This window comes from Mizuhopecten yessoensis, unplaced genomic scaffold (assembly GCF_002113885.1).
Source record: "Mizuhopecten yessoensis strain PY_sf001 unplaced genomic scaffold, ASM211388v2 scaffold10709, whole genome shotgun sequence".
In the NCBI taxonomy this organism is placed as follows: Eukaryota; Metazoa; Mollusca; class Bivalvia; order Pectinida; family Pectinidae; genus Mizuhopecten; species Mizuhopecten yessoensis.
In genome coordinates, this window is record NW_018408682.1 from 41,567 (window position 1) to 92,258 (window position 50,692).

At 35.2% G+C, this 50,692-nt stretch overlaps 1 protein-coding gene across 1 annotated transcript; it reads left to right on the top strand.

Moving 5' to 3' along the window:
- The first annotated feature begins 25,075 nt into the window (after positions 1-25,075).
- On the top strand, positions 25,076-31,950 carry LOC110461932 (tankyrase-2-like). Its single transcript, XM_021515672.1, has 5 exons — positions 25,076-25,169; positions 25,486-25,828; positions 27,600-27,701; positions 28,706-28,912; positions 30,328-31,950. Exons 1-5 carry the CDS (start codon positions 25,092-25,094, stop codon positions 30,525-30,527), a joined length of 930 nt encoding a protein of 309 aa, XP_021371347.1. The 5' UTR covers positions 25,076-25,091; the 3' UTR covers positions 30,528-31,950.
- The last annotated feature ends 18,742 nt before the right edge of the window (positions 31,951-50,692 follow it).

Below are 50,692 nucleotides of genomic sequence, written 5' to 3' on the forward strand. Positions count from 1 at the left end.
GGGTGTAGTCTGCACCCTCGGAAACTGCGAGAGAGTAAGTCTGATTGGATGTTTTAGTTTTTGGACTTACAGGCAGCTGAATAATAACTAACTTCCTGGAAAGTGATGCCAGAGCAAAACGGGGATTTTATTTATCTAGATTTTGGATATAGTGTGAAAGAAATAGAGGTAAAATGAACCTTTATCGTAAAATTGGTTCCCTCATAAACAACAGTCGGTATTTTATATGATGATACACAAATAAAATCATGCTTTTGTCACCAACGAGAATAAACAAGGAATTGCCGTGTTGTATAACGTCTTGTATTAAGGCGAAACTATCATGTTTGACATTTCTTACCGGACACACTGTTTTCCGTGATAGGGTTGTGAGTGTCCGGGTTTCTCTGTTAAGTGCGCGTGAGGCTTTTGCCTGTTACATCTTTAATTGTCTGTGGTTAAGATATACATATGTATATCCTTTTGTTGTATGTCCGTTACAATACACATTGGAAGTCGGGATTTCAGCTAGATATACCTGTGTCGTATGCCTATTACATGTTTATTTTTACGAGTTTCTACAGTGTTTCCTGTTTCATCCGTTATTATCGAGCTTTTTGCTAGATTTTTTAATTTGTTATTCTCTGGTAAGCTACATAAATAATCCGGAGGCATTTCCTAATAACACGTTTGACATTGTGAATAATAGTATGTCCGCATTCATATGACTTCTTACTAATTAGGTCTTTCAAAAGAAGAGAAAGCGTTATAAAAACAAAAACAAAGCAAAAACACCTTTGCAAATTATGTCTGTTCTAGTTTGTTAGCTTTGCTAAGGGACTTCTTTGAATGTGAAAAAAGCAAATATTCTTATTCGCTCTTCCATTAAAATGAAAACGCTGAATCTGGGAATAAATAATACACTTTTTGGGAAGAAATATCAATACCACTTTGATATCCTTCAGTAGGTAAAGAAGCCCTATTCTGATACTTAGAAGTGAGACATACCACTGATATGAAATTGATAAATGCCTTTATCTTGGTGCTTAAAAATGACATTTTTTAATATCATCTACTAAAACTGCGGGTAAGATCAGCCTTCGAGACGATCGCTATTTATTTATTAACTATGATTATATTCAGGTATGCCAAATATTAATCAGCGGTTATTTCCAATCACATTAAACAACCACTAAACTGTTTTTCTTGCTTAATAGAATAATTTGTGGCCAGTTCCATGGTATGAGGACACAAAGATAACAAAGACAGCGATGGTAGATACATTACAAGTTATGTAGTTTCAAGTTGTTGAAAGCATTGTTAGGTAATTAACGAGTCAAGAACGCATTATTTTAAAATGTCAGTTTTGTCAGACCTAAGTGGAAATTAACAAATTTCTGTGTATGTGTATGCTTCTACCTTTGTTAAATCATCATAATATCTTTACATTTGAGTTTTGTTAAGAATGTCATTGTTTTGTTAAATATACTTGATAAAATGTATACATTAACTTTAGTTAAGCTGATATGATTTGACAAATTGGCCGTGCGCCCTGGTCTACCGACTTGCCGTACTGTTTAAATGCGCAGTCGCTCTGGCTATGTATGACAGCTCGGGTCAGTACAGTATGTATTAACACAATGATGTTTACCTACAGACATCTATATACACTGATAACTTGGTGCAGGTATTCTTCATATCGATCATTATCAAAGCTGATTAATAATTGACTTGTTCGATGTTGATCGTAGTGTAATATTGGGAGGGAGAGTTAATTCTTATTATCAAAACTCATTGATGGTAGTACTTATTATAGTTTAGCGCCTATGATGTCTCTCTCTTTGTTTGTCTAGTGTTGCCTCACTTTCTGTTGTTGTCTTTCCTTAGATCGCGTGGTGTTGGCTCAGTTCCTTATGTTGTCTTTCCTTAAATCGCGTGGTGTTGCCTCACTTTCTGTTTTTGTCTTTCCTTAGATCGCGTGGTGTTGCCTCACTTTCTGTTGTTGTCTTTCTTTAGATCGCATGGTGTTGCCTCAGTTCCTTATGTTGTCTTTCCTTAAATCGCGTGGTGTTGCCTCACTTTCTGTTGTTGTCTTTCCTTAGATCGCGTGGTGTTGCCTCACTTTCTGTTGTTGTCTTTCCTTAGATCGCGTGATGTTGCCTCACTTTCTGTTGTTGTCTTTCCTTAGCTCGCGTAGTGTTGCCTCACTTTCTGTTGTTGTCTTTCCTTAGATCGCGTGGTGTTGGCTCAGTTCCTTATGTTGTCTTTCCTTAGATTGCGTGGTGTTGCCTCACTTTCTGTTGTTGTCTTTCCTTAGACTTTCTGTTGTTGTCTTTCCTTGTTGCCTCACTTTCTGTTTTTGTCTTTCCTTAGATCGCGTGGTGTTGCCTCAGTTCCTTATGTTGTCTTTCCTTAGATCGCGTGGTGTTGCCTCACTTTCTGTTGTTGTCTCTCCTTAGATCGCATGGTGATGTCTCACTTTCTGTTGTTGTCTTTCCTTAGATCGCGTGGTGTTGCCTCACTTTCTGTTGTTGTCTTTCCTTAGATCGCGTGGTGTTGCCTCACTTTCTGTTGTTGTCTTTCCTTAGATCGCGTGGTGTTGCCTCACTTTCTGTTGTTGTCTTTCCTTAGATCGCGTGGTGTTGCCTCACTTTCTGTTGTTGTCTTTCCTTAGATCGCGTGGTGTTGCCTCACTTTCTGTTGTTGTCTTTCCTTAGATCGCGTGGTGTTGCCTCACTTTCTGTTGTTGTCTTTCCTTAGATCGCGTGGTGTTGCCTCACTTTCTGTTGTTGTCTTTCCTTAGATCGCGTGGTGTTGCCTCACTTTCTGTTGTTGTCTTTCCTTAGATCGCGTGGTGTTGCCTCACTTTCTGTTGTTGTCTTTCCTTAGATCGCGTGGTGTTGCCTCACTTTCTGTTGTTGTCTTTCCTTAGATCGCGTGGTGTTGCCTCACTTTCTGTTGTTGTCTTTCCTTAGATCGCGTGGTGTTGCCTCACTTTCTGTTGTTGTCTTTCCTTAGATCGCGTGGTGTTGCCTCACTTTCTGTTGTTGTCTTTCCTTAGATCGCGTGGTGTTGCCTCACTTTCTGTTGTTGTCTTTCCTTAGATCGCGTGGTGTTGCCTCACTTTCTGTTGTTGTCTTTCCTTAGATCGCGTGGTGTTGCCTCACTTTCTGTTGTTGTCTTTCCTTAGATCGCGTGGTGTTGCCTCACTTTCTGTTGTTGTCTTTCCTTAGATCGCGTGGTGTTGCCTCACTTTCTGTTGTTGTCTTTCCTTAGATCGCGTGGTGTTGCCTCACTTTCTGTTGTTGTCTTTCCTTAGATCGCGTGGTGTTGCCTCACTTTCTGTTGTTGTCTTTCCTTAGATCGCGTGGTGTTGCCTCACTTTCTGTTGTTGTCTTTCCTTAGATCGCGTGGTGTTGCCTCACTTTCTGTTGTTGTCTTTCCTTAGATCGCGTGGTGTTGCCTCACTTTCTGTTGTTGTCTTTCCTTAGATCGCGTGGTGTTGCCTCACTTTCTGTTGTTGTCTTTCCCTAGATCGCGTGGTTTTGACTCACTTTCTGTTGTTGTCTTTCCTTAGATCGCGTGGTTTTGCCTCACTTTCTGGTGTTGTCTTTCCTTAGATCGCGTGGTGTTGCCGCACTTTCTGTTGTTGTCTTTCCTTAGATTGCGTGGTTTTGCCTCACTTTCTGTTGTTGGCTTTCCTTAGATCGCGTGGTGTTGCCTCTCTTTTGGTTGTCTTTCCTTATATCGCGTGGTGTTGCCTCATTTCTGTTGTTGTCTTTCCTTAGATCGCGTGGTATTGCCTCACTTTCTGTTGCCTCACTTTCTGTTTTTGTCTTTCCTGAGATCGCGTGGTTTTGCCTCACTTTCTTTTGTTGGCTTTCCTTAGATCGCGTGGTGTTGCCTCACTTTTGGTTGTCTTTCCTTATATCGCGTGGTGTTGCCTCATTTTCTGTTGTTGTCTTTCCTTAGATCGCGTGGTATTGCCTCACTTTCTGTTGATGTCTTTACTTTGATCGCGTGGTTTTGCCTCACTTTCTGTTGTTGTCTTTCCTTAGATCGCGTGGTGTTGCCTCACTTACTGTTGTTGTCTTTCCTTAGATTGCGTGGTGTTGCCTCACTTTCTGTTGTTGTCTTTCCATAGATCGCGAGGTGTTGCCTCACTCTCTGTTGTTGTCTTTCCTTAGATCACGTGGTGTTGCCTCACTTTCTGTTATTGTCTTTTATTTGATCGCGTGGTGTTGCCTCACTTACTGTTGTTGTCTTTTATTTGATCATGTTTTATTTTGTTTGCCGGTGATTCCTCAGTTTATGTTTTTATCTAATATTTGTCTTTGCCTGGTGTTGCCCTTTTGTTTACAGGATGCTGCCTTCATTCCTGTTGTCGGTAGTGCTTTTGTTTACAGGATGCTGCCTTCATTCCTGTTGTCGGTAGTCCTTTTGTTTACAGGGTGCTGCCTTCATTCCTGTTGTCGGTAGTCCTTTTGTTTACAGGGTGCTGCCTTCATTCCTGTTGTCGGTAGTCCTTTTGTTTACAGGGTGCTGCCTTCATTCCTGTTGTCGGTAGTGCTTTTGTTTACAGGGTGCTGCCTTCATTCCTGTTGTCGGTAGTGCTTTTGTTTACAGGGTGCTGCCTTCATTCCTGTTGTCGGTAGTGCTTTTGTTTACAGGGTGCTGCCTTCATTCCTGTTGTCGGTAGTGCTTTTGTTTACAGGGTGCTGCCTTCATTCCTGTTGTCGGTAGTGCTTTTGTTTACAGGGTGCTGCCTTCATTCCTGTTGTCGGTAGTGCTTTTGTTTACAGGGTGCTGCCTTCATTCCTGTTGTCGGTAGTGCTTTTGTTTACAGGGTGCTGCCTTCATTCCTGTTGTCGGTAGTGCTTTTGTTTACAGGGTGCTGCCTTCATTCCTGTTGTCGGTAGTGCTTTTGTTTACAGGGTGCTGCCTTCATTCCTGTTGTCGGTAGTGCTTTTGTTTACAGGGTGCTGCCTTCATTCCTGTTGTCGGTAGTGCTTTTGTTTACAGGGTGCTGCCTTCATTCCTGTTGTCGGTAGTGCTTTTGTTTACAGGGTGCTGCCTTCATTCCTGTTGTCGGTAGTGCTTTTGTTTACAGGGTGCTGCCTTCATTCCTGTTGTCGGTAGTGCTTTTGTTTACAGGGTGCTGCCTTCATTCCTGTTGTCGGTAGTGCTTTTGTTTACAGGGTGCTGCCTTCATTCCTGTTGTCGGTAGTGCTTTTGTTTACAGGGTGCTGCCTTCATTCCTGTTGTCGGTAGTGCTTTTGTTTACAGGGTGCTGCCTTCATTCCTGTTGTCGGTAGTCCTTTTGTTTACAGGGTGCTGTCTTCATTCCTGTTGTCGGTAATGCTTTTGTTGTAATTCCGATGTGAAGTTTGTATTGTGTCGATATTCACTGATGCTGTAGTAATTTGTAGTAACTGAATTAAATATAGGACCTAGCCTAAACCATTACATAAGGATTTCCTTTTGCATACTTAATATATATATGTGACAAGTATGTCAGTACCAATATTTTCACGAATTTGAAACAGAGTGCATAATTACCGTCACTTGAAGTGGACTAACGATCACGGGAGGGACCGTCTTGTTTCGTTGTTATACAGTAATGCGCATTTTAACTGCGCCCATGACTGGAAAAATATGTAATGAATGGTAGGAATTTGCATTTTAAACAACTGCATGTTAAGACCCTTCTCAAAAATGTGATCAATGCGTTGACGGTTGCCTTGATATGAATATAATAATATTATATTATGATACCTGCATATTATTTCACGATAACCCTACACTAATGTTATTTATTTTAGAGTAAAACACTATCGAATTTGTCACATGTGGCCGAGGGGAACCACTATTCTATGGATTGCTGGTGATTTTGGTGCCTGCGTAGTTCATTTGTTGAAGGTGTGACTAGTTTTGTAAAGGAGCCTGCTCACAATTCACATTTTAGTTGGTGTATCGTCACTTCCGTTTGAAGGCCTTTCTTCTAGAACGATTTTACAATAATAATGATCAACGAAACAAATCATTGTACAATGTCATACTGGTGTCTTATTTTACGAAGTTGTTTTCGATTTCGGTGAAAATCTGTTTTTGAGCAGAGAATTTGTTTTCCAGACATGTCTGATCGCATGTATGGGAGATGAAACAGTGCGAACTTGTGATGATTGATTGTCATGTTTGTGTGTATCTCGTTTGCAGGTTAATTTTTAAATTGAAATTCTCCTGTCTTGCGTGCGTGTTGGCACTGATTAATATATATGTATATTTAATTTTACATGTACCAAGACAGATGCGCAAATAAGGGATTTTAGTGTGTGTTTTGCTGTCCATTTTAAATTAGTGATACGGTGAATAAAAAAATAATCAAAGCCCTAAGTACGTTGATGCCGTAACAAACAACATTTAATGAGAACACATCAACTTACTCAGGGAATATAATGAACTCCCGTCATAAACTTCAGGAAAACTAAGTCGGTAATCCGGATAGCACGACTTGTGAATCCCGTGAAAATTGATGTCGCCATTAAATAGTATGGGCCTCCGGACAAAAAAAGTAAAATTTCCCTTATATCATATTATCTCCCAGTAAAACAAATAACCCCTCATATAGCATTGTCTCCCATAAGTAATACTATCTCACTAAAATAAAATCATCTCCCGTAAAAATTATGTTTCCCGTTAGGAATGTATTTAGGTCACGAACGGTCTGTGATGCATACACAGTGTTACTGGTGCTTTGTTTCAGCAAACCGTTTTAAGTTGATACTGTCTCTAGGTGAGGCTTACTGGTAAACACACATAGATAGGTCATAGAGTTATACTGATGATACAGTCTATAACGTTCAGATGTCCCTGTAACTTGTCACGTGATACCTGTTTCGGTTTACAAAGAGTTATTATGCCTCCGTCTTTCAATGACAATATAGACAATAAAAGACGTTTAACGGTACAATGTATACACACCACTCGCCGTTTATGTAGTAAAAAACTCAGCATTTGTGTTTAACAAATATGTAAATGTGACACTGTACACATTTGTCAATCACTTTCCACGCATGTCAATTCTTTTGACACTAAGTTATTGATTTATGACAATATTTAGTTTATATATGTTTAACATAACTTCTATACTAGATAAAGAACCATCTTACCTTTTATGAAAAAAATACATCTACTTAAAATGCATGTAAATGGGATATGGTAAGGAAGTTGAACCAAAGATGATTTATCAGAAAGTATATTGGTGTTATCTTTTCAACCCTTTGCCACTTTAGATCTGTCGCCATCTAAACCCGCTTTACTGATCAACTCTCCGACAGTATTATCTCCCCTGCTATACCCTGACAGTAGTATCTCACCTGCTATACCCTGACTGTAGTATCTCCCCTGCTCTTCCCTGACAGTATTATGTCCCCTGCTATACCCTTACAGTATTATCTCCTCTGCTATACCCTGACAGTATTATCTCCCCTGCTATACTCTGACAGTATTATCTCCCCTGCTATACCCTGACAGTATTATACAGTATTATCTCCCCTGCTATTCCCTGACAGTATTATGTCCCCTGCTATATGCTGACAGTAGTATCTCCCCTGCTATACTCTGACAGTATTATCTCCCCTGCTATACCCTGACAGTATTATACAGTATTATCTCCCCTGCTATTCCCTGACAGTATTATGTCCCCTGCTATATCCTGACAGTAGTATCTCCCCTGCTGTACTCTGACAGTATTATCTCCTCTGCTATACCTTGACAGTATTATCTCCCCTGCTATACTCTGACAGTATTATCTCCCCTGCTATACCCTGACAGTATTATCTTCCCTGCTATACCCTGACAGTATTATCCCCCCTGCTATACCCTGACAGTATTATCTCCCCTGCTATTCCCTGGCAGTATTATCTCCCCTGCTATACCCTGGCAGTATTATCTCCCCTGCTATACCCTGACAGTATTATCTTCCCTGCTATACCCTGACAGTATTATCTCCCCTGCTATACCCTGACAGTATTATCTCCCCTGTTATACCCCGATTACCTACCCTAGATATAGTCGATATATGCTGTCAATTATGCAATGAGTAAAAACTGAACGACAGTATTAGAATGGCGGCCCTATAGTCCTTACTTACACAATCATTGTCGAAGACTTTGGTTCAACGTAAATCTATTTTATGAATGATAAGAACGCCTTGGTAAAGGATTTAAGTTTTGCTATATACTGTATTGATGGTTTTCGCTCAGGCAGTACTGATTTTCCAGTTATATATGACTATTTTAAAGCTGAGTCAAACGTGTAATGTGTTTCGCATCTGTTATGCACCTGATTCCTGGAATGGTGTACATTAGTGTCACACGGCATACATTACAACGATAAAACATGCATGTTGTTGTGAGGTGTATAGCAGTTTGATGGCTGTGGGTTTACACGGTCAATCCCGTTAAAATGCAAACATGTCTTCTTGGTCAATATTAATTGTTACTGAGTGTTATATCAGGTTTACGTTGTCTTTTCATCTTAAGCTTACTTGCCTTGTTTTACGAAATGATTTATTCCTTTGTCAAAATATTTACATATAAGACAACAGCATATTGCACCACAGAGCCACAAGATAGACAGGTAAGGTGAGATTTTGTTTGGCTGAAGTTGGTACCTCATACATGTATGAATAATAAATCTAACGTTAATATAATATATGCACTACATAGATTGCAGTTGCATGCATTATAAACAATATAAACATTTATCATTTCCATCTTATGTAAAGTAAACAATGCCAAAACTAAAATTGATCTGCTGCAGACATTGCAATAGTTTAGATCTATGTATTTTGTTTTCCTTCCTTCTCTAATTTTTATTTGATTCCCGGCGATGTCATTTAAGGCAGACGTCTGTATGTGACCTTAAGCTGCTGCAAGGTCGTCAGACTCCAGACACATAAACCACTGTTTGCTGACGACCTACCATGTTGCTAGAACGATCTGCTGCGCTGATGGGCTATCATGAGTTTATCTAGTAAAGCCTAATTTGTGTACATCAAGTCGACCCTATTAGCCAGGTATGACGTGGTGGTCACGCGCGTATGCGTATGTACTGTTTTGCCTAGAAGTGCAATTATTTAAATAACCTGAATAAATTCACAATTAATTACAGGTGTGTGTGTAATCGAGAGGATAACCTGTCACAAAACCGGTCCATGGTGATAATGTGGCAATCTTTATAATGATACCAATTCGCAATGACGTATTTTATTTACATTCTTTGTCGTTGTGATGTAATGATATTTTGGTTTGAATTATATTATAATAAAACTCGGCTTGACTATCATCATTCAAATTACAATTTTTATGAAAACTAAAAAGCTGTATAAGCTATCCGTGAATTATTGCAAAACATATATTTGTGTTTACTTAAATATTCTATAAATATTAATGGAATTTACTAGGTCAATGTAATGCGGTGTGTATATGAGACCGACATAGGAAGACATTGAACTGATCGGACAACTTAAGTCATCTCCGTGACCTGCCAGCAACTGAATACTGAATGAAACACGACATCCCACGCGGTCACTTTATTGAAAGAATAGGTAAATTGAAGGTTTCGATGAAGAAAACAGATCAACGTTGGTAACGTCTTTGTTACAAGGCAGGGTTAAAACGCAAAAAGAACAAAACAAAATAGGAACACATATTGCCTCTTACAATCAGGCGCTGGGACACTAATACAACATATATCATGGTGCGCGCTCTGATATAAGGGACAATTTGACAGGTTAAAGGTTTAGTCAAATTGTATTTTGGAATAGAAATATTTCTTAGTCAAGGCGTTAATATAAACTTTTCACTCCTTGTACAAGAAACGGTCCTCTTCAGTATACATACGTCTTTATTTTCCAGGAAAACTAACCTTCCAATTGCATCAGTGTTATATTCCGGACATGATTCAACCTTATCTCAGCATGGTTTGATAGGTTAACTCGACGGAGACCGATTCAAATTATTCTTAACAAAGGTTCCTGGAAGTCTATTTGTAGAAACACCATTCATGTCTCTGGGAGATTCAGGCCTTAGGAATTCTCTTTCTGAACAAGCACATTCTCGCTAGGTTTGAAACTCTCATTCCTCCAACGTTAATGTTGAAAGTGCTTTGGTTCGTAAACCGGATCTGTTAACAGACAGGTTAAAACAAAAGTGATTCCAAAATGTCATTTTCAGTGGTCTTTTTTTTTTCTTTTAAACTTTTCAACGGGCAGATGTCTGTGCTAGTATTTATTCAACAAAATATGGAGAAGCATGAAGACATAATTCGTTACTTGTTCAGATCGTTTAGATATTAATTCGTTACTTGTTCAGATCGTTTAGATATTAATTCGCTACTTGTTCAGATCGTTTAGATATTAATTCGTTACTTGTTCAGATCGTTTAGATATTAATTCGCTACTTGTTCAGATCGTTTAGATATTAATTCGTTACTTGTTCAGATCGTTTAGATATTAATTCGTTACTTGTTCAGATCGTTTAGATATTAATTCGTTACTTGTTCAGATCGTTTAGATATTAATTCGTTACTTGTTCAGATCGTTTAGATATTAATTCGTTACTTGTTCAGATCGTTTAGATATTAATTCGTTACTTGTTCAGATCGTTTAGATATTAATTCGTTACTTGTTCAGATCGTTTAGATATTAATTCGTTACTTGTTCAGATCGTTTAGATATTAATTCGTTACTTGTTCAGATCGTTTAGATATTAATTCGTTACTTGTTCAGATCGTTTAGATATTAATTCGTTACTTGTTCAGATCGTTTAGATATTAATTCGTTACTTGTTCAGATCGTTTAGATATTAATTCGTTACTTGTTCAGATCGTTTAGATATTAATTCGTTACTTGTTCAGATCGTTTAGATATTAATTCGTTACTTGTTCAGATCGTTTAGATATTAATTCGTTACTTGTTCAGATCGTTTAGATATTAATTCGTTACTTGTTCAGATCGTTTAGATATTAATTCGTTACTTGTTCAGATCGTTTAGATATTAATTCGTTACTTGTTCAGATCGTTTAGATATTAATTCGTTACTTGTTCAGATCGTTTAGATATTAATTCGTTACTTGTTCAGATCGTTTAGATATTAATTCGTTACTTGTTCAGATCGTTTAGATATTAATTCGTTACTTGTTCAGATCGTTTAGATATTAATTCGTTACTTGTTCAGATCGTTTAGATATTAATTCGTTACTTGTTCAGATCGTTTAGATATTAATTCGTTACTTGTTCAGATCGTTTAGATATTAATTCGTTACTTGTTCAGATCGTTTAGATATTAATTCGTTACTTGTTCAGATCGTTTAGATATTAATTCGTTACTTGTTCAGATCGTTTAGATATTAATTCGTTACTTGTTCAGATCGTTTAGATATTAATTCGTTACTTGTTCAGATCGTTTAGATATTAATTCGTTACTTGTTCAGATCGTTTAGATATTAATTCGTTACTTGTTCAGATCGTTTAGATATTAATTCGTTACTTGTTCAGATCGTTTAGATATTAATTCGTTACTTGTTCAGATCGTTTAGATATTAATTTGTTACTTGTTCAGATCGTTTAGATATTAATTTGTTACTTGTTCAGATCGTTTAGATATTAATTTGTTACTGTAGAATATTCTATTGTTTAAGAGATAAATCTTTAGCATGTTCAGTGCTTAAGAGACTCATTTGTCCAATATTCGGTTACTTTAGAGATTTATGTGTAGATAATTCACTTGATTCTGAGATTTTTAGCATTATTTTTTTATCAATTAATGTGCGGAATATTTCGTTGGTTCAGATATGAAATTGTAGCATTCCCAGTTGTGTAAGAGGCTGTATTTTTTCATGTTAAGTTGTTTTCAAATTTAAGTAGGTGCATATTATTAAACGTTTGTTTTAAATGATTTGTTTAATATGTTCAGATTAGAGATTAATTTGTACTATTTTCAGTTGATATGGAGATTAATGTATTATAAAAACATACATGGAAAGCCACAAAACTGTCGGCGTAGAACGGGGAATCCCCTACTTTTTATACAGAGAATCTACGTGATAATTTATCAACACACATAATATAAGCATACTAATGAGAAATGTATTAGTTAGTCTTATACCAGTCAGACAGAGTGGGAACATGTTTAAAATTTGTTTTATCATATTATCACCCCATGTTAAGGACCCCCGTTCCACTGCTCTGTGGAGTAACAGTACCCCCTTAATTTCGTTGTTTATATAACTGTAACACATTTTAGCTTGGGCACTCCCGTTGACTAGGTGTTACAGTTAGTTAGAGCGATAGTATAACAATTTGAGGTCCAGGGTCCTTATCCCATCCTAGCCCTGCTGAGGGTGGTCGGGTTGTTCAGTGGGTAGCGCACTTCCCCTTCACCAAGGTGGCCGGGGTTCGATTCCCCGATCGGACGTGAAAAGGTTGGCGTCACCTGCTCAACCACGTGGGATTTCTTCCGGGTACTCCGGTTTCCTCCAACACTAAGACCCCCACGCGCTAACATACGGGCAAAAAAGAGTGTATAATATAAGTTTTAATAACTTGTTTCATAATTGTTTTAAAATAAATGAAGTTTATATTTAATTTTATTTTGTATAGCCCTGCTGATTACTTTTGTATATTTAAATTCCTTTTCTTTAGTTCATTAAAGTCTCCCAATGTATGTTTTTTTCAGTAATTATTTATCAAAGAATCGCTAATGCAAAAACAAATTGTGATGCATCGTCACAGTTTAGGATAGTGACACCTGGATCATTAAACTATACTTGTGCTACAAACTTGACAATAGTGACAGGACAAAGACATCACCGTTTTTGCTATTACATGTATTGGTTACTACGGACATCGCCTGTGTGATACTCATGGCGACATATGTTACACATTGAAGTGTTATACAATGGTTGTATTACATTGGAGAGTGGCCAGACCATAAGATCAGAGATATTCCTAAAATAGTGTTCATAAGTGCTACCTTTTACACTGACAATATACTCAGTTACAAAGTGCTACCTTTTACACTGACAATGTACTCAGTGACTAAGTGCTAAATTTTAGACTGACAATGTACTCAGTTACAAAGTGTTAACCTTTTACACTGACAATGTACTCAGTTACAAAGTGTTACCTTTTACACTGACAATGTACTTAGTGACTAAGTGCTACCTTTTAGACTGACAATGAACTCAGTGACTAAGTGCTACCTTATAGACTGACAATGAACTCAGTGACTAAGTGTTACCTTTTAGACTGACAATGTTCTCGGTGACTAAGTGCTACCTGTTAGACTGACAATGTACCCAGTGACTAAGTGCTACCTTTTAGACTGACAATGTTCTCGGTGACTAAGTGCTACCTGTTAGACTGACAATGTACTCAGTGACTAAGTGTTACCTTTTACACTGACAATGTACTCAGTGACTAAGTGCTACCTTTTAGACTGACAATGAACTCAGTAACTAAGTGCTACCTGTTAGACTGACAATGTTCTCGTTGACTAAGTGCTACCTGTTAGACTGACAATATACTCAGTGACTAAGTCTTACCTTTTACACTGACAATGTCCTCAGTGATTAAGTGCTACTTTTAGACTGACAATGTACTCAGTGACTAAGTGTTACCTTTTACACTGACAATGTTCTCCGTGACTAAGTGCTACCTGTTAGACTGACAATGTACTCAGTGACTAAGTGTTACCTTTTAGACTGACAATATACTCAGTTACAAAGTGTTACCTTTTACACTGACAATGTACTTAGTGACTAAGTGCTACCTTTTAGACTGACAATGAACTCAGTGACTAAGTGCTACCTTTTAGAATGGCAATGAACTCAGTGACTAAGTGCTACCTTTTACACTGACAATGTACTCAGTGACTAAGTGCTACATTTTACACTGACAATGTACTCGATGACTAAGTGCTACCTTTAACACTGACAATGTACTCAGTGACTAAGTGCTACCTTTTACACTGACAATGTCCTCAGTAACTAAGTGCTACCTTTTAGACTGACAATGTACTCAGTGACTAAGTTTTACCTTTTACACTGACAATGAACTCAGTGACTAAGTGTTTCCTTTTAGACTGACAATGTACTCAGTGACTAAGTGTTTCCTTTTAGACTGACAATGTACTCAGTGACTAAGTTCTACCTTTTACACTGACAATGTACTCAGTGACTAAGTGTTACCTTTTAGACTGACAATGTACTCAGTGACTAAGTTTTACCTTTTACACTGACAATGTACTCAGTGACTAAGTGTTTCCTTTTAGACTGACAATGTACTCAATGACTAAGTGCTACCTTTTAGACTGACAATGTACTCAGTGGCTAAGTGTTACCTTTTACACTGACAATGTTCTCAGTGACTAAGTGCTACCTGTTAGACTGACAATGTACTCAGTTACTAAGTGCTACCTTTTAGACTGACAATGTACTCGGTGACTAAGTGCTACCTTTTAGACTGACAATGTACTCAGTGACTAAGTGTTACCTTTTAGACTGACAATGTACTCAGTGTCTAAGTGCTACCTTTTAGACTGACAATGGACTCAGTGACTAAGTGCTACCTTTTAGACTGACAATGTTCTCAGTGACTAAGTGCTACCTTTTATACTGACAATGTACTCAGTGACTAAGTGCTACCTTTTAGACTGACAATGTACTCAGTGACTAAGTGCTACCTTTAAGACTGACAATGTACTCAGTGACTAAGTGTTACTTTTAGACTGACAATGTACTCAGTGACTAAGTGCTACCTTTTAGACTGACAATGTTCTCAGTTGTTAAGTGCTACTTTTTACACTGACAATGTTCTCAGTGACTAAGTGCTACCTTTTAGACTGACAATGTACTCGGTGACTAAGTGCTACCTTTTAGAATGGCAATGAACTTTACGAGATGCACCTATAGCTGATTCATAAAATGACCGATTTTTACCGGGACGCTTTAAACATTTTATTTAATTCTTTTTAAATTCTACTTATGACCCGTAGTAATAGGACACATGGACAAAACGTTTGGAAATAAATTGTCTAATTAATTCTGTCTAATTTGAAAAATGGTAACAGGCTTCAGGTGTCGCTTCATGGAAAATTATTTATTTGCCGTGTAGTCATATGGTCTGTGGTTATTGTAATAATTTACAGGTGTATATGGGCCTAATGTTGATAATCAGTTATGTACATGTTTCATTAAGATTTTTGTTACTTTTTGCTACAAGTTTAGACGTGAAGAAAATACAGACTTCAACAAATGATATATTTTATGTGTGTAGAGGATATCTATTACCAGTTGTGGTAAGTTTAATCCCTGTTTAAGGGCATTTTTTAATCTTTAACAATTCCGTAAATAAGCAAGGTAAAATCTCACAATTTTGCATGTAAATTAACTCTAGTAATATCTTTGTTATCTGGAAAGTTGTAACTAATTCAATGGTTGCGTTTTAAAGTTATACACAAATTGAAATTTGCGCTAATCACTGATTAAGCTAACCATCTTTTGAACAAATGGCCCCAGAGGTTTGTTGAACCTATCTGTATAGAAGGCTTCGCGACTATGCTAATATCACAGCGTTGACATTGACTTGGTACTGGCAAGTTTTAACTTTTCGGTAAAGTCATATACATAGGAAGTGTTTATCGTCATTTCGTGGAAAGATTTAAGTATTAGACAAATTAACCGCATTGTTTTTGGAAAACAGTCAGCATAAGATGGAACGTTCGTGCCTTTAAATGATAACTATGAACAAATAGATCCCACAAAGGCAAAGGTTTTACAATGTTTTGCCACTCAGTTCCAGTCAATTAAAATAATAAAGGTGGGTTTGTGTGCACACTATCCAGATTATTTAATACGTTTTGTTTATGTGAAACTTTAACCAGCATTTTGCACAGTTTTAGAAATTATTAATTTCAAGTGCATGTTATGTAGTAAAATAATTCCCTTGGTATTTGCAAATTTTGGGAGAACAACTTTTTTTGACTAAAGTAGTTTCGTAATTAATTTGTTAATCAGTTTCCACCGTGGCTGATACACAAGACCAAACGTTGAACTCGAAATCGGTAAAACAATTTACCAACTTCGTCAATAAAACAAGGACAAAATTAATACTTAATTCAAAGAACAAAAACTGAACCACATTGCAAAAAATAATACATGGACAGATTATGTAATATTGATCAATGCTAAAGTCCATTTACTGGTGCTAAGGAGTTCTGCCCCACTACACTTTGATTTTTCGAGCAAATTGAAAAATGAATTTCGTTTTGGATACAGTTTTGAGCAAGCACACATTTTCTGTGACAATGTACATATGTAGCCCAGTCCGTCCGAACAACAGTATGAATTTCTGAGCTCGAATCCAGCGCTGCTGAGTTTTTAAACACCAGTATTTCTTCCGTTTTTTTTTTATTTCATCCATTTTGTAAAATATTGTATATTTTATAAATGCTTGACCAAATATAAGACGAGTCGTTAACTCAACTTTGTCATCAAGTATAAACACAGACTCTTATTAGTTTGTGTTTTCTTTTTAGAAATGATTAATCAAAACTATAGCAAAGATAAATAAAAAAAATCCTCGTAAAGCTAAAGTTTTAGGCAGTGTAACGGGGATCCTGTATAAAATAACAAGTTTGACAATGAAGATGTCTGTCACATGCCAGCACGGTACTGTTCCCCTTTAGGTGTGTGACGTGAACAGCTAACGTGAATTGGGGCATTCGATCTTATTTCACAATCAAATGTCGACTTTGTATTGTTACGTTACAAACATATAAACACACCAGTGCTGCCAATTCTCTATGTATGATTGTAAACAACAATAAAAAAATGTTGAGATGTCAACTTAATTATATTTCGAACTTTTAATCGATTACAAAATAATGAACAGAGAACATATTTACAAGAAGGTTCTTGAAGCGGGATAGGCTGACAACGACTACACAGTTAGCTGTGGTCGCTGATCTCAATGTATTTACTTGCTTATGGTTACTCTGCGAGTTATATCCTTCTTTTTATAGGTATATCATGAGCTATGATAAAGACTTTTCAGAAAAAGAATGAATTTACTTTAACAAGGACGAGATTTGAATCCTACGATGGTACATATAGGGCATGCACAATCTCGTTTTACCTTTATCTTGAGCGTTCGATATCTTTCCTCTAGCGGTCGACTTTTTTTGACACTCTTCTCAGACTTAAGGTATTAATGACTTCATAATAATATTGTTGTGTATTCGTGAATAATAAGCCGAACGTTTGGGAAGTCGAGCGCTCGAGATAAAAAGTTTAGTGATCCACCTTAAAAGTCGAGAAAGAGTGCGAAATAAATCCCAAAACAACAAGTAGAATAAATTGTTCTGATGGATAATAAGAATCCACATGGAAAAACCTGGCAATAGCTATGGAGTAAGGAACCATGGAAAAACCTGGCAATAGCTATGGAGTAAGGAACCATGGAAAAACCTGGCAATAGCTATGGAGTAAGGAACCATGGAAAAACCTGGCAATAGCTATGGAGTAAGGAACCAAACTGACACTTTGTGGTGCCAGTAAAAGAGAGGACACAGACAAGTGATACGATTAATGAGGCTCACCCTCGCTGCCTCACCGGATCAGGACATCCTAAAAGTCATCGTTCCAGGAATAAAAATGTTTCTAGGTCAATTGTCCTCTTAATAAAAACTCTGCTTCTCGATGGTACATGGTAGTGCTTTCTTCTCGTTGTAAAAACGCATCACTACAATCATGTATGTCTAGGCTCTCCTTTACCTGAAACAGAACACAGCGGTCCAATGGGTTTCTGTTGGGCACTTCCCTTTCGTGTATCCTGTCTTAGTTTGATTTATCTGAACACTTGCACAATATCTTATCGGTATTGGGTAAATTGGAGATGACTGTTGTTGTACCGTGGAGTTAAGTGTCGACAGCATGCTATGTTTACGACACAATATATCATTGTGGTTGGCTCATGGGCAAATAGTTTTAATTGGAGATTAAGATAATTTATAACATCTTATACAGTTTTATCTTCAATATGAAACACACAATGTGAAAGTAGCTAAATAGTGGTGAAATTGTATTTTTCACAAAAGAAAATATACATAAATAAAACAAATCAAGATCGAGCATTAGCGATCAAAGAAGAAATGTTTTTGACTGGACGAAAACGTTTAAGTAAAATACTGAAACTTGACTAACTGGAAAGCACCAGACAAACATAATATACATTTAAAACTCATGTTATCACAATGTAAATGGATTTCAGAACAATTGAATTTTAAATTTTATTAAATATTATTAGGAAATTTCGAAAATTGTTTATTCGATGAACACAACCACTCAAAACCAAATTTATGTATCATTCTTCTCTTAGGCTAATCGATCCGCAGTTTTTATATTTTCCAGAAAAAGTAGCCATTTGTTGCCTGGAGATCAAATTCTTCTTGTTGAATATAAATATCAATTTTGACATGTTCTTAAAAGTAAAACAAAACAATCATCATTATAATATATTACGTCTATAAAAGTGAAAGCTGTGCTCTACTGGGTATATTAATCTGCATGCAAGTGACAAGCCTTAATAAATTTCATAAAGATGAAATTAAGTTGCTACATCTAAATCAAAGTTAAGTACGAACTATTTTAAATTTCTGATTCTTCTTTTTAAAATGAAGTGATTTATTATGATTTTGGTGAAATTGATTCCAGGTATGGCTGACTAGTGAATTTAATATTTTACATACATTTATTCAATACCGTGTTGTTGCGCTAATCAAAGAATGCAAGAATATCTCATGTAAACTACTATTAGGTAAATTGTTACAGTTTTTATATAAAAACGTTTGCAATGTGTAGTCCCAGGAGCACAACTATGCTGCTATGCTCTTAAATGAGGGAAAGGGACAAATAAATAAGATAACAATTCGATGAACATAATGTAAAGGTAAGAAAGAACGAGTGAAAAGCGGCATTTAATTCAATGACATACATCAATTACTTCATTGGTGAATAATTTGTCATTAATGTCCATAAATGAATTAAATTGTCCCATTTTTAACGAGGACATCCAATTAACTAACAAAGGTTAAGATTTTGTACGCACCGCAGAAGCTGACTTGTCTTGATATTTCAATTGGCATGTTACACAACTTTGTTACTTTCGACCAACAAAATTCTGTATTGCATCAAAAGTCCAATGATGATTATTAAATTTAAAGCGCCTCTGGTGTTAATTTGAATTACGTCCAAAACCATCCTAGGCGTGCTAATTTGGACAGGTACGCGTGTAAACGGTGGGCGTTACATTTCAACACTCAGCACCACATGGTCCATCAAGATCCACATGGGTATGACTTTCCCGCCACGGGCGACACCGAAGTGCCTTTGTACTTCTGTGTGCACGTGCCATCCGAGAAAATTTGTCGCCCACTTTGTATCAGATTTAATTTTGCTCATGACACATATTTGTGATATTCAATCTTATAAATATCAATAAGTGTTACAAATTAAACTCAAACAGATACGGTATGAAATGCTGCCTCCATACATTGACATCATTTGCAATTTGAGAAAAGATCCGTAATTTGAAACTTATGTTATATGTAACGGCTTTTGTCAATTCACTGTTGAAGTAGAAATCTGTGGCCTTTATGAACATTCTGTCACGACTTAGTGAACACTTTAACATTTGAGAAGATATATGTGTTTGCCAAGTATTTCATGATAGGTTGTTATCGCACTGGACTGAGTCTGACTAAGCTAGGATTACATGAGTGTAGTTCAGTCTAGTGCATTTTATTGATCAATTTTACAATCAAAATGAATAAAGTAACAGAAAAATCTGTTTTAACTTTCTCCTTCGATGCCGTCACATTTGATAACGAAATGAACAAAACGGAGAAAATATAAAGGGATCATAAAACAGGTCACCAAATCACTACATAATACATCAGACGACGTATCAAATTATGAAACTACAGGATCTTTTTCCTGCTATAATTATTGTCACCTTAACCAATTAACTCTTTGTCAGTATTTTAATTTTCTCGTTAATGAATAATGGGATTTGCTTTAGCACATTTAGGGACATTCCTAATTGTTTTTACAAGTGACCACTTTTTGAAACTTTGCTCAGTTTTGCGAGAATCATTATATCCGGCTTCACAGAAACGGTTGATGGTTCAAGCAGAATTTTCATTCTTAGTTGCAAGTTTTATATAATATTACTGTTGGTGATTAATAAATATTAATTACAAATAAAAAACATGTTGGTAAAATGGAAGCGTACAATTAGGCCATAACACATTGTATATATACGTACCATTTGGCCATAACACATTGTGTATATACATACCATTAGGCCATAACACATTGTGTATATACGTACAATTAGGCCATACCACATTGTGTATATACGTACAATTAGGCCATAACACATTGTGTATATACGTACCATTAGGCCATAACACATTGTATATATACGTACAATTAGGCCATAACACATTGTGTATATACATACCATTAGGCCATAACACATTGTGTATATACGTACAATTAGGCCATACCACATTGTGTATATACGTACTATTAGGTCATAACACATTGTGTATATACGTACAATTAGGCCATAACACATTGTATATATACGTACAATTAGGCCATAACACATTGTGTATATACGTACATATGTACAATTAGGCCATAAAACATTGTGTATTAGTTTAAAACATTATGTTTCGAAAGAAGAACTTAACAGAGCTTTAAAATAAGTATTGAAAAATCTGTATGGTGTAGGAATGGGAAGGGAATTCACACATCGTGCAGCCATTGCAGGACTGTTGATAGTAATATATTATAATACCATTGCAGGACTGTTGATAGTAATATATTATAATACCATTGTAGACTGTTGATAGTAATATATTATAATACCATTGTAGACTGTGGTTGTAATATATTATAATACCATTGTAGACTGTGGTTGTAATGTGATTCATCCTTTAAACAGTTTTTGTATAATTCGAATACACATGATAAATCAGATTCACAGAATTCTAACTCTGAACCAGGATGCTTACATATAAACATATTTTAGTTCTAAGAATTGCAGGCGTCGCCCCTATTGGCTACAGCATAGGGACGGAGTGAGGGATTTTTTTATCATATGAATGGCCGATAGTGTGTAATATGTTTTGTATATCATCGTTCATCGGAATAACATTAAAATCGTCGTAGACAAAAATATTTGCTAAGAAAATTGAAACTCTTTCATTTTTTAAATGAAGATTATGAAAGGGACTTCTTTGTTGAAAGAACTACGATTATAGTTTGAAATTTAATTTGAATAAAAGTTCAATTTTAGTTCAATCTATTAGTTGGATATATCTATTTAAAAAAAAATGTGAATCTTATTGCCATAGAGTTTTGGATTATATAAAGTCTCCATATCTAACTAATATTTTTAGAGAAATATCCTCTTGTGCATTTCATTTTACTGCGAAATTTCCGTTTTTCATTTAATTCAGATCTTTCTTTACTTGCTTCTATTTCGACGTTCCCCACTTCATAGTTCATCTACTGCAAACCCACTGTAATGATTCGCTGGCTTTTTTTTAAAATAACGTATTTCTTATTGATAAATGCAAATGCGTAAGAAACCAGGACCTATGAAAGGAAAACTGATGAGAATAGTTTGATAAGAAGTAAGATAATGCAAACGTTGTTCTGTTGGGTTTTGCAAAATGACTCGATTAACTTGTGTTTTTAAGTATACTGGTGTTTCTCGAAGTTTGCTCTATGTCATTTTATTTCACTTACAAATCCATAGATATATATTTTACCTGGGCAATCGGTACTCTCAGTAAGGCATGCCCTTCAAAAGACAACACAATGTATATACAATTATGTATGGCCTTGTTTAGACGTTCGACACCGATTACCCCGTCACAAAGAGTGGAAAACTCTCCGAATAATACGCAGGTATATATCTAACGCTGTGATGGCCGCCTGAGGCTGTCAGATGCTTTACACTTCAAGGCCGCTTAAACCTGTCAAACGTTCTCGAACCCATGGCTGCTTAAGCCTGTCAGACGATTTGCACCACACCGCCACCTGAACCTGTTTAATAGTCTGAACGCCATGCCAATCAGAAATACTTGTATATTTAAAATGATGTTACTTATACTGTTATAAGGTCAGATTAGATAGGTTTTAAGCTTTCAATTTTATTACGTGGCTAACAAATGGAACAATACCTGACATAAACTAATGATGGCTTATGTAACCTGTTGTGATAAATGGCCTCCTTAAACCATAGCTGTCAACAGAATACCTGTGTGACGCGTCTCTTAGTACTTAAGACAAACATGGAATATATAATTAGGTCAATCGGTGCGGTATCAAGCTCATCGTTAACCTATAAAGGGTAAAAACTCATAAATGTCTTTTACATTGGTTTCTATACGGTTCATGCACCTCCTTTTACGTTTGTATCTATAGGGTTCATGCAGGAGTTTAAACCAATTTGTGTTTCTAACGTTTAGCCCCTATCATCAGCGAGGGGTCCAGGAGGACGGGACAGCTCTATTTGACATTGCAATTCATTGTTGGCATACTGTATCAATGACCAGATTCTAAAGATTTATGTAAATATCCTAGATATGTTCTACCCATACCTACATCAATAACAAAGTAGGTGTTACAATAACATATATACATTATGTATTAGATGTTCTGGAAATGTTACTACTACGCAAAATAAAGTGTATTTGATATAAGTTATTGGGTCAGTGAAGAACCAAGTTATTTGCAAACACAATTTGTAACCACTTTGTAACCACTTTGTAACCACTTTGACGAGTGATGGAAGACACGATTCAAAGAGATACAATCTAAACATCAAGAGCTAAATGCAGTAAATAACTGTGTCCAATTGAGTACCAGTAAGTTAATGGGGACACGGTTTGGTGGTTTGTCCCAGTTTATGTTAATGGGGACACGGTTTGGTGGTTTGTCCCAGTGTATACCTCTCCGATAGATTTTTATGTCACTGTCTGACCTTGCTCACCTCACAACCTGAGTGTTGTTTTTGTAATCCAACTTCAATAAACTGTCAAATCAGGAACACATCTTATCTGACCCGTTCTATTATTCTGGAAAACGGACAACACTATAAATGTAAGAGAATGAAAACACGAAGAAAAGATATCCTATTGATTTGATTTTTTTCCGTGCCCTCTAAATAGACACGACAGTATGCGATTTTGCAGGTACGTTTCGCTTGTCCCTAATTTCAATAAGGCTGTGCTGAAGGTTTCGCTTGTCCCTAATTTCAATAAGGCTGTGCTGAGCGTTGCATTCATTCAGTTTGCTGAGTTTGTTGTAAAGAGAATATTACATAGAAAAGTTTCGGGAATGAAACACGACAAGTGTACAGCAAAGAGTAACCTTACATGTGTTCATTAGTATAGCATGCTTGAAGGAAAATTTACATTATTGTAATGTTTTTGAAATAAAATACACTACTGGCCATTTCTGTCCAATTATAAGTTACTATATATATATATGTATGTACTTAAAATGTTAAGACTTATCAATTGCTTTGCTAATTATGTACTTAATTATACACCATATATGGACCATATACATGTAGCTGCATCGTGTCTTCAGTTTATCACATAAACGACCTTGATAAAAATACACTGCAATTAAGATGAGCGATGATGACTTTCCAAAAGTTTAAGATAAACCACGGAATTGAAGTCCGTGGATAAACGGAGCTCTCAAATATAAGAGGTTTAAATAAAACATCCTGCAAGTAAGGAGTTTTGTTACATTGGGGTCTGTCCCTACACTTAGCAACACACTTGTGCTTTCGTTTTATAACATTTGTATTATTGTGGCAAAGTATATACAGGTGTTATGCCGTATGCATTGTATACATATAGTTATAATGTGATGCCATGGCATTTGCTCACATTTCTTGTTCGTCTACAGTTAATCATGAGAAAAGTTTTCAGATTGATAGTTAAAAGGTTTTCAGTTAGTTACTCATTGTTCTATTAAATATCATTACATTAAATACAACATGAATACAAACAGCATTGACACAAAGACTGACATGTTCCGCTGTAATTTTATCATGTTCAAATTCACAATTATACTATTCACATTACATACTTTTCAATGGTTGAAAATATCTATTCTATGATTATTTTTTTATATGCATGATAGAAATATATGCATCTCTGATTATTGTTATTCAACGCCTGTCGTTTGTGCTTTGTCGTTACCATGTTATTACTTTTCCTTTGTTTTAAGTCATTTCCGTCGTGTGATACTAAGGGGTTTGCAGTTAATGGCTGTAGTCAAGGTAGTATGTTGACGAGGTGTCATGGAAAGCACTTATCTGATCTAGATTATGTGCCACATTTCTCACAGAAGTGTTGTTGTTATTGTACAAATACACAGCTAATACATTTGACCTAAGCATGTCCAGTATACTTTAGTATATAGCTGGTGAATGTCTGCTCGGTAAGGTCAAGTAACAAGTCTCGTCAATTTCGGACTCCAACAGTGACGTATCCTACAAATAACGTAAATACACATTTTCACGGTCTATCTTTGATACATTGTGGGCGGGGCCTATATCTTATTAGTCTTGTGATTGACGTATTTAGAGCATATGTGCCTCAGGTTAGGGTGAATGGGCGGAGCTTATCTCTCCTAGCAAATTTACGGTGTGTCTGAAGAGTTTTGTTTTTTAAAGGAAAAGCTTTTTGTCATTCGTAATGATAATACAAAAAGCACAATATTTTTGTCACATTTCCCATTGAAACAATACCGAGATATTCCATTTAGACATCTGAATAGTTTCCAGCGGACGATCCATTAGTCTGAGGGCGGGCTACGTATTAGAGTGATTGACAGAGGAAAGACAAACCTCATAGATCCGGAATGTTGACAGCCTGGCCCTGAGGATACTTGAGGCGGGGTTTACAGCCTTACTGATGGACAGTGTGACAGGCGTGGAAATGTACTGAAACATGTTGAGGGTTTCCCAGGCAGTCAATATATTACCTAGCGAGTCCTGTGAGAGGAGACACTTCGTTCCACACGTGAAGGTAGGTACATCGTCGTTAACGTTAATATGTAATCATAAGACCATTTGGGTAACCATCAACACATGGCTGACAATAGATCCAATCAAAATCACCTACAGGAATACACAATTTTGCTATTAATTCATTTGGATTTTTACTATAAACGAGAACAACATTGATTACTTTGTATGAAAACTACTGATATGAAGGCTTTTCTCTTATCATTGAACGTGATTGTAATTTAAATGTTTATGTTTCATTTGTTCCCATGATCTATGCATGCAATTCTACCATTTCTGAGATTAAGTTTAATACGAACGTTTTTGTTTTCTTTCAGCCATTTGATCGATTTCCGTGCAGATTCGCGATGACTATCACACCGGCAGGTTCGAGCTGGAGTTTGTTGTCTTGGTCCACGCCTTTGCTTAAACGCAGGTGGAAAGGTTCGGAATCACAGAAAACTACTCAAGCGAAATGTAGTTGTGAGGAAGTGAACAAACGTGACTCGCATGGAAGAAGTCTACTTTTCTATGCAGCTCAATATGACCAACCGGAAGTTGCTGTTCAGCTTCTAGCAGCCGGATGTGACCCAAATGTGGGAGATAACGAAGGGAATACACCTTTACACGAGGCTGTGGACGCTGGAAGTAACGATGTTGTGAAGCTTCTCATCAAACAAGGTAGGCCTAATTATAAATTGATTTTTGATTGGAATAGCAGTTTACTGAATTGTCATAATGTGGTAAGTGTTAGGAAGAATAACGGGAGCTGTTGATCGGAAACTGTATGCGATATGGCTAAGGTATACAGTGTTCACTAGAACTACTCGCCGTTAGATTCTAAGGTATACAGTGTTCACTAGAAATACTCGCCGTTAGATTCTAAGGTATACAATCATTTATCTTGCTATGAAAAACACTTCAATACAATTGTCGCAAAATGTTTCATATATATATATATATATATATATATATAACTGAGGATATTTTAATGACGTTGTAACTACAGTATCAAAATGTCATTTTAAAAAATTGTGTTGGTAAAAATAAAACGAAATGATAACTGTCCATACATTTCATATACGGAAACGACCACAGGTAAAGATAAGGTCATTAGTCAAAAGAATTGCCTCGACATAGATGACATTTGTCATGATCTATTTGTAACTATACTGTTACCTGTGATTAATTGGTCAGAGACAAATAAAGTGCGGTGTGGTCGTGTAGTGTAGGCAGACTGACCATGCCTCGTTTACCTTTTAGTATATATCAGGTTGACGTGTAAGCCATGACTTTGTGGTAAAGGGTGCGACCTACTTCATCAACTGATCTTTCTTTATGTGTCATAGGTCATTCACTACTATAACCTAACACAGATATGCAAAAATCATGAAATTATTAACTGATGGTGACGTCATCCTAACTCACTGCTACCATCCTAGCCATCCAGTATAATAATTCTCATTTGACTCTGACAGACAAGTGTGTTCTTGGCCTAGCTATATATATACAGATCGTGCAGCAAAAAACACAATACGTAGTATTGCCTCGGGATCGACATGACTATTTATATAAAACAATTATATTATGTATTTTCTTTTGGTGGACATAAACACTTATTAACAATACGTTGTATTGATTAGAGATGAGAATGGCAAAATATTTTCGTTCTATTTTTCTAGTTAGACAAATGGTAAACAGGAACGTTTTTACGATTTTATTTCTTGTGCTTTGTTTAACAAATATTTTGATAAAGCATGCATGTTTTCTTACTCCAATCAATATGATAATTTAGGAAATAAGTTTGAAAAAGCAACAACTAAATTATAAATAGAATCAAAGAAAAGCACTTTCTTGTCAAAAAATGGAAGATAAATGCATGGCTTTAGAGGTAAAACGTGCGGTATTTGTCACGTGATATTTTTATTCTAAAAACAACACATGAAGGAGATATTGGTGACGATATTGTCCCGTTCCATGAAAGGTTTGCTGTGCATGCTCACGGAATCGTATTAGTGCAGAAGCTATATCATAGAGGACATCTGTTATAAAACAGACACACACTGCGTCATTTCACAAAAACAACGGTCTTTTCCTGTGAAATATACGTTTATGCATTTAAGGTATCAAACCTATCTGTCAACGTAAACACAATCACACTGAAGTATAAACATTTGTATCAAACACAACTACATAACCTTTTCAAACCTGAAATCCTCAAATTTTATAAAAATAAAATGAAACCTCAAGGTACATTCTTCAAACATTAATGGTATTGCAGTATTTATTTTTGATAAAAATGCAATCCCTAGTACATCGTACATGTATCAAAAACGACGCTGATTTCTGAATTCCTAATTCACTACCTCAATTTAATTAGCCTTCACATGACCATTTTTTATTTATTTTTTTAATCTTCAATGTTTGACCTCGATATGATTTGACCTTACAGGTTGCTGTGACGTTAACGCTGCCAACAAAGCTGGGGAAACACCGCTAATGTATGCTACCGTTAAAGACGACATCGAGATGACGAAGTTGTTGATTAAATCAGGTAGGTGTCAATGACTTATGACATACTCTAACCAATGCAAACAGTCACATAATTTAACTGATATCATAACTATCTGTTCAATATCTATGATGCTGTAAATATAGACATTGTGGAAATAGTCGTGGTTATTTTTCGTCAGAAAATGTGCGCGAAGGTATGAATGCGCGATTAAATCAATAGAATTTATAGATTATAGATATATAGAATATATCGATTTCAGAACTTTTGACAACGGACCAATTTCCACATCGTAGTCAGTCTAACGAGTTGCAACGAAAACATTTCTACATGTAAGAATCCATTGTATAGTAATATAAAGAACTACTTGTAGCTGAAGACAAATCAAACTTATCGCGAAAGTGAAGTGTTCTATCGATACATAATTATGTTCATTTATAAAGATTAAATCAGTATGCATACTGTTTTCTGCATTGATATATCAATGACAATTAAGAACATTAAAATCAATATCAATCTCGGAGATCGAGAGGGTGTTGTTCAAATGAAAGGCGTTCCAATAGAATTAATGAACTGTGATTAATATTGAATGAAAACGGATTATAATTATAGTAGGAATCATCCTTTCTTTGATTGATCGATGAATCCATACCTTTTTTATTTGTTCATGCTATTTCATATAAATATATTCCTTCACACAAAGTGATATACATATGTCGTTAATGGGCCTGGACTATAAACATCCCAATAAAAAAATTGTGTATTATATGTAAAACAAATATTCCCCACCAAAGATGGAGTCACGTTATTAATTCATGACGACCAAAACTGTCGGGACTATTATTGATGTTGTGGCAACGCCATTTGTCACGGGCACCACAAAAACAGCGACAAGGAAGTGTTGTCATCTGTCTAATAATAATGTGATCATAGGTCCACACTTCTTCCCACGGCGAAACGGTATCCCGCCATGACAGTTTAGTACCGTCTTTACGACAGCCGACGGATCGCAGACACATTTTACGATAAAACATTTATCATTGCAGGTGCTAGAATTAACGACTTAGATCACATGGGACGATCAGCGTTTCTGATTGGTTTACATCTGGGGACGGAGAGGTCATGTTTACATCTGTTGAAGTGTGGATGTGACGTCAACCAGACTGACCTTGAAGGTCACTCAGCGCTCTATTTTGCCACTTACGCAACTGACCTTCGAACCCTAGACATTGCCAGGAAAATACTCAAATCAGGTATGTAGTACATGGTTAACTGTGGACAGTGGCGTCAATGAATTGACCATTACACATTATATGTAATGGCCCTATCACGGACAGCTATAATGAGCTGTTTTATAATTTCTCTAACTTTACCAAACTGTGAAGGTACTCACTCATACAGTGTGCTACAAAATGTAGACCTCACGCAATATCCAGAAAATTAGTATGATCTGGAAAAGGGTTACTGTTAATCTGCATTGCTTTATATTCATAAAATGCAGTTAGAAAACAATTATACTGACGTAATGACGTATTTAAGACCAGAAGGAGCTATTCTTGAAAAACAAATCCCTTATAAATATCATAATGTAATAAATAAAATGATATTAAAACACATCTGCCAGTTTGTCATGTTACGTGAACAAATATTTCCGAATGTGACAAGAAAAAAGGACAATAAACTATCCCGAATGTTTCTGTTCGGTAGTTTCTGAGTGATGGACGGTGATTTTATTGCAATTTGTAAACGCCTCCACTGTGCACGTGACCCTTAAACCAGGCACGTGCACATTGCCCTTGTTTCTTTTTATCGGTGACACCGATATGTCATTGAGATATAGGTCGTTGAAGTGTCAGGTGGATATTGAGTGCAAGCACATACAATTATGCGCGGAAAACCAACATGTTTTATTTCTACATAAAGTCAAGTCTCCGATCCCTCTAGGTCTGTTTAAATTTTTTCCTTGTTCGTGTAACCCTCAACACTTACACTGACGACGTACCTAATTGTGTATGAGTATGACGACGTACCTAATTGTGTATGAATATTCATCAAATGAATTTGAATTACTCGACCTGTCTTGTTGCATTATTCTGATAACAAGCCATAACTTATCTTGTCACTCTGATAAAGACTTCCACTCCTGTCACTCCAGTAACATTCCATTGAGGCTACTCTCATACAACTACATACTGTAACGTAAATAAGTCAGGTTATGTACATTAAAACAATAAAAAATCAATCTGATCCCTAAAGATGTTCATTTAATAAAGACCAAATATGCATGGTACATTCTTCGAAGGTATAAGGTGAACTAGTTCTAGGTTAATGGTTAACATGAGTTTATATTTGAATTGTTAATAGTTTATTTGTTTCAATTTAAATCGTCTTCCTTGTATCAAGGTCAAATGACACATTCCATGTCCACGGCCCTATGCTATTCTTATTAATTCACTATCTTCTTTAATTTAAATACCCCATTAAACTTATTGAAGCATATGACACATCATTGTTTTAGCAATATTGATATCGTTGTGTAATGAAACGTCGTGAAAATCATACCACATACCACAGTGTTCGTTCCTCATTTCTCTTCACTAATATGCGATGCACAATTAATAAAATACAGTTGTGGTTTAAAAATTAAATTGTATTTATTATCTTTCAGGGTACACGGCTAGGAAAGATACGGAGTGGCTGAAAAAAGCTGGGGAGTGCCCTTCTTGCTTGTTTCAGCAAAATGAAAAATTCTACAAACAGGTTCTGTCTAAAGCTGGAATCAAAAGTAAAAAAGGAGAAAAGCCGGAACTAATCAAAACAATCCGAGTGACCTACTTACAGAAAGTGTTTCAAACTCGGGGATCCTGATTGGTGATATTGATGTGATTGAAGATATGCAAATGATATGTTAATTTGGCGGCGGAATTAGCATAACAGTGTCCATAGACGACAGGTTTGATTCCCCTTGACTTTTACACACAAAGTGCTTATACAATGTATTGGAACTTACTGTATGTTGATGAACACTCCTTGTGAATTGAAGTTATTTACTTAATGCATCCATCGTGTATTGCTTGACCGCCTTGTTTTACGTGTGATCTAATGGCAGGTTGATTGTGAAGGACGAAAACCAAAATTTTAAACAAAAGAATTGTCTGAGATATTACAAACGTGCTGTTACCACGCCGAGTTAGTACACTTACAGCGATGTGTTATCGATGGTTCGCTGTTCTGAAAGCTTGTGCAAAATCTTAATATGAATCATGAGACAAACACAAAACACTATCTTCTGGACTATTGGAATTTATATTTAGGTATAACAAGAGTTAAGGTAAAATTTGAAACTGCAAAAGTCAGGAAAATGTCTCCTTTATCAGAGATGTGATGTAATCGCTGGCTGATATCACAATCAGGTCAAACCTGATTTCAGAAATGTTAAATGATTGAAAATGTCACTTTTTTACAATGTTTCTCTGTAGAAGACGCTGTTTTTACTAACTCATTGCATGAGAAAATGTAAAATAAGAAATACCAGTAAAATGTGTGCATAGGTAGCATTATATACCTGAAGTTGTCACGGTTTCCGTAATTGGTAAAGAGAACACAGGTAAATGTTACCGACATAGCTAACTAAACTGACGTTAGATGACGTCATTTACTGCGGACTAGACTTCTATCACTGCGGAGATACCTGGTGTGACTTAGTAATCAGTTAAAGAATCCATGTACCCCTGCCAAAAGATGCACTTTTTCAGACCTATATATAGCTTAGATAAGAAGTTTCTGTAAAAAAAATGTCTTTCATGAAAGACATAATGATGACTGAACAAAATTCAGCAGTAGTTGAACGTTCTGGAGCTTTGCCATCAGTGGACCGCCGATCCTTAAGCCGATGTAATACATCTACCGGTGGTGTCCGTGTCCTAGATTTAGCGCCTATAAACATGTCGGAGATAGCTACGTCATTGCATTTTGATGTCCGACGGTCAGTTTATTAGGACATGTTAACGGCCCGATCTGACAGTCATTTGTAGTCTATACTACTGGCTGGAGTGGCCGGAGCCGAACGCCATTTCCTGGTGTGAGGTCGATTTGGACAATTATCTGATATATATGACTTTTTTATTTGTTTTGCAATATTAAAACTACGTTCACGAAAGCTTGCTTCTTTTGTTGGTGTGATTCTGAACCTGTTCACGGTTCCGTGTTGTATATGTAATAAATGTTTATCAAGTCCCAACCTTTCTGTAATACTACATTTGATACATTTTAATAAAAAATATATATATACATAAACGTGCTGGTTATTGTCATTATTAGCGGACTTAGATGCCGAACTCTGGCGTCCACGTCACCTGTCTGTAGGACATATCTATCGAATTTCTCAGCATATCAAGGAATACTGGGTTATCCTAATTTCATTATTCAATTTGCTTCACGTTTTAATAAACCCAGAAACTAGAAAACAAAATAGGCTTGAAGGAAAAACATATATCAAAGGAAACAAAAAGGTCCATTTAGTTATTAGCAGAGCAACACATGGATTCTACAAATACCATTGTTCCAGTGTATTACCCTGATTTCAGGTAAGTAATTAATCCGAGGTCGAATATGTAATTACTGTACTTTGTAAACGTTATATAAGATATATTACTGTGACACTTCCAAAGGTCTCCACTCTCAGAAATCAGCGAGATGTTTCATACGAGAGGTAACTTAAATATGGTAAATATGTCACTATGTACCGATTATAGAACGGTTCACGGAAATGTACGCTCTTATATTCAAATAATCCTGACATGATAGGAAGCATTTTTAAGCACGGCGCTCGAATTGAAAATCAAAAATGGGAATGTATATTCTCCTATATGTCTTTATCATATGTATATATACTACCGTTACTGTACCCAAATAGGGACACTTGTGGGTAAACGGACCAAGAAAACTGTCATTCAATGCAAAGGCGTACTTTTATGTATACAGTTTTCATTTGATAACACGTTTCATGACAATTAAACTGTATTAAGCTTTATTATCTGCTGATTATCGTTACATCGACAATTTAAAGGTAAGAATAATTTCCAAAACAAGACTTTCCTGATTTACGTGCGACGTAATTTATTTGGATATCATTTTCAAAGGTATATTTTATCAAAACTAATACTAGTTTGGAGAAGAAATTTAATCAGAACCCTTGTTGACTCTAAAATATTTCAGCTGTGCATATTTTCTGCCGATATTGATCGTTTATCCCCAAATATTTGCCAAAATACCGAAAGTGTCCCTTTCAGGGTACAGTGACGCCGGTTGAAGGGCATACGTAAATATGATGGTATTTCGCGTTCTTTTGTATAGAACCACCAGCCCGAAATATCAAATTGTGATAGAAATGTAAAGTGGAAAGTATCTATTTATGAAAAATGAACAAACATTTTTTTGGATTGATAGTATGGTATAACGAACATTGATATTTATATGAAGAGTGTCCCGATTTGGGGACAGTGAAGTTAGCAAGGGAAGGGACTACCCTTTAAATGTACAACGGACATGCGTGTTTCGATGTAGAAAATGAAAAAGGGGCCATATACAAAAAATGTATCTGAACAAGTAGAAGGTTAAGCCTTAGACACACACATGGGACTACACCTTTAAAACTCGGTAATAGATCAAGTATGTCAACAGTGAAGTACACTACACCATACAGCTGTTTGGTCCTTCTACGACTCGTCGGTGATGCTGGGGGCCAAAAAGTTGAAATTCAATTGTGTCTAAACTGTTGAAACAGAAAGGGAGGTGCATAAGAGTCCCTTAGTTTCATGAATTCAAAAACTTACAAGAGTACTGGCAAATTTCAAATGTTTAGAACCGTGCCACTACCCAAACGAGATAACTGTTGCCATAAAGGCAAACCTCGGAGACTAAGACATCCACCAGCGGAGACTTGAACTTGATAACAGGTATTTGTGTTGGGACCTTATCTTAAAAACACATCTGACAGGTAAGGTAAGATCTTGTCGCCTTGTAACAAACATACCAACACACGTGTACAGGAAATTCAATATCTGACAGGAAAGGTAAGATCTTGTCGCCTGGTAACAAACATACCAACAAACGTGTACAGGTAATTCAACATCTGACAGGTAAGGAAAGATCTTGTCGCCTGGTAACAAACATAAAAACACACGTGTACAGGAAATTCAATATCTGACAGGAAAGGTAAGATCTTGTCGCCTGGTAACAAACATACCCACACACGTGTACAGGAAATTCAATATCTGACAGGGAAGGTAAGATCTTGTCGCCTGGTAACAAACATACCAACACACGTGTACAGGTAATTCAACATCTGACAGGTAAGGTAAGATCTTGTCGCCTGGTAACAAACATACCAACACACGTGTACAGGAAATTCAAGATCTGACAGGTAAGGTAAGATCTTGTAGCCTGGTAACAAACATACCAACACAGGTGTACAGGAAATTCAATATCTGACAGGGAAGGTAAGATCTTGTCGCCTGGTAAAAAACATACCAACACACGTGTACAGGTAATTCAAGATCTGACAGGTAAGGTAAGATCTTGTAGCCTGGTAACAAACATACCAACACAGGTGTACAGGAAATTCAATATCTGACAGGTAAGGGAAGATCTTGTCGCCTGGTAACAAACATACCAACACACGTGTACAGGTAAGTTAAGATCTTGTCGCCTTGTAACAAACATACCAACATACGTGTACAGGTAATTCAATATCTGACAGGTAAGGTAAGATATTGTCGCCTTGTAACAAAAATACCAACACACATGTACAGGTAATTCAACATCTGACAGGTAAGGTAAGATCTTGTCGCCTTGTAACAAACATACCAACACACATGAACAGGTAATTCAATATCTGACCGCTCTATAACAGTTATATTAGGCATACAGTGTACGTAGTTTAAGGCGGTAAATTCCTACTATTTGTGTTTTTATAAAGTTCCTTTATCCATTGTTGTCTATCTTCTAACTTTTTAGTTATCTTTTACACTGTGTTTTACTGTGTGCTTAAATAACAGATCAAATAAATAATTTAAACTTGACGTGTGGTTTTTATATTTTGTCGGTTAATGATTTAGTAAGTGATTGATTGACATTTATTCCTAAGGCGAAAACACAGACCTATTGTTTATTGTACTTACATTCCAAGTCACCTGGCACTATTTATCTTCCTTAAACGAAATGTTAAAACCTTGTCAGTATTTCTTCCTATATAACATTAGTTGCATAAAGATATTGCATTTCTAATTATAGATGTCTGTTATGGAGTGGACACACAATGACTTATTTCATGTTACCAAATATGTACCAAAGGGTCCCATTGCATCAGTTATAATCGTGAAAACACGTTCACATAGAGTTTAGTTTTTTGTTTTTATTTTGTTCTAGTATTTGTGGTGTTTTTTAGTGGTATTCCTTCTATTAAAAGATAACGCAGATCAAACTATTTGTCTGGCTAAGAACAACCTAACCTGTCAAATTGTTTCATATGTTTTGCGATTAATCAACTGGAAAAACATTGTGATGCTTTGCTTGAAAATGATATCGAGGGCAACACTGGTAAAGTTACAATGTAAAGGTCATGTGTTCGATATCTGGGTTTCATTCCGTTTTCAATTTTATAATTTCTAATTTCAAACATTTAAATGCATCGCAACATGTGATTTTTTGTTATAGAATACTATATATAAAGGGATTTAAACAAGTACTTCGCTATAGTGACAATGGAACAAATGTGATAATACTGTGGTTCTGTTTGTACCATTTTATCTTAATTGATACTGGTACCGGAGGACTCATTATTAGGACGACCTTCGTATGACCAAATATAGACCTACATGGTGCTAATGTTAGAAACGGAAATAAGGGACCACGCCAGCAGCACGAATACATATAGAAATAAGGGACCACGCCAGCAGCACGAACACGTATAGAAATAAGGGACCAGGCCAGCAGCACGACTACATATAGAAATAAAGGACCACGCCAGCAGCACGAATACATATAGAAATAAGGGACTACGCCAGCAGCACGAATACATATAGAAATAAGGGACCACGCCAGCAACACGAATACATATAGAAATAAGGAACCACGCAAGCAACACGAATACATATAGAAATAAGGGACCACGCCAGCAACACGAATACATATAGAAATAAGGGACCACGCCAGCAGCACGAATACATATAGAAATAAGGGACCATGCCAGCAACACGAATACATATAGAAATAAGGGACCACGCCAGCAGCACGAATACATATATAAATAAGGGACCACGCCAGCAGCACGAATACATTTAGAAATTAAAGAGCACGCCTTCTTTTGGATTTATTCTTATTTTTAGCCGCATATAGTAAACCTCTCGTAAGACTTCTCGTTTCCGTATGGCGATGCATCACTGGCATCATGTTGTGTTAAAATGAAATCTTATAAATATAACCTTGGTCAAATCGTACCGTCCCTTTTACTGTCGTTATTGACAGGCTCTCTATTGCGTCAGGCTTATCTATTTTACTGATCTCAAGATAAGAGGATGTAAACAAAGACAAAGACTTGTTCGTCCTTATGTTATTGTTTTCTTCTCTGGGATTTGGAAATGTTTGATGACACATCTCTTAAACGAATGCATTTGATGTGACAACTTGTCCTTTGTTTGTCTATTTATAGAAACAGACAGTTTTCTGTTTGAATGTGGGAAACCCTCTGTTAAGGAGTAATGGTGATTGATGTGGGTGTTATTTTCTATGGAAATTAACATTGCATGGCTCCAGGATGTACAGTGTACAAGCGCAATATGACACGGACAATAAATTAGAAATGAATTGTGTATTACACAATATTATTAAATTAATAACAATGATATAGAAAATTGATTTAATCCTTATCAATTTAAAAACAAAATCTTAAAGTTCTATGAAAATAGTCGACACAAATAGTATGATGTCACATCAAACGAGTTATTTGTGTATCAAACTTAAACATGTATCAACATGATGATTTTTATAGACAAATAATAACGATCTCTTATTTCCTGAATAGGGTTGGACGACTTTTCTACGAATCTTCTGCCTCCATGTATTTGGTTGTACATGGGTGTTTGTAATCGACATGAGTAGTCTTGTTGATACGTTTGGTAGAACAGGTTTCTTGAGGTCGCTAGAAAATGTCCACGCAAACTTAAGACGTGAAGAAGCGTGTACTATAGACGGTACATATATTATTGAGGCAGCCAGTGCAAGGAGTTCAGGACAGTTGTATTTGTTTTTCATAAAAGGACCGCGTAGCTTAATTCAGCCCCCTTCCTCTGGAATTAGATTGGGATGTTATTCAGCTCATATGGCTATGAAGAAAATAACAGTGCTGATGATTTCTTTTATAAAATTCAAGTCAGTCGAACCTCGTTTATCCGACACATTGACCACGGGGAAATTATGTTCGGATCAATCAAAATCTAAATAAACGAAACATAACAAACTGACAGGAGGTTTTAAAAGTAACCAGGCCATCCGATCGCAATAAATGTCCCCAGATGAAGGACGCAAGGTATAAAAAAGGAATGTCCGGATTTTGGATAATTGATTGCTTTTCAAACTCCGTGTATTTCCCGAAATAAAAAAAAAAGAATTCCTGAACAAAGGAAATGGTAACAGGTATATACATGTATACGTCAACAAAAGGTACATGCTGAAGTAGACTCGTCCTACACCACATAACGAAACCATGGCCCCTCGTTACCGTCCACCAAGATGGTTTAAGTGTATTAAAACGTAAAACAATTGCTTCATTCTAGGAATTTAGTTTATTTTTGAATACTCCCCAAATGAAAGACCTGGTCAAGTTAAACCGTATAATCTAAATAAAAACACAGAAAAGTGATGCCGCGGTATTTTCAATTCTAACTTCTGATTGGTTGAAGCTACTCAGCGATGAAGTTACAGTGCAATATTGTGTTTTGTGGAAAATTCTTTCGTTTTTGTCAGAAATCTCTTCTATTTGATATTATTGTGAATTATAAGCTGTACGTTACCGAAAAAAAAATCAAAAAAATCACCCATGTTATGCCTTGAGTGTTTGCTTGCTACGCATCCGTTTTAAATGCCTTATTAATATAAACAATGCATGCGTTATGCACGAACTTACATGTTTCTAATTAAATTTTTACAGGTGTATAAATTTCGGAAGTAGTGAATGCAGTTGTAATGCTGTTCGTAATAATAAAATCTCAGAAGATGTACACATTTGACAGGTTGTGACACAGAAACTTCCGCTAGGGGAATACATTACACGAATCTAGTTTTGATCATTTTAGTGGTGACGGTTACATAACATTGTCTGTCGTGACAAAACAAGTCACGCGCTTATATGCCCCTAAGGATAACATTTAACGACACTAAATGGAGTAAGATGAAATCACGATTTAAGCAAAAACAACGGAAAACGAACACATGTTTCACTTTACTTAATTAAAGTTTCTTGTTGAAATAATTATTTTATTGCATTTGCATATAAATAGAACAAGGAAAACCCTATGTGTAACATCATAATTATATCGCCTTTAAAAAGAAGACATTTCTTATTTTTCATGCATAGCTATGAAATCCAAACCTATCACCTTAACTATCCCCATGCTGTAGGGAATGTATGTGAATAAAGAGCTCTTTGGGGTGTCATTATTACAACTGACTCTCGATCAAAAAATAGAAGGGTATAGGATGACGTGCCAAACCACGCTTGTTTTATCAGGGTACCCCGGTTTTTCACCCACATTAAGACTCTGAGCACTTCCATTTGGGCCGAAAACAGTTATTAATATATGTTGAAAAACAAAGTTTAGTGCTTCGTAGCTTTTAAATAAATATTTTGAATAAGCAAGGTTCAGAAAGGTTTAGAATGCTTTTTAATAAATAGCCCACTTTGTTATAAGGAATGAACGGCATATTTTCAATGTTCATACCAGCATGAACATTGAAAAATGCGGTTTAATACAAATCAGTATTGTAAAATTCCAGTTATAATTGATGATCATATAGGTACGCACTGATAGTCTCGATATTGACGTGTCTTCAAGGCAAACGAGATTTCTGGGACAGCCTAACGTCACCAAAGTGATTACGTCTAACGGTTGTCTCAAATTCTTCGAGGCGGGAGAAGAAGCTTCAAAATAGCGTTGATCAAATTGCGTTCATATCCTTATGAACGCAATTTCCTCTGGTAATGCGAAAGACAAATTTGCGGTGGAAATGTATAAATATATAATACCAAGTGCACGTCCATAAACCTAACCCATTTTATAAAATATACGGTATTTTTTTTAATAAGAATTTGTGCACTTGTTTATAACTACTAAGTATACTTTGCATTGATAGAACTACACCTAGAAAGAATAAGAACAACTGTGCACTAAAACGTACACTTTGTAATATATGCAAAACACAATATACCAAAATTACTGAAGAATACAAAAGGTTTTGGCTGCTCTTTCGTTTTCGGTTTATTGTACGTATTTATGCTTTTATTTTGATATATACACTACGTCCATTTCACTGCTTAGACGATCAGTCAGATATGTAAATTAGCCTATATGTATTGTAATTGTATATGATGATATATCAATATGAAATAGAAAGCTGGGACACATACTTATTTATAGAATTTGTCATTGTCATGCTACTTTTGATTGGGTTATTCCAGTATGACGTCACTAATTTCCAGGAACACGCGGAGTTTCCCAGCATCACAATTACACGGAAATCACTTTCCAAATAAAAGATTTGATAAATATATTAAACATACTTTTACAATAAGAAATCATTGGATGTAATCTAAAATATACAAAAAAAATCATCGATTTTCTTGTTTAAAATCCGATTCATTATCTTAAGTAATAGACGAAATCCTCACATTTACTTATATAATTGTAAACATACCGACAACTGAGATATTTATAGAAGACATTTAAAAATAGCATTTGACATGTAGATCAAGCAGCGCTCCGGTAAAAGCTGATAGTAGTCTGCGGTGAAATTATAATGTAGTTGACATGATAACGTATTTCTTTTTAAAGTTTCCATTGGATATGATAGTTTAAGCCTTGGTACGGTTGCTCCCTAGTCACGTGACCAGGCTTGTCAATCACTTCCTTACAGAAGTCTTCCCCAGATGTATAGAGTGTAGACGTTTACAGACGACTATCGTGGCGTGGCGAATACCTGATATCTACATCGTACACAGTTAAGGACATTTAACAAAACATAATACACAATTTATTTCCTTTTGTTGTTTCGTACGTAATGGCATTAGATGTACCTGGAAGCGGCAATAATCAACGACCAGAGGGCACACAAGTTCACTATATATATTGAAAAGATAATGTTTGTTCTTTCCAAGACATCATTAGAGTTCAATCTGATAAGATATTTAGTCGGTGTAAATAGCATGTTAGCTTCCCTGCCTCTGATTGTTTGTGTGGAATTTCAAATGATCTTTTTAACTTATAAATGCTCCATTTATTTGCAAAGGGGCTGCTGGTATTTAAGTCCCATTCTTCCTCTTTTTCGGTCATCAAATTGGTCACCGTGGACTATAAATGATTGACACATTTAAGGGAGTACGCAATAATATAGGCAACGGTCCTGTTGTTATTCTGATTTTGCTCCAACTTAGAATGGAGATGTACAATGCATAATGGCAATGCAAATTCTTATAAATACATCATTTGAACTGTGACAGTTTGGGGGACTTCTGTAACGGCCCCCATTACAATTACAGTTTGGGGGACTTCTGTAACGGCCCCCATTACAATTACAGGTTGGGGGACTTCTGTAACGGCCCCCATTACAATTACAGTTGGGGGACTTCTGTAACGGCCCCCATTACAATTACAGGTTGGGGGACTTCTGTAACGGCCCAAATTTACAATTACAGGTTGGGGGACTTCTGTAACGGCCCCCATTACAATTACAGTTTGGGGGACCTGTAACGGCCCCCATTACAATTACAGTTTGGGGGACTTCTGTAACGGCCCCCATTACAATTACAGTTTGGGGGACTTCTGTAACGGCCCCCATTACAATTACAGGTTGGGGGACTTCTGTAACGGCCCCCATTACAATTACAGTTGGGGGACTTCTGTAACGGCCCCCATTACAATTACAGGTTGGGGGACTTCTGTAACGGCCCAAATTTACAATTACAGGTTGGGGGACTTCTGTAACGGCCCCCATTACAATTACAGTTTGGGGGACCTGTAACGGCCCCCATTACAATTACAGTTTGGGGGACTTCTGTAACGGCCCCCATTACAATTACAGTTTGGGGGACTTCTGTAACGGCCCCCATTACAATTACAGGTTGGGGGACTTCTGTAACGGCCCCCATTACAATTACAGTTGGGGGACTTCTGTAACGGCCCCCATTACAATTACAGGTTGGGGGACTTCTGTAACGGCCCAAATTTACAATTACAGGTTGGGGGACTTCTGTAACGGCCCCCATTACAATCACAGTTTGGGGGACTTCTGTAACGGCCCCCATTACAATTACAGTTTGGGGGACTTCTGTAACGGTCCCCATTACAATTACAGTTTGGAGGACTTCTGTAACGGCCCCCATTACAATTACAGGGGTTTTTATTACATTACAATTTTATTAAAAGATAAATAAATAAATCCCTTACTGAATGTTTCTGATAAAAGTAAATATTAATAGGCTAATATACTTCGCGATACTTACCGCGAAATCATTTTGAAACTTAAATTAGTGTATGCTGTGACTGGTTCGCCAAGTCAGGTTGATTTTATGTTACATCGGTATGGTATAAAAACATAAGCCTTATTTGGTTTTTACAATCAACATAAAAATCGGAGTGGCTATTGACACTCGGGCTAGATAAGCAAAATACGGTATGCCGGGTGGCGGATTCCGGAAAGTTTTCATGTGGAGATAGTTAGTGTGCATATCCGGATAGGACTAAGAACGATAAATGTAAGCTTTGGTCTACAATAAAACTAAGTAAATGGATTACTCACTTAATTTAACAATGTGTATCAGTATATACACTTAGGAAAAGTTTTTTGTTACTTTTTATCACAAATTAAAATTCGTTGTTGCTACGTGTTCCGAATGGCCGAGTAAGAGGATGCATGGTTGTTAGAGTAGATTACCGGGATGTTTGAAAACGGCATTTCTATTGTATTGCCGGGTTGTCATTATATCATTTAAATATATGCTGAAAAATAATTTGTAAAAGTGATATATTTCAGTATTTGTTTTGAAATTCGCAGTATCGTAAAGTAAACATCACAAATGGAAAACTACGTTGACGTAACTTAATGTTGTTGTCATGGTAGAGTTTTCCCTAGATATCGCATGGTATGGCAGGTGGTTATTTATTTTTTCTTTTGTATATGAACAAGATATGGTAGTCCAACTATTCCTACATAATATCAGGATTTAAATCCGTGATAATATACTACAGTATATAAAAATAAATCAAATTAAAATGGTTTATTTTTAATCATTAAAAGCGAATACTGTAAATTTCCTTAGAAGATTACACATTTTCTCCAATTTTCTAAGGTGAATGGAGATTTAACATTAGCGTCGGCCCCCACTTTGAATTTCAAAACAAGATAAACATATAAAGGTATGGGTATAGGAAGCTTAAATCAGGAACACTTAGTTTCAGAATTCATTTTATGATAAATGGGACCTCATTGACTTACACCTGTGTGGGTGTTAAAGGTGCGGTAATATAATTCCTCCTTGAGCTTTTAAATGACACAATTACTCTAAAATTATATCATCATCGTGTGCAACATATTCAAACTGTTGTTTTGATACCAAATATTACACTATTTCAATTGCCATCTTTAATGAATATTTAAGCAGAAAAGTATGTGAAATTTCATTACTGATGAGAAAATTTTCATTTATAACACGTTTAATTACATAGTTCTTAAACAAGTCTATTTGCCATGCATACTTGCTAGAAAGTTGGCTACCAATAATAACTTTCAACACTGTGAATTTCAGAAAAAATGACAACCGGCAATATATCACTTTTGATTCAAAAAAAGAAAAACATAGCTTTCTTTCCACTTTTCCTTTAACTTAAGTTTCTTCATGACCAAAGGTCATTGGGTCTTGATATTTGTCAAGTCGGTTGTTCATGTGAATGGATTTAAGTTTAATAAACACTGATGACCTTGACCTTCATCCAAGGTCACAAAATCAAATTTGCTAAAATAAAAAGTTAGTATGGGGAGTCAGACAAGGATAACTTTCCTTGCTTTATATAATTGTTTAGGGTTAACGATATAAAAGAATGTAATATTCCTTCATATTTTGTTTAATGAATGGGCAATTGGCAAAAAGAAATAATAACTAGAGCTGTAAGTCAAATGTTAACTAAAACCACCCGCTCCTATATAAACCAGAACTGTACGTAAAGGGCTAATTAGAAAAAGCATTGCAAAGCAATCCAGTCACCTATCGGTATTTATTTAAGTATATAGGTCACTGACATACTTCCTGTACTCCCTCCCAATGTCAAACATCTTACATACCAAATCTTAATAACCTTGGTGAACCAGTTTTGCTGAAATCGTCCTAGTAGTGAAAGTGTTGTCAAGACAAAGGGTTTTAACAAAGGGCAATTACTCCTTAAAAATGGTCGAAATGAAAAAATACTACCCTGATGTACGACATCAGGGGGTAATTACCATATCTGTACACTTTCATTGAAATCGGCTCAGTAGTTTATGAGGCAGACAAAGTTTTTTCTAACAAAGGGTCACAACTCCTTTTAAAGGGTCGGAATGAAAACTTACTACTTGGCTGCACAATATCAGGGGACAGTTACCATATCTATAATCTTCCATTGAAATTGGCGCCATAGTTTTTTTTTGGACAAGTATATTCAACAAAGGGTCATTTCTCCGTAAAAAAGGGTCAGATTGAAAAAAAATGAATTCACAACACCTTGTAGTAGTTATCATATCTGAAAACTTTCGTGGAAATTGGTTTTGGAGGACATGTCCGGACAGGGATTTTTCAATAAAGGACCATAACTTTGTAAAACAAGGGTCAGAATGAAAAAAATATACCTGGATGCACAACTTCAGGTGGTAGTTATCATATCTGAAAACTTTCGTTGAAATTGTTCCATTACTTAGAAGGAGCTGTCCGGACAAACTTTTTCTGCTGACAGACCGACGGACAGACAAGCTGATTCCAGTATACCCCCTAACTTCGTTGCGGGTGGTATAATTAATTGAACAATAGTTTAACTATTAAGAATATGTTATTATTTTTATATTATTGCATATTTTTGTCTATAGAACAATCTCAACCTTAAGTAGTTCTCCAGAGGAACGATTACTTTGGCAGAATACATAGTCATGAGTTATTACTGTTGCACATAAATTTCAAACATACGTAAGATAATAAAGTGTTTTGGTATAATACAAAAACACAAAATGTATCGGTATTTATCATGATAAAAATTGATAATTAAGTCTCCATAATTATATGAAATTGGCATTTGATCATGTTTGGCATGCTAAAAAAGTACTTACCGGTTTTGATATAAAGTAAAAATGATTCTGTAGACAGAATTTATATATGGAAAGTTTTTAAAGAAGTTTAAAATATAGACTACCATTATAACTATATATAAGCAAGTTGACAATGTTGGTTATATCTTAAATTTTGTGAAAATTTTGCATGTTTTTCTTATTAAAAGTATCACTACGCTTACTTCATGTATACCAATATGACATATTTAGTATCAAACTAACAGTATGTTTATGTGAATCAATCGTATAATATTTTTTGTCTTCAGGACACGCATTTTACTCAGGATAAAGAAAGTCTTTTAAGAAGTGAGTGGGGTTATGAATGTTTTTTTAACTCTTATAAATCTAACGCCAGAGGGGTAGCTATATGTATTAATAATAATTTTGAGTTTAAAGTTCACAAAGAAAAGAAGGATAATACTGGTAATTTTTTGGCTCTAGATATTACAATTGAAGGATCAAGAATGACTCTTATTACTATATATGGTCCAAATCAGGATAGTCCTGGTTTTTACAATATTATTTCTGAGACTATTGATGATTTCGAAAACAGTTCTGTTGTGATATGTGGAGACTTTAATTTAGTTCTGAATCCTGAGATTGATTATGACAATAACTATAAAAACATAAATAATCCTAAAGCTAGAGAAAAGGTATGTGAAATTGTAGAAAACTTTGGTCTTATTGATATATTTCGAGAACAACATGAGGACAGTAGAAGGTATACATGGAGAAAGAGCAACCCAGTTAAGCAAGCCAGGCTAGATTTTTTCTTAATTTCTGATGATATGCTTTCTAGTGTTAAAAACTCTTCAATAGACCCAGGATATAAATCTGATCACTCTTTTCCTAAAATTCAGATAGAATTTAATAAGTTTAAGAGAGGGAGGGGGCTATGGAAACTTAACAATTCTTTGTTACAGGATATGGAATATCTTAATATAATAAAATCTCTTATTAACGAAATAAAAACTCAATACTGTTTGCCAGTTTATAATTTAGATAGTATCTCTACTATTTCAGACATAGACTTACAATTGACTATTAGTGACCAGCTATTTTTAGAAGTTCTTTTAATGGAAATAAGGGGGAAATCTATTTCATATTCGAGCTATATAAAAAAACAAAGAAATCTCAGAGAAGATAGTCTGAAAAAAACTATACAAGAATTAGAAGATAAAGATAATGTTAATTTAAATGACTTAGAAAATAAGAAAAAGGAACTTGAAGCAATTAGGTTACACAAAACAAAGGGGAATATTATTAGATCAAGGGCAAAATGGATAGAGGAAGGGGAGAAACCTACAAAATATTTTTTGGGCTTAGAAAATAGAAATTATACCTCCAAAATCATTCCTAAGTTACAGAAACAAAACAATGAGATAATATCTGACCAGGATGAAATTTTAAATGCAGTTAAAGATTTTTATGAAAAATTATATGATGATTCAGATGATATAGAAGATATTAATTTGAATGATTTTTTATCCCATTGCAATGTTCCAAAATTAGATGTTAATGAATCAGAAAAGTTAGAAGGTATTATTACATTGGAGGAAGCAGGGAAAACTTTAAGTAAAATGAAAAATAATAAAAGCCCAGGTTCAGATGGATTTACTTCAGAATTTTTTAAATGTTTTTGGAATCAGATCGGTATTTTTGTTGTTAGATCCATAAATTCTGGTTATTATAAAAATGAACTATCTATTACGCAAAAACAGGGTATTATTACGTGCATTCCAAAAGGGGACAAACCAAGACATTTCATTAAAAATTGGCGACCGATATCACTTTTAAATATTGTTTATAAAATAGCATCAGGAGTTATAGCGGGTAGGGTAAAAACAGTCTTAGGTAAACTTATAGATAATGATCAAACAGGATTTTTAGAAGGGCGTTACATTGGCGAAAACACTAGGATTATTTATGATATTATGAACTATACTGAAGACAACTATATACCTGGAATGCTTCTTATGATTGACTTTGAAAAAGCTTTTGATTCGGTATCATGGAAATTTATAGATAAAACTCTTTCTTTTTTTGGTTTCGGGGATAGTATTAGAAAATGGATAAAAACACTACATAATAATGTTTATTCTGCAATAAATCAGGGTGGGAATCTATCTACTTTCTTCAAGGTTAAGCGCGGCTGTCGCCAAGGAGACCCAGTATCACCTTACATTTTCATATTATGTACAGAAATATTAGCAACCAGGTTAAGAAACAATAACAACATAACAGGTATAAATGTTAATAACTTTCCTATTCTTCTCTCTCAGTATGCAGATGATACTTCGCTGATACTTGACGGTTCAGAAAAATCTTTACGGGAATCAATTTTGGAACTGAATTTATTTGCTCATATTTCTGGTTTAAAAATCAATACTAACAAAACTCAGGTAATATGGATAGGGAGTAAGAAATACAGCGATGACACTTTTTTACCAGAATTAGGTTTACAATGGGGTAGGGAAAAATTTACACTTTTGGGGATAGACTTTAGCGTTAATTTACATGAAATACCTAAATTAAACTTTGACAAAAAATTGATTAAACTTAAATCTCTAGTTAAGTCATGGAGTAGAAGACGATTAACTCCTATTGGGAAAATACATGTGATTAAATCATTATTAATTTCACAATTTAATCACTTGTTCATTTCACTACCCAACCCAAGCATTACTTTTATTAATAAGTTAAATACTGTTATATATAACTTTCTTTGGAATGGCAAAACAGACAAAGTGAAAAGAAAAGTTATAACTAAAGATTATTTTGAAGGTGGTCTGAAAATGGTCAACATCAAGTCTTTTATAGATGCTCTAAAACTAGGATGGTTAAAGAGATTTTTTCAAAATACATGTTCTAGAAAGTGGCAAGTAATACTTATGAATATTATTAATGTTGATTTTATTATGAATTGTGGAAATAATTACCTACGTATGTGTCATAGGACATGCAAAAATGTGTTTTGGTGTGATGTTTTCAAAGCTTGGGAAAGATTATTAAATTCTGATTTACCAAAGGGCAGACAACTCTCTATTCTGAAAACCCCCTTATGGCATAACCCACATATAACTATTGGTGGAAACTCTGTCTTTTACAATAACTGGTATGCTAAGGGTGTTAGAGTGATAAATGATATGTTGAAAAATACAAATCCTGTTACTTTCTATTCCTACCATGAATTTGCACAGAAATATAATATATTTACAAACTTTCTTCATTTTCATGGTCTTGTCAAATCTGTTAAATTAATTATTGATACACAAAGGATTCAGGATATAAAACTTCTACTTCCTTTCATTCCTTTAAACATAGAACCATTTTTTGATAAGACTCCAGGAACAAAATATTTATATAAAATATTATCAAAGAATGATGAAATTCCAACAGGCAGGAAAAAATGGGCAGATCAATTTGACTTTGATAATTCTAATTGGGCAAATATTTTTTCCCTACCTTTCAAAATAACAAACGATTCAAAACTTCAGTGGTTTCAGTTTAGAATTTTACATAATATTTTAACAACAAATTCACTACTATTTAAGGCAAACATAGTTGTAAGTCCACTTTGTACTTTTTGTAAATCAGAGTCAGAAACCATAACTCATATATTTTGGGAATGTCAAAAAGTTCAAAATTTACTGCAGAGCTTGGAAATACTCTTAGACGCACTTTTGATTCCTTTTACTATTAATAAAGAATCATTTATTTTTGGGTTCTGGTCAATTAGAAATGAGTTCAGTAAAATTGATAATGAAATTAACATCATCATTAAACATTACATTTACAAAACCAGATGTCTTGAAACCACACTTAACATAAATTCTCTTATCAATTTATTGAAAGACCACCACAATGTCAAAAAATACATAGCAACCGCTAAAGGTGATGCTTCTCTTGAAAGTTTTTACAGAGAGTGGGGAAAATGGAAAAAAGTTTTACTTCTTTAAACTTAAATTGAAATGATTTCTATATCTAGACCCATTCATATCTATTAATGGACTCTTGAACTCTGACAGTTGGTTAATATAAAACTTTTATACTTGTTTTGAATAGATATTACTATCTTTGAGCAAATGTTGCCAATAAAACAATTGTCGATGATTTAATTTCAACTTCTTTATTTTTGGAAGGCCTGTCTCTCTCAAATCTGTCGTCCTTGTCTCTGTGTCGATTGTCTTTGTGCGTATATGTCTTGTGTGTCTGTCTTTGTATGTCTGTCTATCTGGCAGTTCTTGCCTGTGTCTTGTTTGTCTTTGCCTCTGTGCACATGTCTACTTTTGTTTTTGTCTGTCTTTGTTTTTCCAGTAATTATCTGTCTGTCTCTATTTCTTTCTTTCAATAAAACCACAACACATGACTAATAGGATTAGTGTTTATTCCAATGTTTTGAAATGACATCTTGGATAGATTGATAACATATGCGCTAATACATATATACTATCATACTAAGGTAGTTGCTTGTGTATAATATATTGAATGATAGTGTGAGAACTATTCATATACATTTTTTTTAAATGTACATCATGTATAGAGATGAATATTTTGTACAGAACTGGTGTATATGAAATGTTAAATTATGAATGTTTCTTTACTGATGTATGGTGTATATGAAATGTTAAATTATGAATGTTTCTATACAGATGTATGGTGTATATGAAATGTTTAATAAGAATGTTTCTATACAAATGTATGGAGTGTATGAAATGTTTGATATGAATGTTTCTATACAGATGTATGGCATGTATGAAATATTTAAGATAAATGTTCCATACTGTTGTATGAATGTTTCTGCACAAATGCATGGTGTGAATGAAATGTTTAATATAAGTGTTTCTATACGGATGTATGATGTGTATGACTTTTTTTTTTATATAACTGTTCTTTACAGGTGTATGAAATATTTGATATGCATGTTCTATACAGATCTATGTTGTGTATGAGGATATATGAAATGTTTGAAATAAATATACCATAAATTAGCATGCTCTGTTATGATCATGATAGTACACACGATCAGTAACTCAGATTAATATTTTCTTCAGACCCAATACTTAGAAAAGTGGGTATATGAAATGAGTATGGTTAACATGAAATGTGTATGGTTAACATGAAATGAGTATGGTTAACATGAAATGTGTATGGAATGTTTAGGATGAGAGTACAGTGAAGTATGTTATAGTCTCCCAAATATTGTCATGTGTATGTGCTTTGAAAAACTGAATAAAAATATAAATTAAAAAAAACAACAAAAAAACAAAAAAAAAAACAGTATGTTTATGCACTGTTCACTATCATAGTTCATTTTCAAAATAACATTCGCCTGTGACATTTATCTATCATTTTATTAAGATACCCCCATCCCTCAACCTGGTGTTTTGCAAGGAGGTCCACTACGGTTATCAGTTGTAATTATGAATAATCATTTATGCAGTTATTGATCATTTTTATGTATCTACATATGACAAAAGAATAAAAGAAATCAAAAAGGGGGCCAAATGTTGACCCCGCTTTTCAGTATTTACCCCATTTCCAAGGTAAAAAAAGGCAATTTCAAACTCGAAACTAATTTTAAAATAATCCTAATTAACAGCCAAATATTTTGTCTGAAATGTCACAAATGCAAGTTTTATCAAGGAAAACAAAAAGCAAAATACCAGCTAATATTAAAACAAAATCCTATAATTTTACAAAAACTTCAAAATAATTCTCAGAAAGGATTCTGTAATCTTCTATGACTTAGTATGTCAATAGAGAAGTGCAATACTGTTAATCTTCACTTAACTGAAAAAAGTGTATTTTAGAAAAATATTGATTTTTCTGAAATTTCAGCATTTCCTGTATTTTCTTGGATAAAAAATAGTCAAATTCCCCCAGGAACAAAATATTCTGATGTATCTTCCAATTTAACACATATACTATTTAGTGGCCAAATATTTAGTCTGAAATCAGTTAAAATATCAGGATTTCAAACTTTATCAAGTATATAGCAGGTGGTAATATCACAATACCTCATTAAACCTGAAATTGTACAAAATACTCAAATATCTCCCCAGGGACTTCGTTTTCAATCATAATTTATGACTTTCTATGACAATAAAGCATAGGGATACTACAAATATGTTATTTATGAGAAAAAGTCTATTTTGATATATTGACTATCTCATAAGTCTATTTTGATATATTGACTATCTCATAAGTCTATTTTGATATATTGACTATCTCATAAGTCTATTTTGATATATTGACTATCTCATAAGTCTATTTTGATATATTGACTATCTCATAAGTCTATTTTGATATATTGACTATCTCATAAGTCTATTTTGATATATTGACTATCTCATAAGTCTATTTTGATATATTGACTATCTCATAAGTCTATTTTGATATATTGACTATCT

Excerpts from the sequence above, each read along its gene's own strand:
- LOC110461932 (XM_021515672.1), top strand. The coding sequence starts at position 25,092 with ATGTTGAGGGTTTCCCAGGCAGTCAATATATTACCTAGCGAGTCCTGT. Across the intron at positions 27,702-28,705 it reads GAAGTTGTTGATTAAATCAG|GTGCTAGAATTAACGACTTA; the intron begins GTAGGTGTCAAT and ends TTATCATTGCAG. Across the intron at positions 28,913-30,327 it reads CAGGAAAATACTCAAATCAG|GGTACACGGCTAGGAAAGAT; the intron begins GTATGTAGTACA and ends ATTATCTTTCAG.